Here is a 71,266-nt window from a genome sequence, read left to right on the forward strand (position 1 = left end):
CTTCCTAAAGAAAGAAAAAATGAGTGTGTAACAGTCATAGGTTGGATGCTGTATTTTTAAAACAGTATTGTCAAAGTAGGACAAAGGGTTATTTACCATTTTAACCCTAATTAACACTAAAACAAGATTTTCTTGTATTTTCCTCTGCTGCTAGAAAATATTTTCCCACTCAAACACATAGTATTTCCTCTCACAATAACCCCATGAATTTTACAGATGTACTTAAGGTGGAAAATCTTTGGTACTAAGCCAGTACCCAAACCAAAAGCCTTAACCCTCCTGTCTGAAGGAGTTCAGAATATAGCATCCATCAAAGAGACTCACACATTTCTTTATCTAATGCCTTTTGGATATAGCAGATTTGTGTAACCATAAACCTGTGTGCAGAGTGAAACTGGCTGTGGGAAGCTAACAGATCAGAAGAGAGCTGCCTCAGGCTCAGAGGACACAGGGACAGGAGAGACCCAGAGGCAGAGGCTTCTCCCAGCAGGGGAAGTTTCAACGCAATCACCATCTTTCTCTTCTCTTCCTACTCTCCACTGACCTACATAGAGTTTTTCTTTATGCGATAATAAAAACAAATCTGTTCATTTAGAAGTACTTTTCATCTACCTATGTGTATGTACATAAATATGTAACTGTTTTCTTCTCCAAAATCAGTTTTCATCTCCTTTGCCTCCTTTCTTCAATCCATCTAGAAGGAACAAGAACATGTTTAGCTCAATAATTGCTCTTGAAGGATATGTACAGTATCAAGTTGAAGAGTTTGATTTGTTGACTGAAAGTGGAACTCATTACTTACACTGGGTGGGCTTGGGAGAGACCATGTCTGTCTGGAACATGAATGAGATCATTCTTTAAGTCTGCCAGCCAAGCGGAGCTTAATTGAAGACGCTGGAGAATCTAAAATGAGGAGAAAATGAAAACAAAATAAAATATATATTGAAACTACTGGGACAAGATTAAACAGCATAGAGAATATTCCACATGGATGTAAGAGAAAGAAGGAAGCATGGCCAAAGCCTATTTAGACAGACTTGAACAATGTCCCCTCACAAAACTACTGGAACTGAAGAACCTGACTCTCCAGAAAGAACGGGTTTTTGAAGTCCAAGGCACTAACCCTTAGAAGAAGTTTTCATGTAGTGCAGCTTTGGATACAGGTGTCTAAACTGTCTCTCTGCATTTCATCAGGTGTAAAAGGACATCACAGACAAAATGAACAAAATCCCGCTTCTTAGCACAGAATGAGTAGGAAGCATGGTTATCATTGCTGTGGCTGAGTTAGTCAGGCATATAACCTTGCTACCAGATTCATCTACATTCTTACAAGAATGAATATAGGTTTGGGGTGGCATGCTTTCTCTGTTTCTTACTTGTATTACCTCTTCCTGCTTGTTAACACAGCTCCGTCAGTAAATCGAACCTTCCCTAGTGCACTCCCTGGGACAGTGGTCAACCTCCACCACACAGCGCAGATGAGAGAAATTAAACTCAAATCCTACTACTCTCCACAACAGAGTGGCCTTATCCAAGCTGCCCACTGGGAATCAGCAGTGTCCCTCATAAACTCCTAGATCATCCCCAGGAGCAGTTTGGGAAAGCATTACTCAGCATGGGCCAAAACCATGGGCAGAAAGATTTCCAGTGCTATTTACTGGTATAGATGGAGCATGAACACATTTTGCTTGCATTTGAAATAAATTTATGGAAAGTGTTCAGGTTAGTGAGACCACCACAAATGCATAAAAATAGTTACCATCCTGCAAAGCTACCGTAAGAAGTTCAAAAAAGTAGTCTATAACTGAGTTACAGATCTCTGTGAAACATTTACACTTTATTTACTGGTTCAATCACTTAAAAATAAATAATTTTTGATATGAAATGTCATTGTGACATAACAAAAAACAATATTTTTCACAAAATGTAACAGGAGTATATGCTAACTTGAAAATATGTGGTTGACTGAAACAATTTTATGAAACCCAGAAAGAACATATAATTTGGACTTACCTGAATTTGCATTTTCCTTCAACTTGATCTACTCAGAGATATTAGGCATGGCAGTAAGTATTTTAGCTGATAAGAAATACGAGTAGAACAGGAGGCCAAAGTCATTAGAAACAAAAAAGCACTGTCTAGCAGAAAATGTATTTTAACAACTACAGTCCTCCCATAATCTCCATTACACAATTACATGATTCCATGTTTTTTGTCTTGATGGTAGGAATACAAGTGGGCTTTTTGCAAATCAATCTTCTCTTACTTTCTGCACCCAGTGGGATGAGAGAGACTGGTCTAACCCATTTACCTGAGGCACCTATTTTTGCACGGGATGCAATCTGGAAATTCTTGTCTCTCTGCAGAGCATCTAGTCAGCTAGATGATTAGACAGCCAAAGTTAGGTAAAACGAATGGCCTGTTTCTGTTACTTCAAGTTGGTTCGGAAAATCCCTCTAGGCATGAGATGTGCCAAGTGCCTTTAAAAACCCAGCTCCAGATCTCTGCAAAATCCCAACCACCTGTGTTATATGCTCTGTTTGCAAGTACTTTTCCGTGCTTTCCAAACTCCCTTGGCTCATGTCAGCAGAAAATATTTGCAACCAGCCCAAACGGTTCCAACTGCAGATGCTGCTGAGAAGCTGGCTCATCCCTGCAGAAGGAGCCTGGGAGTCAGCACAATACCTCAGGACACTGACAAAAGCAAAAGCAAAGCAAAACGTGTAGGCAAGAAGCCAAAAGTTATCCAGCAGCCCTGCGATGAAGGGAACCTACCGCTCAAGCCTCCCACGCACGTGGGATTGGGCACACCGCAGCAGCTACCACAGACCTGATGCTGAAGAAATTTATGGTGGGTGTCCACCTAAGGAAAGGAGATCAGAGCACTTGCCCAAAGAGAAAAACAAAATGAAAACAAGCACTTCTGAAAGTGGGAATAAGTATTTCTGCCCTCCAGCAAGTGAGAAAGAATTGGAGATCTGTTAACTTTTCTGACTGCAATGGACCTTCAGCACCTAAGCTCAGTCATGCAATGTAATTGTCCAACAACTCTAGTTGCTACTCTGGTGACAGTGATATTCCCATGTTTCCTTAGAAAGAAAGTAGTAGACAGCTACATATTCATCCTGGAAAGATAAAAGCTTTGTTCCCTATGTTATTTTGGAGAGAGATTGGGACCAATCTCTGAGTGCTTGGCAGATAAAAATACAAAAAAAAAAACCAAAATACAGTGAATGTCCTCAGTCTCTATACTGTCAAATATTCTCCCATCCTCTCAAAAACCTTTGGATGATTCTGAAAACCCTCCAAATCTCTGTTATGATGCTTATCCCAGAGCCTGGGAACTGCTAACCCATCAAGGGAATATTTACTGAACACATCCCATCATTCAGAGACATGACTAGGAAAAGAGGATTTGTGAGTTGCTATGGGGGAACCACTGAAACCCTGACTGCAAAAGGAAAACTAAATATTACCCTATGATACCAGAAAATCTCAAATAAATGAAGAAGAAGTGAGAAGGTCTTATATAAGAAAATTGTGGAGCAACATCTGAAATACTGAATGCAGCACAAACTGGGTGGACTCTGTCATGGTATGTTACACTTCCGACAAGGGTATGAAATAAAAGGAGAGGGAGAGAAGAGCAAAAACTGGTAGACTATAGCTTACTGAAAGTCTGATCCAAAACCCAACAGAATAATTGGATTTTAATGAGTTTTGATTCAGTCCCACAAGTTTATTTCTGTGTGTGAATCAGTTTTGAAAGTAAGCAGTATCATTTTTTATGCCATGAGCAAAAACAACTACAGGTGATCAAATTAGACGTTTCTAAGAGCATTATGAAGCATGATAAGCAACAGGATGGGCTTTCGAAATTAATAAATGGGCTTAAAAATGAGGTTATTATTTTAAAGTTAGAAAGTTACTGATAGGACCTTAAAAGAAACCCCCTCCGCAAAGAGGAAAATAAGTATAAACTGCTAGGAAAAAATGACATTACAGAGATACTCAAAAGGTGCAGAGTTTTTTGTCTGGAAAAAAGAGGAGAACTTGAGTATTGAAGGAAAGTAGGATTATGATGTTAAAAACTAGATGAAAAAAAGTTGTGACAGATCTCAGAGTCTTTTCTGTTTCTGAATTGTCTGGTATCGGCTAATTTCATTCTTTACTTCTCCAGGTTTTCTAGGGCTGTCACCATGCTGGGCTCAACTCACCTCCTGTTCAAGAGAGAGATCATGATGCTGTGACTGAGCTGGTTACAAAAGGAAAACTGGCTGTGATAATTCAGATTAATGTACAGGCATCAGTTTTCCTTGGCAAGCTGTCAACACAGATGCAAGTCTTTACAGAGGCTCAGCTCTCCTTTCTGGAACCCAGACTCTCTTCTCTCATGACTCCCCGGCTCCCAGTGGAAGTAAAAGGGACAGTGCCAGGGCGGGTCATTTTGCTTCTTAGCTGCTTTCCTTGACATCCACTTACAAACCTAAAAGCATTTTTATTCACTATTTGTTTTGCTGTCATAACTAAAGCCTTCCATCAGATACAAGAACCTCACTCTGAAATACATCAGAAGATTACCTCTGTCTCAGAAAGCTCTTGGGGGCAAGTCAATTTACTTCTGTAGAGTCGAAGGGAGAGCAGAAGCTAGTGATGGAAATGTCATTCACTGGAGGGCCAAAACTAATAACATTGCACAGAAATAAAAATATAAGCCTGTCCAAACAGGAAACATAAGAATACAACTCATACAACCGTAATTCAAAGATAAGAAAAATCTGAGAACTGGGGCGGGGGGGGTGGGGGAGGCAATTTACTTCCTTGTCTGAGAGATACAACTCAAATAGTAGCTGCTCCTAGGCAAGTCATTTTAAAAAATTTTCAAGTGCACACAAGGCCAATCCAAACAGCTGAGTTTACAGAAGCCATGAATTCAAACCAGAGGCGTTATCTTGGTGTGTGGAACAGTGCTCCTATGGCGGAGTAAAGGTCAAGGAACCACAGCTACAGAGTCACATCCAGAAAGAGACTTGAGCAACCACGGGACAACCAAGACAGAATTCAAAATCTGTGATATGAGACTCGTTAATCTAGAATTCCAAAATTCAAAGCCTAGGTTAATGGCTGAAGCATCAAGTTGTGAAGCTCTGCATATGCGTGAAGTTCTGCTACTCGGAAAACACCAGATCTAAAAAAGAGCCACTGGGATTCATGAACTACACGAGAAAGTGTAAGTGCTATGTGGTTTCATTTTCAATTTCCATGCTTTAGAATCTCTTACAAAGCAGTGTGCAAAGACAGCAAGTAGCATAAGGGAGTTGGTGTCACAGAAAAAAGCATGCTCAGGTTGTTTGCCTTGCACTGCTTAAGCCAGAACTTACAGCAAGAAATCAGTATCAGTAACAACATTGCCCATTATTAAGGTCCAGGGACATGTTCTGGCCATATCTCAAGCACACACTGGGAGCACTCGGCCACTGTATGCAGCAGCCTCATACCTTTTTATGCTGCTATTATTACTTTGAGTTCAATATAAGGAAACCCAGACTGCTGCCTGGGCAGGATGCCGTTGGATCCAAACTACTCCCTAGTCTGCATGATCAGAGGATGAACATTCCTATATACAGTGAGGTGAAAAAATGATGTTGGTGAGGGAGTTCCAAGTCCCGCATCTGACAGCTACTGTCATCTAAGAGGCCAAGGCTCATGTGATATCATTCCTACTCAACCACACCTTTTGTTCAGAAAGAAAGTTTCTGGACCAGAAGTGTCAAGTGAGGGATCCTTGCCATTGTAGCTCTTCCTTCTCTCCTTACCATTCTCTCATTCTTCTTGAACAGCAGTCATCCTCTCTGTTGGCCTGAGAAGAATCATCAGCATTTTTAGGTTTTCCCTGGCAAAAATATTTGGGAATGGGTAAGTAACAATGCTGCTGTCAATGCTAAGTGGGAATGTATGCCCTCCAATAGCCAAGGAAAATTCCTGTTGTTATTTTTGATATGGTATATCACATTTTTTATTGACCAAAAGGGACCATGGGGTATCTGTTTTCCTTAAAAATTTGTTTCAGGGTTAAAAAGCAAACAAACTACTTTTCTAATGGATTTGGGTTCCATGCATTTGTTTACCTATTCTTCAGTGTCAGGAATAACTGATAAATGCAATAAATCTGAAGAGATAAATTAATAAAAATCATAAGTGTTTCCATGAGACTGATGGCAGCAGCAGTGATACACGGTGGTTATATATCGGTGATTACACATTACCTCTGTGTAAAGCATTTTGAGATCTCAGGATACAACAAGAGCAATGACAAAAGCCCCACAATGTTACTACATTATTTATTCAATATCATCTATACCACATGCTGCATTTGCAGATAAAGAATACCTTATACTGAGTTGTGCTGGCTGGGGTAGAGTTAATCTTCTTAATAGCAGCTAGCATGGGGCTATGTTCTGGATTTGTGCTGAAAAAAGTGTTGATAACACAGGGATGTTTTCACTACTACTGAGCAGCACTTACACAGAGTCAAGGCCTCTTGTGCTTCTCTCACCACCCCACCAGCGAGTAGGCTGAGGGTGCACAAGAAGTCAGGAGGAGACACAGCGGGGACGGCTGACTCCAACTGACCAAAGGGATATTCCATACCATATGATGTCATACTCAGCATATAAGGCTGAGGGAAGAAGCAGAAATGGTGAGACGTTCAGAGTTTGTCTTCTCAAGTACTCATTCTGCGTGATGGAGCCCTGCTTTCCTGGAGATGGCTGAACATCTTCCTGCCTATGGGAAGTAGTGAAGGAATTCTTTGTTTTGCTTTGCTTGTGTGTGCGGCTTTTGCTTTACTTATTAAACTGTCTTTACGTCAATCCATGAGTTTTCTCACTTTTACCCTTCCAATTCTCTCCCCCATCCCACCAGGGGGGAATTGCGCGAGCAGCTGCGTGGGGCTTAGTTGCCAGCTGGGGTTAAATCATGACATGAGTATACAGAGTTATTGAAAGAAGAGGTGTTAGATCATCTCTCTGTCAACACAGTATCATTTCCTACTAAGTATTTTTAGTGCTTTTCCCAGCCTACATTAAAATGGAATTTAGAGGTTAGGCTTCTTTCACAGCCCAATAGATCTCAGTCAGTGTTATCTGATATTAGATCTCTATTTTTTTCATCTCTCCACTCTACCAAATCACTGTCAACTCCCTTTTTCAAAGAAAACTTCAGTCATGAGATATTCTGAGGTTGGGACCCAGCAAGTAATCAGCTTGATTATTCTTTTCAGATTCATGAACAAGAGAGATTTGTATACCCTATACAGTAGGGTATACAATATAGCAATAGTCAGTCATGTTAAATTTGCCTTAATAAAACATTTGTTCTCACCAAAAGTGGAGTTCTAGCCCCAATTCCAAATGCACATGACACAAGTGTCCAAAATTATTCTTAAAGTGACAACTTTTTTGTACATAAAAATGTTAAGATTTTAAGCACTATTTCCCAACCTGCTGGTGCTGCAAGTAGGCACTTTGTGCCTTTAAGAGAAGGAGACCCTTGGCTTTCCATGGGAACATTTCACATGTTTCTCACCCTGCAGTTCCATGAGGTAACAGACTTTAAAATCATGCAATGATATACACCCATGGAAGAAGAGCTATCTAAGGTGGCTTCACAAGGGGAGTAGTTTCAGACACGCTGCAAATAACACTGCTTACAACTCTCTAAAACAGCAAGTTCCCTTAAAATATCTTGACTGTATCTCTTTCCAAATGCGTGACTGCTTGGCATGGTCCAAACCTGTCACTGGCATTTGTTTGCAGATGACCTGCACAGCTTATTCTGCACCTACACTAAACACACACTGATAAAACTCGCCTCCGTATCACCTTGCAGTTTGTACAGATAAGGGCTGACAGAAGAACTTCCTTCAGGCTAGATGTAGTTGTTGGTTTCCTCACCTGTGGCACATCTGCTCACCATCAATTTTCACTCTCTGAGGACACATTATTTCAGTTGTTTGCTCCAGTTAAAGAAAATGGCACACTAGCAATAAGGGATGCTTAAAGCCTTAAGCACCAACCTCTAAAACAGATATATTGAGGCACTAAAGGGTTCTCAACGTGATAGCCAGACAACATGAATGGCATCAGTTCCTACTCACATACTGACCAAATCATTTATTTAGAAAAGATTATTGGTTTTCTTTTTACTGAATATCACCTTATTACCAAACACCTCTGAGCGCAGCATGCTGCTGCCCCTGAGAAAGAAAACCTAGTCTCAGTGACACCCCATGGATTTCAGGTTTTTGTCCATAGTTTCTAAGGTCTCAATAGAAAGGTTCGAAATAATATGCATGAGCCATGCACCAGACATCTGGGCCCTAACTGAGCAAAACACTCATTTTTCTGGCTTAAGATCATCCTGAAAACAAATTAATAGGCTTTCCTTGACTGAATTGCTATAGAAATATTATATATAGAAATAGAAATAGAAATGGTAGAATCACGCCTCTATTCTTCAGACTAGGCATCTCCTGGTCCCATATTACCCATTCTAAGTGTAACCTATTTATAAGGGGACATTTTGGCATTTGATTTGTTTGCAAATTATTTCCCTGTTATGACAATTAAAATATCCTGTTGTTAAAAAGGTGGGCATATAAGTTGAAAAATATGACTATACGAAATGCAAGCAGTGGAAAACTTGAAAACAGAAGTTTTTGTGCCTTCAGTGGAAAGGTCAGTCAATCAAACTTGGGATTGCTATCTCAGATCACCAGCCCTTCTGGATTTAATACACAAAAGACTCATGTCTCCTGTGGATACACAGTCAACCACAAGCATTCATTTCCAAGTAGTTAGGTATATCAAGCTGTGTGCACACAAACTTAAAAGCACGGTCACATTAAAATATTTAAATTAGAAGTAACACACCAATTACAATGTAACAGTATTGTGCATACAACAGCATGTCATAGCATCTCTATCCACTGGCAGATAGGTAAGGAGATACGGAAAGGCATTTTAACAGATAGCTACGGTCTCACAACACGACTATTAACACGGTATCCTTGGCAGCAGAAGTGGTCATTTGATGAAGTCAATTGTAGGCTGTGCATGTAATTTACGTTTTAACTTTTGTAAACAGCACCTAGTTGCTATGGCTGGAGGCTCTGCATAAATCATTAAACAAATATATTCAACAATTTATATGAAGTCAAGAAGCAGGAAATCTCCATTTCCATAATTAAATCTGTCTGCGTGTACATCATTACTGTATTTTATTAACTTGCCAATCTACGCACTCCCATCTGCACACTGTACTGAATACGGTTGTCTTTTTTGTATCCTATACTTATAGAATTTTCTATGGAGCTGTAGAAAAATAAGTTGTAGCGATGGTTTGCAACCCTTAAGTAATCAAGTCAAGGTGGGTCCACAACCAAATTAATAAAATTGCGACTTATAAAGAAATGACCTATGGCTCCAAATTGCAATCAGATCAGGACATACAGAGCAAGCATATATGATCTCTTACAAGCTTCCAAGCTTCCAGGTCTCTTCCAGAAATTGAAAAGGCTCAAGCAGAGACTTTCAACTTAATGTAAGAAATCAGTTGAACTTCTCCGGTGCTTAAACACATGTGTAAGTCTTCGTAGGATTGGTATCTAAATTCATCTGATTAGACTTTTATGGAATACAGAAACTGCAGAGTGCACAATTCTAAGAAAAAATATACTTGTATGGTGGATTTTACTCACCCAAACAGTTCAGAGTTCTAATAAAAGGCACACAGAATAATAGTACAAAATTATTCTTATCCCTTATTCTCAGTAGCATCAGTCAAAGGAAAGAAAAGACTATAGTCTATCCATATTTAATTATAAAGAAGGTTTCTCTCTGATTAATTGAATCATTAAACATGCACAGATACATTTCATGGTATTAAATATTAGTTACCTTCCAGTATATTAAGAAGTAAAAATCAGAGTGGATTAAATGGGAAGAATTATTCTTAGAGTACGTCTTGCAGTGCATACAACCCCTCACTTGTTTCCCAGGAAACGAAAAGGAAGCGCAGGCATTCAACACAGAACAAGAAAATGTGCGTCGTCTGCAGAACAACTGGCAAAAAATCTTGGCCTCTCTTTAATTTATTTATGGTTTTAGCTATTTTGCTGTTTATTCTAGCCTTTACAAAAGAACAATTCCAGCATATTCTGCTACTGGCAGCTGGTGTTTCTATTAAAAATACAATAAAAATACTACTTTAGGCATTAGGAGATATGGAAAAACATACCCAACCAAAATATCTGTAGCATATGTTCATAATAGGAAAGGATTTATCAAAACATTTTTAAGTGAAAACCCCTGTGTTTTAAGTGGCAAGTGACTGCATTAGCAAATCCTGAGCCTCAGTTCACAGGTTTATACATATATACCCATACATATACACAATTTACAGCCAGAGAATTAATTTCTGTCCAATAACTTCATTAAAAGAGAGTTTAAAGAGGAATATCTAAAAAGAAAAAAAAAAAAGGCAATCAGGTGTCACTCAAAGAAATGACAAGGCTGAGAGAATAGTTTGGAGCGGAGGTTTTCAGCTGCCACGCTGTGCCTTGCACAGCTGCCTACACTTCATGTCATTAATAACCAGTAAATAAGATCTGCAGGTGGGCATACAGGGCACCCTGAGCCAAGAAGCTGTAGCTAGGGCTTCTGTCTCTAAGATGGGTGGCCAGGCTCATTTGCACAAGGCTGCTTATGTTTCCATACAGAAGTGTAACCCTACTTAGCATAGCTTCAGGGAAGCTGCTACAATACGGAGAATGCTAATTACTGTAACCAACTGGCAATGATGCATCCAAAATTAAATGGCCTGTGACTGAGCAGATGAACAATTTTTATAGCCCTAAGTTCAGGGAACATGGATATTCTGTCAAATTAACAGACAGTCTATTTGGTCTTAATAGGTAAATTGAAGTCTTTTAAAAGACATTTAGATGTGCTATTAAGCTATCAGTGTGAGTGCAGTTCTCCTTCCAGTTTAAAGGTGTCCAATTTGAAACTGAAATACTTGTAGCCTATTACAGATAAAAACTAAAGGAAAAAAAGAAAAACCCACAAAATCACACAACATTTTATGGCCCTTATAAGCTTCATTTTCAGGTGAAGCTCCAACATGGCCTCTGCTCCTACCCAAGGTGGTTGTTCATCTCTTTGTATTCAGGCAAAATTTCCACTGAAGTTGGTAGCAACTCTGAGGCAGAGGCCTTTGGGCACAGACACTGCAGGCTGCCTCCTCAGTCTTCAATTCCAGTGAAATTTGGGTTTTTTTCAGGAGAATGTTCTAAGATCAAAGTTTTTACTTGACTTTCTACAATGAGCTTTAACAAGTAAATCAAAGCCGAGGCCAGACACAAATAGTCCTTGATTTTTCCTGATTGCACTTAGCAAATGAACTACCCATATATTTCTGCACAGATGATATAGCAGTCCAGCTTCCCACAAGCACTCTCAACAAATACATGTATTCATCAACTGACTTTATTATCCTCTTTAAAGTTACAAAAACTCTTTTTCTGAGTAACAGAAAATACTCGAGAAAAAATTGTAAATAAAAAGCATAGAAAGAAGTTCCAAAAGACAAATTCTATTGTCAGAGTGCAATCCTTTTCGAAGGATGTTTTGTAGCAAGCAAGACTTACAAGGAAAGTTATTGGTACAGTATATCTGGCAGAATGGTTCATTTATAGATTTATCCGTAAGAAAGACTCTGGCTGCTTTCAAGGAAAAACAGACTTGTAAGCAAGTCCGGCTTAGTCTCCCCCCAGACAATAAATAGCTGGATTTAAAACCCGCTGCACTTAGGATATGATTACAGAAATCTCACTGGAATCAACATCTTTAGTTACTTGTCAGAGTTCTGACCATATTGAACTGAAACACAAATGTCTCCTCATCCCAGCTTCCTAACACAAAGTATGGGATTCACCTCATCAGTCTTAAGACACATCTACAATGTCTGGTTTAGTCACCCTACAGTCCCTTTAGAGCCATTGAAGAAAAATTAGGCACTTGTAGAATACAAGTAATCAAATCTATTTAGTATGTTTATCCAAAGATATGATGCATCACATCCTTGGTGAGATTTTCTCGTCTGTAGATACCTACATCTTTTTGTTGGGTGAAGAGGAATCTACAAAAAATATTCTCACTCATTTTTCAAACACCCAGGATGAAAGCTGTGTACCCTGCATGCCCTTCACAGGGCTCTTCATGGGTTTCTTCAAGAGTGCACACACACTGGGAGAGCACTCCTTTGCTGCTGCCAGGAATCATACAGGGTCTCCTTCTCCTTCACCCCCATGAGCATAGAGGGGTGGAGGGAGGCAAGCTACAGAGACGAGCTCACCGAGGAGCAAAGCTGGCAGAACAGCTGCCGCTGCCGTTTAAGCAGGAATTGATGGACATTGATAACATCGTCAGAATCTCTCTGCAGCTTTCACATTGGTCCCTCTCTCCCCTTCGCTTACTGGCCATTCGCTCCAATTGCTTCTGTCTTTGCTTTTCCATTTCTCCATTTACCTCCTAACATAACCCCTCTGGACAGATTTAAAAAACAATAACACAAAGCTTATAAAACTCCAGCAGTTCCTGGATATATGTTATATCCTTCCCTCCCTTCCCCTCCTGTCGATTTAAGCTCTGTACAGCAGTCTATTTTTTAAATGTGTTTTTCCTGAAACTAGCCTCAGAGGCTAAGTCTACATTTACCTGAGCTGAAGTGTCCCAGGAGCACTCACAAGTCTCTGAAGTCGTGTCTGACAAGCTATCAACTGTTAAAAATGGGGTGAGGTGTTTCTGTTTTAATCCAGTAACATTACCGTAACAGAAAACAAGAAAAATTACTTGAATACTAAACATTTTTGCTAAACATTACTCTAATGAAGAGATAGAGAAACCGGGAGTACAGATCTCAGAGGCAATTCAAGCAGGAAAGACCTGGGACCGATTTGGATCCATAGCATCTTACATATCTTGCTGATGAATGCCTGGTCCTGCAAGGAGCTGTATACAATGCCCTGGTTGCTGCCGCACTCCAGAGGTCTCTGATTCTGAGCCAAGGGTAAATATACATATCATCAAAATGCAAAACAATGTGGGTTTTTTTTTTAACATTTTCAACAAGAAATCTATTCAAGAGCCTTTCAAAGATCAGCTGAACTTACTAAATCAACTCAATCCAATTGATACAAAATTTAGAGAGACAGAAGTATCTACTCAATATACTAGCCAGAAAGACATTATTTTTGTCTTATTATTATGAAGTTAAAAACATTTCATTAAAATACACAGCTTTGCACATTCTATACTAAAAGAACTCCATGTATTAAGGGAGAGATCAATTTTTTAAAAAAAAAAAAGATACGTTTCCATAAACTAGTAGCTCGTAGTCAGTGACAGGATTCATTCTCAGAAGTGCTGACGTTGTTGAGCACTGAGTTAGTGACACAATACTTCAATGGGAAAACTCCAACTGGGCCATTTTGCAGGTGTCTGCAGCAAAAAGCCAGGAAGAGCTGGGGTATTGTTACAGTCGTCTCTCTATATTGCTTTGCAGCTTTTCCTTTTCTTCTTTTTCTGCCAGGAAAGACTGTCCGGGATCACCTAGCTCGGTACAAAACTTAACACACTGCTCACATTCACACTAGCATCTGTCAGATCACTGCATAAGCAGAGAGCTGGTTCCCACTGCCACACTATTGCAAAGAAACGCTCAGAGGGTGGTATATTTACTAGATCTCCCTAGCATTCCTCCTGTTTGAAGGCATCAGCTGCAACTGGACTCAGAACCCGCTTTGATTACACAGCATACAGAGAATAGACGGGCATCTTTTTAAGGATATGACTGGAGTGACTTAACGCATCCCCCATTACGTACACTTGCTAGCACTTCTCTGCTGGAAATGACTGTCCCCATAGCAAACACCACTCTTCTTGATCTGCCACAATGCAAAACAAACAAACTATACCCAGCATCTTGACAGCCCGTGGACAATGAAAGCGAAAAATGAGTTTGACTTTGCAGCAAACAGATGAAGAGAAGACAGGTAGCAAACAGCTCAGAGGTGGTAAGATCTTAAACCATCATAGCTATTTGTAAAACAAATGGGTAATGGGTTATTTGGATGCCCTCTGCACATGTTGTCTCTGACGTGATCCTTACAGGATGACTTTTCTGAAAGGGCAGAAAAGCACTGTGTGTGACTTGAGATTTAAAGGAAACGGTCTGAGAACTCGCTGTAGTGTGATTTCTTTTTTTACAGGAAAAAATAGTGCTGTGGATACACCAAACATATACAAGGATGTTACATTTCAGCAGAATATATGGTAAACAAGCAGTATACATTGATTGGGGAATAGGACTCTGAAAATGAAATCTTTTTTTTTCAATCTTAGTTACATGGATAGTCACAGAAATGATCCATTCTCCATATTACACACATCCAATGTTGGCAGAAATAAGAAATGCTGACAGGGGTTCACATCACTCCATACTGATGCTGAGGAGCACACCAGGACGCTCTGCTGCCCATGATTTGAAGCAGTATTTCAGAGTATCTAAGAAAAGCTGTGCCAGAATAAACACGGTTTTCAAGTGACATCAATGGGCAACTAGTTTTGATTTCAGACATTAAAGATGAGGCACAGGATTTTTCAGAGATGTAAAAGATAACAGTTGCAACATGACCCCATTACTCCAAAGTCCTCAGTCAAGTGAGATTTTAGGGAACAGTGACTTATTTTAACATGCTTTTTTACCAGAGAATAGGACAGAGAACCCAAATGTACTGCAGAAGCTGTAGTAAGTCTGCCATTCAGATCTTCCTGGCCTGGAGAAATTTGTCATTCTCAGCGTGAGGCACAGCATTCAAAGTAAAACACAGAGCATAGGGTGGAAAAGGATTCATGCTGCTCAGTGAATGCTTCTGGTCACTCTTCAGCTGTGCACTCTTGCCCGTGATATGTCCATATCTGTGTTTCTTAAACTACAACAGCAAACATAAACAAAAAAAAAAAAAAGATATTTAATCATCAAGATGGAGATTATTAGCTGCAACTGGACCAGGAACATTAATAAACATTGCTTGCACTGCTTCAGAACTGCTTCAGGTGTGGTGAACATGCTATGAGAAGGACTGTGTCCGCTCCAGATGCTTGCGACCAAAGAGCCCAAGCCTTTCATTACATCATCTCTCTTTAAAAATCCTTAGAGTTTCTGTTTACAAATGCAACTCCTGCAAAAGTAACTACTGGGCTTACTCCCTCATTGTCCTGGGATGGGTCATCACCTCACGTATGACCTCTGTGACAGGGACTATGGCAGGGCTGGGGACTGGATTCAACGTCTGTACCCAAAAACACACCCTCTCACACAGCTTGTCTGACACTTGGGAGAGACCAAAGAGCCGCCAGAGCGCTGTACGGCCATCAGGACGGCACCACCACCTATGATGGACTACCAGGAATCTGGACACGGTCACTGAAGGTGGGACGGGAAACACCAGAGCCCTCTTTTCTCCCCTCAAAAATCCACACTCCCTCTCAAATTTCTCCTTCTGCCTGGGATGACGGTGGCCTGTGACTTCCAGCTGAAGAGGCTTTTACAAGTGACAGCTGGCAGCCAGCAAGCCCTACGGTACGAGCTGCGGGTACTCAGGACCTTTCAGGAGGCGATAAACCTGCCGAAAGGCGGCACAACATGCAGTGGCTGCACTGTTGGCTGGCCGCTCAAATTAAATTTTAATAGAACTTTTAAAAATAATTTCAGCGTAAACCACAATGCATGTGAGTGAGCCTAAATTAATAAAAAACTATCTTTCAAGAATGAAGAATAAATGTAATCTGAGATCAATATTTATGAAGCTGTGATTAATTGACTGATGACCAAATGATTACAAACTTCTGTCTGAGGCAGCTACTCAAACGTATTAGCTTTGACAAAAAAAAAAAATTAAAAAAATACAAACTGGGTCAATGAAAAAATGCATTCCTAATCAATTTTTAATAGCACTTAAGATTTTATGATTTTTTAAACTTTCCTTTTAATAATTAATCAGAAAAATGAATCTAATTTAAACAAGGTGGTGTAAGGTGTTCTGTATCTGTTTGATGGTGTTCTTAATGAAGAAATTCAATTAGGGCTGACTTTTCATTATAAATCTCTGGTTTTAAGGAACAGTCCGATTGGCTGGTAAACATTTGAGACTGGGAGAATAACGGAGGTGAACCGCACTGCTCAGCACAATCTACTCATTAAGACTTTACACTGTTAATTCCAGCCTCTTCTCACTTGCGGGGAAAAAAAAAAAAAAAAAAAAGAAAAAGAAAAAGGAAAAGAAAGTCTGTGATCTCTGTAACTTTTTCAAACTTTTCCGGTGCGTTGCAGTGCTTTGCCTTGTTCCTTGCTATACCCCGGGGGGACAGATCCTCAGCTGGTTGCAGGCACCATAAGGAGTACTGAAAGGCCGTCATAGTTACAGTTTAAATCAAGGCCTGTTGCACCCGTGTGTATACTTTGTCTGTACCACACTCCATGGTCCAAACTCTGGTGTAAGGAGAAACATTAGATGTTCAGCAGCAGCCAAAATTTGCAGAATAACGGCCCAAACTTGAAGATGTTCTCTGCATGGAGAGAGAAACACTCTTCTCCTGAAGTCAGCTAAATCTCTGCAGACGGAAGGCTCGGAGAGAGTCTTCTATGCATAAAAAGTAGCTAAAATTCACCCCTCTTCTCTGATACACTGCCTATTTCGCAAAGGCTCTGTATATACTAGCAAATAAAATAAGCACAGGACACAAAGCACGGCCTGTTCATCCATACCTCTCGATGGTCGGGACAGCTGTGGCTCATTGCAACCAGCCTTCCCCTAGACAGTCTCCTGAAAAGTCCACAGATATATCCTTAGACTGAGACCATTACAGGTGGGTTAGAGAGCACCTGCACAGCAGAATACTTCTGGAGCTTCTTCTTGCTCTTGGATGTTATTCTAGCATAATTCACTTTGTACGGATAAAATATTAATCTGAAAAAGGGTCTGATGGGAAATCAACCTCTTGCATGACCCTCAACAAGAAAAAGAGGGATAGCCTAACGTCCTAGGCATGCAAGTTGCACTGACTTCAGATATAACCCAGTGCTTCTATTAACCTGTTTGGTTTCTTGCTGCCACATGGCAAGAAAAATGGAAAGTATCAGAAGAGCAAGATCAAAAAACTCTAAGAAAGGTCATAAAGAATGGGGTTTTTCTCAATGAAGTCTGGACACCTAAAAATAAGATGTCTACGTCTGAGCTTGTCACTTTGAATTCCTTTGTGGACCACAGAGCCTGAAAGCAAGGAGGCTTGCTTTTCACATTTTTCCACTTCAGGAGGAGACAAAGTTAACGGTGGTTAAACTCAAAACGAAAACTACAGCTGTAAAAGTGATTTGTCATCTTTTACTGTATCGTATGAAGAAGACTAACTGCATCAAGCTTACACAAGACTGTCAGTCTCAAACATTATTATATCACCAAAGCTATGCTCTTACTCTGCCTTCAGCTCACTTACCCAAGGGCCAGAGATTCACCTTCTGGCCTCTAGCATTCATGTTATCTCCCTTCTAGGAGTGCAATTTTTTTTTCCACAGCCAAAACCCAAAACATTGTTTTAAAGAGAGAGATGAAATTCGCCATTGTTTTTAAAATGAAAGCCACACGAGAACTCCCAAAGAGCAAGGAGCAAGCTGCAAGAGCAGCCTACAGCACTCAGGCCGTACAGACAGAGGGTATCTGAGAGTTATATATTTCCGCTGAATGGCTCCTGAATGGCATCAAGAAGGCGGCATTAGGCACCCAGGGAATCCCGGAGCCGCTGCCTCACAAGCGAGGCCATCACTCTGCAGGGCTCATCAACAGTAAAATCCGAAGCAGAAGGGACTTGTTCACCCTTTCTGAAAGTAGTATGTTTTAAGGACTACGGGTTTGAATGTAGCCACCCAGAATCCCTTGCTTAAATTACTTCTTCACTTTCGGTTTTAGGCAAATTTCACTCTATATTCCCCTAAATCAGGTAAAACCACCCGGGAAACCCTTCTTAAAAGCTAAAGATCCAGCCTCGTTTCTTAAAGAGGAAACTCTTCAAGGCCAACTCGAACAGACCTCACTGTTGCAGAAGCTGATAATGAAAGTGGATAGCCTGGCTTGGCAGCTTCCTGTCATTTCTACCTCAGCAGAATGAGAAAAGAAAAAAGAAATCAGTGTTTTATATCTATTTGTGCAGGTTTAACAATGATCTTCAAGTCAGGTTTCCATGGCACAGAGCCACACACCCAGATGCACCCAAATTATTAGAAGCAATACAACTGCATTAGCTACTTCTCACTGATCAGCTGGACTAATCAGCCAAGAAGACACAAATTTCACTGTTCACCCCCTCACTTGTGCTCCTCACTCTCTCTGTACAACATGCTGCCGGGAAACACGCACAGATCTAAAATATAGGTGGCTTACACACTTCAAGTTAAAAATACAGTGACTTTATTTGGCTTTATGACCCAAACAATTGAGTCTCCAGTTGAAAAGACTTAATTGGCTCAGTTTAGTACTCTGACCAGTTCATCTCATCCTAAATCAGTTCCTTTCAAGCTCTCATCAAAGAACTTTTCGGCTTTGTGATAATGTTCCATATTTTCACTATTAATCATCTCAAGGTTTCTGAGATTTAAAGAGGAGGTAGTGGAGTGGCTGAAGCATTTCACAAATAAAGCCCTAATCCTGGGAGATCATTCATGGCTAGGTTCTCGACTTTTAACCCATTCTTTTAACTATCTTTTCTCTAGGTTTACTAACAACAGTGGCCGGAGACCCATCTCATGCCTGCCTGTTTGATCCTTACGCCCCAGTGACTCCGCAGAGGCATGCCAGGCATTCCAGGAAGTTTTTTATCGTTTCATCCTGGCTCTAGCTCTACTGCAAAAGCACCTTCCATGCTACTGAGAGTACTGTGTTAGGTAGCCTGGACCTTGTAAACATTTGCTACCTCCTGCAGTCACATTGTATTTCTCAGCTCCCCTCAGCTGCAGCAGATTGTTACCCCTCCAGCTCCCTTTTCCTTGCTCTCTGCGGTCTCTCTCTCTCTCTCTCTCAGCACTACAGAATTAAGTATTTTCCATGCCCCTGAAGAGTTGGTAATATCATCCCATAAATTTCAACTAAACCTCGGGCGCTCCTAGATCACAAATAATTTTTGAAGTATTCGTTCACTGACTAGGCATCCAACTTCAGCAGAAATCTGCTAAACAAATAAGTTTAACCTCCTTACACAGAAAATATATTCCTTTTAGCAGCTTATTCAGAAAAATAAGCTTCTTTACAAGCTATTTTTGGTTGAGAGAAAATATATTCATCCCGGCAGAGCTTGTTCTCTAACAGGTCATTTTCCAGTTACATACACTTTTTTGAAGCAGTGGAAGTCATGCCTTTGAAAGGGCTCCTGCTTTATCCCAGATTCATTTAAAAGGGTTTCACGTGTCAACTGTAAGATGCATTTCCTTGGTTTTGATTTCTCTTTCATGCATTTACCCTTTCTGCTCTTTGTATTGTCTATTCACATTTTTTTCAATAAAAATCAATATAAAAATAAAGCTAAGAAAGATAAATAACAGGGACTCACTTCATTCCTGTGCAGTTTGCTGGCTGCACGATAGACACACTCAACAAATTTCAGACACCAGGGGTTCTCTTTAAAGCTGAAAACCCAGTAATTTTACGTTTCTCTTGCGAAAATTCTCTTGAGCACTCTCCTACCTAAATGGCAGGTCAATCGTGCCAGAACTGAAAGCATCTGCTCACAGTGGATGTCCACTCACTCCATCTTATGATAATTAACAATATGGCCATTATGGTGCTAACTCTTTTTTCCTTGACATTAAGTAATTTTTTCTGAAGTTTGCTAAAAAGTGTTGTGTTTTAACACGTGAATACTCAATCTTGAACAAGTGCATCTTATTCAAACCTGTCCTTTCCCACCTAAGGATACGTTATCAAAGCCACCAGGTCTCTTCCATGCTGGAATGTCACCATGGATTAGTTTGCTCGCTTTATTTGCAGCGACTTACCTATATCAAATTGAAATGCATCCGTTGAACTCTGCTGTGTCAGCCTAAGATACTTTCCTTGTTAATCATTGCATCCACAACTTTACACTTGTTTGAATTAGCTGCTCAGCATTCCAAGCATTTATCATGCAGTGCAATGTTAAATCACTCAGGTCTATAATTTTCACCATGCTGTGGCAGGTTTACAAGAAACTACAGGAATCCTGGGACTGAGGTCAAGCAAGCAAGCTCCTAGGAGCCTCCCGTCCCACCAGCACTGCTTCCCAGCTGCTCTCCAGCAGGCCAGAAAGTACACCACCAAGGCTCAGCTATTCGGAGAGTTGTCAACACAAGCCGGGAGCCAGATGCAAACTTTTGTTCGTGAATTTGGCACCTCAGTTTCCATGGATCAGGACAGGATCTCCCATCAGGTATCATTAGGCAAGCACCACCATGCACAGCATTCACAGGGCTTGGGGGCCCATCGCAGCCCTCATTTCCCTGTCACCCTCGAAGCCACAGCCGTGTGGGCTGTGAAAATCCCACCTGAGTCAAGAGGCAAGGCTTTGGGCCAAGGAGCGAGCGGTTTCGGCTGAGCCGCCTGCGCAGTGGGACGGCAGCGCGGGAGCCGCAAGGCGATGCCGGGCATGAGACTGCTGCCGGGTGCGGGCTGCTCCAGCCGGACACGAGGTGGTGGGGAAGGGGAGGGCTCGTGCTCTGGGGCTTTTCCCTGGAACATGTTCCCATCAGCCATATCTTATTCTGGAGTAGGAGGAAAAAAAAAAAGGGACATAAGGGAAAAACGCAGAGACAGGCTGAGGGGAATTAACAGGACTAGAACGGCGGCTTTATTTAATTTCGCACGATGAAACCTGAGCAGAATGAAGGTTTACGGGGGGGAAAGGAGAGCCCTTGTAACCGCGCCGGCCTCCTCCTGCCAAGGGCCTCCACCAAGCGCTCCTCACGATGCCCGGCTTCCCTCCAGAAGGCCGCGCGTAGGCCAAAATCTCCGAGGGCCCCTCCTGGGGCCCGCAGGCCGGAGGGGCCCGGCGCGGCCTTGAGCGCCCGGCACAGCCCGGCAGAGCCCGGCGAGCCGCCGCCTGCCCCGGGGCCGGGCCTTTCGCGGCGGCGGAAAACGCGAGCGGGGCGGCAGCCGCCGAGCGGCGGCCCGCGCCGTGAGGGGGCCGCGGCTCCCGCCCGCCCTCCAGGGGAGCGCTGCGAAAGCGCGCGCCGCCTCCCCTGCGCCGGGCGGCGGCTTGGCCCCGCCGGCTCGCCGTAGCGGGGCTGGGGGTGGGGGTGACGGGACCGCCGCCGCCGCCGCCACCACCACTACCCGCCCGCGGGACTTCCGTGCTGGCGGGGTCGGGCCAGGCCGCCGCGATGGCGCAGCACGGCCCGAGCGTCACGCTGTCCCTCACGCTGCCCATCACCTGCCACATCTGCCTGGGGAAGGTAACGGCGCCGCCGCTGCCCGCCCCCCTCAGCCCCCGCGCGGGGGTGGCCGGGTGGTGGGTACGGGGAACGGGGGAGGCCTGGCATGGCACGGCACGGCACGGCACGGCCCGGCCCGCTCCGGCCGGCGGCTGCAGGGGGGGCCCCGCCGTGGCCCGCAGCCCTGAGTGACTGCGGCTCCGCGCTGGGAAGAAAGTTGGGGTGTGGGGTCCCTTCTCCAAGGGGGATGGAGGGGGGGTGGCTCTTCTTCTCGGGGTGGTGAGGGAAGGAGAGGGTCCCGTCTCCCGAGAGGGCCGGTCCTGGCTGCGGGCGAGGTTCGTTGCCACCGGTGGGACGGTGCGAGCCGTGCTCCCCTCCAGGGCGGTGTCAGAGGGGGCTGGGGCCCGCAGTCGCCGAGGTCGCCCCCGCGCCGAAACGTGGGTGTTACGGCTCCCAGGGTGAAGGTTTTGAGATTTGTTGTCTTTCTTTTGATATCAGCAGGGTAATCTGTCCTAAAATACTGAGGGAGTTTGCGTTTGAGCGTGGTGCTGTGTCGTAGAGGACAAGTGAAACAAAGAAAGGATGTGTCACCAAGTGGATTTTAAAAGTGTTGAGCAAAAACTGCAGCAGTCTGGAGAAAAAAAAAATCCGTTTCCTCTTTCTGACCCTTTCTCAGTCCTTTTCCCTTGTCCCTTGGGAAGCGGAGGGCTCTTGCTAGTCTGTTCTTCTCTAAAAGCCCTAGAGCTAATTTCAGAGCTGTCACTAATTGCTTCTCAAATTCTTTGGTCATTCCCCACTGCTCTTTTTGTTTGTTTGTTTCCTTGCTCTCCAAAACAAAACAAACCTCTTAAAGCACAACAGTAATTACAAGGGAAGAAGTAGCCTTTTATGTTTTCACTCTGGCATTTACTGTCCCGTTTCTTTCTACCTCACGTGGCCTTTACTCCGAGACCTTTTCTGCTGGAGTGATAACAAAAGAGTAGGCGTGTTTGATGTATAAAGTAGGCATAGTGAAAGTAGTCAGACATCTCCCTTTTCTCAGCTCTCTTAACTCTGAGAGACAGTGATGCTTTCAGCAACCACTTCTACTCATTTCTTGGCTTTTCTTTGGAAGAACTTCGTGGCTGTGATCCTGTTACCTCTGCTTTTCTATTTATCTGTTTAATGAAAATGGAGGAGAGCACAAATTTACTGTGTCTGCAATGCACAGTGGGTGCCCTTGAAAAAGAGGAAAGCGAAATCAAATTGACAGTGTATTTGCTATTTGAATCAGATCCTAGTGACTTTCTAATCTAAACACTTAATAGATTTGTTAGATATTAAATCATATTTTGCTATAAAGCCTCTGGGTTATTTCAAGCCACTGTGTCACACTTCCGCTTCTCTTCTGGAGTTGGTCAGGAATTGATGTTCCTGAGTTGTACTAGAAGAAATTTCCACACTCGTCTTACTTGCTATTTTGCACTGAGGTAATATATTAACCACATATAAGTGAATCTACTGGTGATAGCTGTAATAAAGGTATTTGAATTTGAATGCTTTTCTTTCTAGATGTGTGAAACTGTTTAAATTTTGTCAAAGTTGACAGCTCTGGCTGTCCTTTTTTTGATACGTATCTTTGTCTCTAGCTTGGGACTTCATTGAAAAACTTCATCAGAAAAAGCTCTTTTCAAGAGTAAAGTTAGAGGAAGAAAAAGTTATTTAGTTTAAATTAAGGGAAAAATCTTGCTGGTTTTATCGTGTGTCTTAGGGGGGAGCAAAAAGTGTCATGAAGGGTTGACATGTGCTAATATTAATGTGGTTTGTAGCAGAGGTTTCAAATTGAGTAGAAGGCCCACCCTACAATCAGAATGTACCTCTAGCTATCTCTGCAAAGTTTGCAAAGGACTGGCTGCAACATAGAAATTATTCACTGTGCATAATGGTAAGGGGATATAAAGAGATACTCAAGAGAAACTCATTCAAAAATGTTGACCACTTATTGGTTTTAATGAAGCAGAAGTCTTGAGGGGGAGGAGGAACGTGAACACTTTTGTTAGTGTGAACTATGTTGGAAAGTATATTGGCAAGATGTGCAAATAACCATTTATAATGAGAGTTTATTGCTTGGGTAAGTTTTGTGTTTGTTACCTGAATATTCTCTTAACAGCGTCTGGGCTATCTTCTGACATACCTGTATTCATAAATAGTGAGTAGATCAGAAGCCATCTGCATCAGGCCATTAGGTTTACTTGTCCTAGAGTGGCTGAAGGTCTCTCCTCTTGATTTTGGTATTGACAGTTTGCTTGGGCTCGGGCACACAATTCTGTGTGTGTCAAGATCCCCTGGGATGTCTGGGGATTCGTTCGCTAGTATTGGTGTGCCTGCTTTTCCATGTGCCTGCTTCTCCGTGCACCTGCTCCTCCGTTAATGCTGCTTGAAGGTCCAGAAGTGCCTTCAGAGTGACATGAATGTGTACAGGATTTGATTTTGATCTGCGTAGGAATCATGCTGGGGGGGGCTAGGATTAGGAAATTGCTCAAAATCACCTAAAATCAAGCCTTCTAAAATAAGCTGTAGTCTTTCTAGACATTATGGTCGATTAAGGAACTGAAACCGTGCTGTAATTCAAGGGAAACGTTTTTTTAATGAGGAGTGTTGTCACAGCCGGTGGCTCAGAGACCCGGTGCGGGGCAGCGGCACCCCCAGCCCCTGCGAGACGTGTCGCAGGGGCTGGGGTGGGCGACACATCTCACAGGGGCTGGGGGTGCCGCTGCCCCGCACCGGGTCTTGTGTGGATTGCTTTGTGTGGATCCTGAGCCAACAAAAGTATAAACCTCAGCCCTGAAATGAAACTTGTAAAGGTGTGTAAATCAGAAGCACTGTACCCTGGGGAGTAATAAACGTGAATTACTATTTTGCTAGAGATATGGAGTAATCATTCACTTGCAAGAAGTGCGCTTCCATGTCAGGTTTGGGGTAACTGAGGGTCTCTTGCTCCCCAGGGGGAAGACCTGCACTCCTGAAATGTCTTTTCCCGTTTGGATTATTTTATGTTATTCTGCTGTGTATCCTATCATCACCATCCATATAACTATTCTCAGGCTGCTTCCCAGTAAGAAAGAAGTACGGCTGGAGAAAAAGTTGGGTTTATTTCTTCTAGCTGCTGGTGGGAAAGCTGGAGAAATCTCTTTTTCTCGTAAAGAAAAGCAGTAAATAACAAGATTATTTTTTTAAATAACTAAAGATGTAATATTTAAATGTTTCGAAAGCATCTGTGTGCTAATGCTTGCATTAATTGCAAAAAAAGCCTCCTTAAGTAGAGGTGAAAGCGTGTAGACACTTGGAGAAATTGCTTAGTCTCTCTCTGTTCACACCTCCAGTAACTTGAGTTTCTGTTTGTGTGTAGATAAATCCTTTGGCTCCCAGGACTGTCATATCAGAGGTTTTAAAAATGTTGTGAATCGTGTGATGTGGCAGAGGCACAGATAGTAAAACTGGAGAAGAAGCTGACAGATCTGGGCCTTAATTCAGATCCATGTGTATTGCAGTGGTAAAGTGCTTGGGTTTTCGCTTGTGTAATGCTGATTGTGTGGTTATTATTGCTACAGGACACATCTAATCGGTTTTCCCAAGTGCTTATTGGCTGTCCTTTCCAGTTGCTTGCTTCTCCCTAGCAACGTTTCGTTTTTCCTTTTTAGTTTGACTACTTTACTCATAGAATGAAAGAGGAAGATCTCGGGGATGATGAGGACTTCTTTTAAAAGATTGAAAAGATTCTCTTGAACTTAGGCTTTAGGTGTGACGCAGTAGAACCTAGAGTAATAGGTGCTGATACTTCTGTCTCCAAACATGTTTCTGGGGCAAAGACAGGAGTGGAGGAAAAACAAATAGTTATTTCTAAGACCCCTGACACAGATGCTAATGTTAAGCCCTAAGAGATTTGAGGGTGTATTACAGTAAGCTGTAACAGAAGCTGCAATAAGGCATAGCTATAGGGGAAAGTGTTTTTCTTCCGTATCGTATTTGGTCCCTCTGTGCACACTTACTTTCAAACGGGGTTTGTAGTTAAATGACAAGAGAGAATAATGCATTGTCATTAATATTTTCTAAAAGTTTGTTTACCCTGCTGTTTTGGAAGGGGAGGGAGAGCTGCTTGAAAGGATCTGTGTCTGATTGGAATATTTAATCCTTCGGTTAGCTACTCCGTTCTTGGGTAATGACTTATTTAGTAGCAATGCATATCTAGCAGGAGGCTTGAATTAGTGATTGCTGGTTCATGTTTCTGCTCTGTGGTTTTGGCCCGTGTCCTTTTTGAAGCTGATTTCCATGAAGCTGATTATGCACGGACTGGAGTTAATCTGTAATGCTATCCGTTCCAGTGACACCTCTTCCAAGGCACGGTGTTAGTTGTTGCCAGGAATGATCCCTCATTCCCTCACTTTTGGAAGTCAGTTAATGCATGACTTCTGGTGTCCTCTTACCTAGGGAGGTGAGTGCGTTTCACTGGAGTGGTTGGCTGCACTTTCTGGAGGTTGTGGGGTAAAGGAAGGGTGCCTGCCACACTGGGTATTAATGAGCTCTTGGAATCAAGGACCTTAGTTTTGCAAATATGATTATAGCTTTGGTGCCTTCAATAATAGGGAAGTTTGACGTTGTGAGGCAGGAGGTCACTCCTAGGTAGCCCTGTGAAACAACAGTGTCTCTTTCTTGCAAGACCAGACATGCACTGAGAGATGGAGTAGTGTATTTTTATATTCTGTTACCTGAAAGAGTTTTAAAGTATTCATAGTGTCTTTCTGTTTGTTTTCTTTTCTCCCCACCCCCCTTAATACTAAAAGGTCCGTCACCCAGTCATCTGTGTCAACAACCATGTCTTCTGTTCCATTTGTATTGAAGTGTGGCTGAAGAACAATAATCAGTGCCCAGCTTGCAGGATTCCCATCACACCTGAAAATCCTTGCAAAGAAATTATAGGTAAGGACAACGTTAGGTTTTGAAATAACTTTCTGGTATTTACTGCTGGAGGAGGTTCTTTTGAGTCCAAAGACATCTGGATATTTTTTCCTCTGTGGTTTTTTTTTACTAGCGTCTAAGGAAGACCTGACTTTAAAGCTTTCCAGAAGCATATATAATAGCTACAAAGTAAAAATTCCGAAGATGATGTGTCTAGATTATTCAAAAGCAGCAAGTACCCTGGGGCTCTAATGATTGTTTTTTAAATCTTGGTTGGATGGTGCCTTTAACTGAAAAAAAAAAAGCATCTTGCTTGAAGTTCTGTACCTATGTATTACAACTTATTGACCTAAGAGAATAGCACGTAGCTGAGAAATAGTATACAGAAATCCAGAATCTTGAATGAGTACATGGTCTTTTTTCTTTTTTTTTGTTTGTTTGTTTTGTTTTGTTCACCATTTTCTCCCTTTTGCTTTATTTTTAAGAAAATATGTCTTAGCACAGAAATAAGACAACACCTGAAAGAGGATCTGAACTCCCTAGAGCTAGGAGATACCGCAATCTTTATTTGACATGAAATGTGAGCTCTGCTATATGATTTTGAGAGAAAAATATATTTGAACTATCTCACTTTAGAAATTTACACTATCTTGTACTAGTTAAATGTATACTTGATTCCCCTCTGCCCTTAGCTCTGTTTTAATAGTATGGTCTTAAATAAGATAGAATTCTGTCAAGGAGAATACAAAGTTGAAAAATTCAAAAGTTGTTTTCATGCTGTGAGGCAAGATTTTGACTTCTGAACATCACTAATACTCCTGTTTAACCTGTTCTGAAAATGAAAGGACTTTAAATCTCGCGTGGTAGCAGATTGGTCCAATATTAGCTGTATTTGTAGTTGATAACCTGAAAAGCGCTATAAGGTGGATTACTAATATTGAATTGACTGAAAAAGAAACAATATTAGTGTTTCTTTCATCCTGTGCTGCTTTAGGAGGAACAAGTGAAAGCGATCCTATATTTAGTCCAACAGTCAGAAAACACCTACGTAAAACAAGGCTTGAATTGCTCCACAAAGAGTACGAGGTAAGGACATGGAGAGTGTTGTGACTTTCCAGATGAACTGCAAGCGTTAAATCGCTACTTGGAACTGATCCTTTTGCTTTGAGTCCTGTTGTTTATAATTTGAGTAAAGGTTTATACCTGCATGAAACTCAGCTGCGTTAAAATCCCATCTTCTGGCTAAGGTTACAAGAGAGCATTTGCTGGTGCTTGAAGTCATCCCGCTGAAGTCATGGTGATATTGTTTCTATGCTACAGGTATCCGAGTACAGACAATTCTATACTTTTGTGGGAATTCCACTCCCAGGTGGTATGGGAGAGTTTTCTTTATGCACATTGGGTGTTGGGGCCTTTTTGTTTTGTCTTCAATACAAATGCAAACATTTTCTGAAGTAATTCCCTGTTGCTCAGGGAGACTAAATTCCTTCTTAAAGAATATTGCCCACTGTAACCTTCTGGCATAGGTTAATTTTTATCATTGTTTGCTTTATTGTTTTCTGAAAGTGAGTGAATGCTTCGAAGTTTATCTCCATTCTCCTGCTGGAAAAATATTCTCTTAGGAACAAGGTGAAAAGGTGTTAATAAGGAATATGCTTTGTTTTCTCAGCTGTTGTTTCTGTAGTAGCAACAGTGTGAAGACATCGCGTATTTTGAAGGAAACCTGTCTCAAGGAAGAGAATGAAGGAAAGGAAACAGGCACTGTATATATCCTTAACTTTGGGGCATTAAGGGCTGTCTTTTATGACAAGCTTGCCTGTAGCTCAGCTTCTTTTATTCCCTATTGTCCTGGTTTCCGCTGGGACAGAGTTAGCTCTTCTTTTTAGCAGCCAGAATAGCTCCCTGTTTTGGTTTTAGTCTGAGACTTGCTGTGAGAAGAACGCTGACAGCGCACTGATGTTTGTAGTTGGCACTGAGGGCTCAAGGGCTTTTCAGCTGCCGTGTTCTTGCCAGTGTGCAGGAGCACAAAAGGATAGGGGGCAGCATGGCCAGGATGGGGAGTCCACGACTGTCCTTACGATTTGTACTTGGACTTAGGATTGAGGCCAAACTGGCCAATTAGTATTCCATATCATGCAGCGTCATGCCCAGTATAAAAGTGAAGGTCAGCCGGAAAGAAGGGCTTTTGCCCTTCCAGGACTCTCAGAATGCTTTCTCTCTCTCTTGCTCTCTGTTTCGGGCCTCCCGTTCATCCGGGATTGCGGTATCGGGATTTATCTGTTTCGGGATTGCAGCTTTGGGAAGAGACGGGCCTCGGTCAAGGGGTGGTGAGCAATTACACCGTACATCACTCGTTTGTATGTATTTATCCTTGTACATATCCGTACATATATATATATATTGGTAGCGGTAGTAGTAAATTGTTCTTATCTCAACCCACGGGTCTCTTTTCTTTTTCTTCTTCCATTCTCTCCCTCATCCCCGGGGGTGGGGGAGTGAGCGACTGTGTAGGGTTTGGTTGCCAGAGCGGCCTAACCCACGACACCTATGAGAGAAGGAGTCAGGAAAAGGAAGTTTCCTGGCTTTCTATTGAATCAGCTCTGAAATCACACAGGATAACATGAATCTCTTCAAAAAACATGATTTTAAAATGGTTGTTCTCATGCTGGGAGGGCAGGATTCAAAAACAAAAGCTTGATTATTCATGCAAATGTGACTTGCATTTATGGAAATACCATATATGGCCCCCTTTAGAAATCTGACCTTGAGCAACTCAAGTATTTAAATTGGTGAACAGTGTAGAAGCATGTTTTCACCATAAATTACTTCTTTTATCCCTTTAAAAGAAGGCTTTCGAAGGTTTTTGCTTCTCTGCGGCTTCAGACCGATACAGCTAAGAGCTTTGTTCTTTGCATTTTGAGAGTCGCTCCTAAGATGGTGCTGCTTTCGTGTAGCTGGAGCAGCCTCTTCCAGGCAGCGTTCTGTCCATTTTGGATCTTGAGACTTTCAGCATCCGAACATGTGATGTTTCGGAATGATATGAGAGAAACATTATTAAATAACAGCAAATGAGTCAGCAGAGGACGACCTTAAGAACACCCTTGGTACAGGAAATCCTCCCACAGAGTGCCCTAATAATAGATTCATGTTGCTGAATGCTTTGAAGCTTTTGGTCTGCCCGCCAGTTTGTTCAGGGCCCTTTATGTAGTCAAGGGATTCCCTTCACTGAAACCTTCACTATGCTTGAGTGTGCAGGTTGATTAAAATCCTGCCTAGAGCACAATACATAAGCATACTGAGATATATGTGTAAGTGAAGGCGTGCATCTGGGCTCGCCAGAACCCATGTTTCTAAAGTGCTGTGGGAACTTGCCAGTATTATTTAATTAATCTCATGCATTATTTTAATCCCTGTGAATTTCTGACACCTTTAGGATGAAATAGAATCCCTGCAAAAAGAAGTGGAAGATCTGAGAGGTAAAAATCTCAGTTTACAGACACAGCTGAAATCTCTTCTGAATCCTACGGCATCAGCTTTGTCTTGCCAAAATGAGGAAACTGGCCAGTCAGCAAATGAAGCAAGTACCAGTGGCCCAGAAACCCCAGAGGAATGGAGCAAAAAGCTGAAAGCTGCTAATGATATATGCGAAAAAGTGATGGATAATGTGGAAAAGCTAAAGGAGGTAATAAATACATTTCTTCAGCTATCTTGTAGTGTAAGTGTTTCATGTTAGTTAAACAGGAGTGAGAGCTAGCATGACCTCTGGGTACTTCATAGATCCAGAAGAAAGAGGAAAAAATTGAATTCCAGTGACTGGTGGTGGATCATAGTATTTCCATATAGCCTTTGCAAGTGTCAGATGTTATTGCTTGTTCTAGTGAGTCTTGTATGTGACTCCTCTTCAACTTCTCTGTCACTCTATGACTGGGTAATTGGATTATAGTAGCACTTGTCACCAGTATTGATGACCGGATTTTTCAGGCTTGCGATAATCTATATAATATATCTATTTTACAACATTCAGTGGCCAAACACAGTACGGTTGGCTGAGGCAGATTTTGCACTATTGCCCTCCCTGCTAGCCGATATTTTTGGTGCAATTTGCTGAGACAGAGTAACTTGACCCTTTGACCGAAAATAGACAAGCTTCAGCATTTTATGACCAGAAGATCCTTTACTGGAAACCTGCGGCTTTTTTGTACATTTTGAATGTAATATAAAAGAAAACCTGATACTGCAGAAGGAGGGATGCAGGAGATGGTCATGTGAAAATACATCTAAATAAAAATATCTTGTAAAATGTACTTACGGGCACAAGAAAGATCACCTCAAACATTGAAGAAGAATGGAATTTCAAGATTAATTTGAAAGGCAAGGTGAAAAGAACTGGACTTGCATTTATTCAAAATGCTGCCATTATTTCTTCTGTTAACAAGCCTCGGTTGCCTCCTGCAAAACCGAAATGTTATGTTTTTAGGAATTTTTTTTTCCTTTGTAAGCATTAGTAGTGTTTACACTTTTCCTGTGCTACGGGCTCTGAGGACCACATTATGCTCTTCTGCCATTCTAGATTTGTCTCTGTGTAGTCTAAAGCAGATTCTGGCCCTGATTGAACTGTGTGATAAATGCTATAACACATAAACTGAGTTTCCAAAATTAGGTTTTTCGAAGATTAGTTAGACTCAAGACTTCAGCTTTACAGGCTGGGACACATCTTACGCCCTCCTAAGAGAAGCCCAGGAGCTTCAGAGTCACTTGTAGTTGGCAAAAGGGGATTTGCAACAAGGAGTTCTTGTCTACCTAATTTGAGGTTTTTTTTCCGTAGGTTAAACTGCACTGCCTCTTTTTTTTTCCTTTTTGTGGTGACTAAGGTTTTTAAGTTTATCCCTAGGTGAATAAAAAGAAGAATACAGCAGGAACTGAGGGAGGGGTTTGTTTGGGGTTTTTTTCAGTATAACTTCAGCCTGAGCAAGAAAAGGATTTTAAGTTTATGGCGTCCCTGAATTTGGTTAAGACTTAGATACGAAGAGAGGTTTAGATGGGTTTTAGGGACCAAGTCTTAAACTGTGGTCATAGAACCATTTAGGTTGGAAGAGACCTTTAGGATAATGGAGGCCAACACTCTCTTCCCGTCTGTTCCTGTCCAGCAGCTGCTCAATTCCAGAAGTCACTTGGCTCTTCTTTCAGACCTTGTTTCACTTCTGAGCGTGCCCTGACCAATCCCAGTCTGAACAGCAAGAGCTCTTTCCCATGTACACTCAATCTGGGACCAGAAACCTTCATATCCCCTAAAGTACCTGATCCAGGAGCTTCAACCACTCCTCATTTCCCAGTGAGACAGAATTCCTCAGAAAATGTGGTTGCCATCACTTCCTTTTTAAAACCAAGCCGAGTCAGGAAAAAGCAGCCACCTTTAGCATTTAATGTCCTAGAGCAAAGTAGGTATTACTACTTTGAGTGTGGTCATAACGAGTATGGAAGAGGTGATACAAGCCCAGTAGTAGAAATACCAGACAAAGTACACTCATTAATAATGCAGGTACATGAATTCATTAAAATCTAGATGTCGTGCTGCAAGTGGGGATCTCCTGCGGAACACTGACTTGTTGGATAGAGCACTCTCTGGAAGAAGGACACTAAAGAGGTTCAGTCCTGCCTTGCCATGTGCCAGGCAGATACCCTACCTACCAACTCTATGCAAGTCATGTGATTTCCTATTTGATTGTGTGGCTGGGAGAACTGTGTCTCTGGAAAGAAAGAAAGGTCTTGACCGTGTTGTCAAATGGTTCGATGCTCCTTTGGAAGTGAGGTGTCCTGGATTCTTACTCATTGCTTTCAGGATGGTTTTTATGCTTTTATTTTTTAAATACCAAATAGTTGACACTCAGGCACCCAAGCCCTGGGCTCACCCTTACCATTCCTTCGTTACCAGAAGTCTTTATTTGCTCTTTCTACCCCCAGGAGTATTGTGATGTTTTGGGGGTGGTAGTGCTTCTTTTCTTATTTTCTGCTCCATTCCCCCTACCCCTCCTCTCTTAGCCTCACCTGGAGAGGTTGCTGGGGATACTTGTATAAACATTTAGAGTTTTCTTCCTCTCTTCTGGCACTGTTTGATGCTTGTAAAAAAGTACATTTTGCTCCTGAGCCCAGTTGCATAGCTCCTTCTTCAGATCTAACTCTAGATCATGCTTTTATTATGCAGTGGAAGCATCATCTAATTGAGGCTATGAGTTATGAGTCCTGGACTGGTGGTGCTGCTTTCAGCATACAGAGGTCGGGCAGACAATGAAGTGCAAAGAGTATTTTATACTTGTTAGGATGGTGGCATTCATTGTTCTGAAACACGGCAGCAGGAAAACTTCTCTTTATAGGAAGTATCTTGTTAACAAGGGTGTCTGCTGAACTGAGAAGAAGGAATTGACCTCAATTCAAGGAGTAAGAAGGGTTGTGAATCAGGAGTCTTACCCACAACGTCCTGGAAGAAAGTGAAGAAAGACTGCAAATAGCTTGACCTAATGGATTTGCATCCATAGGACAACTGTGCTTTAAAAACAAAAAAAAACAAAAAAAACCCAAAGTAATCTTACTCTAATTTGGAATGGAGAAAGCTGTTCAACGTTAGTTTTGCTGATACCTGCACATTGTAATGTTAATGTACTTAACGTATTTAGTCATGTGGAAAAAAAAAAACATGGAAGTGCCATTAGTACATCTCCTTAATGACTTTCTGTACTAACTAACATAGCAGTGTTTATTTCCCTAGATAGGACACTTGCGATGTATTTTGGGAATATAAATAAAAAATGTCTGTTCGCTATTCAGTTTTGCAAGCCATTTCCCATGGTGATTTTTAAGTGGTGTCCCTGTCTGAAGGCTGTTTCCTGCATTCACATTTCTAGTTCTGTCTCTTTAAAAAGGAGAAACAGCTTGTCCTATAAATATTAGAAATCATTTCTGTTTTACTGTATACTTATTTTTTTCCTTTTCTTTTCCTTAGGCAAATAAGAAACTGAGCATGGAAAACAATAGCCTCTTAAGAGAGAATTTGCGACTAAAAGCTGAAGTTGATAGCAGATCACCCCAAAAGTATGTGAATATTTTAAAAGCTGCCGTATTTTATTTATAGACTGTTTGACTGTTGTAGGACTTTAACCTAAAACTGTGGTGGTGTACATGGTGTTGCATATGTGTCTCCAGGTAGACTTTGGAGTTTTTATCCTCATAGACTTGGGTGACAAATGCAACTTACAAAACAGCAACAAGTCTACAGTGAAGGAATATGACATGAGTACAAGTGCTGTTCCCTGCGTTATCTGGTCAATACTGAAGGACTGCATTTATTAGTTGAATTCTACAGTTTATTTTTGTTAATGGGAAATTTCTAAATCTGCTATGTGGTCAAAGTAGAAGGTCTGTTACTGAAGGCAAAGGTTCTGGTTGGTTGTATTTGATTTGGTTTTGTTCTTCCTTTTGCTGTCTTCAGGGTTGGTTCTGTGGACTTAAGCTTCCTATTCAAGCAAAGTCCCTGATAGCTTTGTATCTGGGCAAGATATGCAGAATGGAGCTTCTGCAGCATGAGACCATTATTCCCAGAACTGGCACTTGTGTTTAATACTCTGTCTTAAACAGTTAAAACGTCAATGACAATGACCTCAAAAAGCAGAAACTTTGCTATACTGATTACAGCCGTGTGCTAAGGTAGTTCTCCTTGAAAGTCTGTTGGAAGTATTTTGTGAAGCAACATGTTCATGTTTTTAAAGTTGTGTTCCTCTCTCTCTCATTAGTTTTTTGCCTTTTTTCTCTCAGTAGTTTAGAACTTAGAAAGCTAAGAGCAACATTGGCTGCAGGCTTACACAGTGCTTTTGAGGAAGGGGGTTGGGCGGTACCTGTGTAATGTGAGAAAAGAGCTCTCTGGATTTTGTTCTAGTTCACTGCTCACTTACTGGAAAATGAAATTCATCCTTTTAGAGAGCTTGCTTGCCAGACTGCTTGTCTTTGAAGACCACAGGAAAGAAGATGCATGATCCTTGTGCTATGCTGTTAAATGCATAAAAGTACATTCTGCCCTGAAGTCCCCTGATAAGGGAGATAGAACTCTCTTTAAGGTCTTGGCAATGGAGAGGGCTTTAATGGCATGGAATATCTTTTCTCATAAGATTCAAGAATGAGTTGGCAAAGATGACAAACTTGAAAAGTAAATAGATGTAACTAAATAAATGCTAGAAAAGAAGAGCTAGAAGAAAACAGATCATCTAACTTGATTTTACTTTACTGATGTCAGGTAAACTCCCCAGTGAAGAGAATTTCCATTTCTTCTAGCTTGTGCATGCTTTACCGTCCTGTTGGTCAGAAAAATTAGATATCAGGGGGTGGGGTGGAGCGAATGTGAAGAACTAGTCTTTGTTGCAAGCTGATTATTTCTCCATCTTTTCTCAGTGTAGCCTAAAACAATAGCCAGTCACTTTCTTCTTCAGAAGCACAGATGTAGCCAAATGTTGTTAGAAATTTGACAGTTTTGAGGTCTGTTTTGCAACCCAGATGCCAGCTAGATTGACCTGTCCGTGTCTCTACTATTAAACTTTCCAACTTTTTTTAGTCTCCAAAACAAATAGTCGTGTCCTACCTGCCTGTTGGGAATGATCTTTGGGCCATGCTAACTCTAGAATTGTGCATGGGAATTGAGGACATGAGTTGAATCAGGCTTAAACTAGGCCTGGAATAGTTCAAACACTTTAGGAGTTTGCATGTCTGTACCCTGCTTCTGCTGTCTTCAGCTTTGGTTTTACTTTGAGCCCAGTGGTATAGTACAAGAATTTAAGTATGTGCAAGGAAAGCCTTAGCCTGGAAGAAACCCCTCAGCACATTAAATTTAGTAATTTTGATTGACTCTGCCTGTACCCATGCAGTCCCAGTCATGTCTTGTAGACTGAATTTGTCCAGTTCTTCTAGATAAGTATGACTTGAGAGAAGTAAACTTCTGATTTATTTGGTTTTGCTCTACTCTCAGGGCTTTCCAGTGCCAATGGTTTTCTGAAGCAATAGTGCTTTGAACTGGGTACTAGATTCCTAACAAAGCCTCAGTAGCACTATCTAGAGCAGAAAAACTGTCTTGTGTCTTGCTACAACATGTTATATTGATAGTGTGCAATACCCTTCTTCTTGCTTCCTTTTGCCTGGCACTTGTAGCACGAATGACCAGTACTAGTTCTGCTAAACAGCTACTTAGAACGTTACCTTCCTGCCTCGTTTGGCACTTGTGCTGCTAACGGCCCCTTCCAAAATGGAGGACTTTACCCATTTATTGGCTTTCTTCAGGTTGATGTTTTGGATGCACGTATTAAACTTAAAACAATTCTTTTGAATTCCAGTCACGTTCTTCAGGTGGTAGGAAGTCTCTTCAGTCTTAATGTTGTTAGCAGATTTTATAAATTAACTTTCATCCTAGTAGTCATTAGCCTGGTCAATATCTAGACCAGACCTAACATCAAGACATTTTTAAAATGTTCTGCCAGTTCTGATGCCAAACTTTGATAATATCTAAAAGTCTTTCAGCTAGGCTTCACACACTGAACAGGGGTTGCAATAAATATTTTCTTATCTTGCTTATGAAATCAGAATTGAAGGCATAGGCATCAGGGCCCGGCAATGTTACTGTAATTAAACTTTCCTGTGCAGGTACATTGATTTGCCAGTACGGTTGTTTCAGTGTACTTTGTTCAGAATTGTTCAGAGGTAATTTCTGGAAAAAGTTTCTGAATAGCTCTCTAGTGCAATTTAAAATAGCTACTGAATTGGATCTTTGTAATTTAACATCACTACCGTTGGTTCATTTGTCTTGTATTTCTTAGCTTCAGATTGTCAGGTATGGATTCGTGCTTAAACAACTGGCTTAGTAACTAACTAAAACTTGTGTCAAATTATTTTTGAAAGGTTTAGTCAGTATCCAGTCCCCTTATCCCAAATGTAGTTCATTTTATGCATAATGACACTGGAGCTAAATATCACAACCTAAACTTTAGTAGGCTTTGCTTTACAGCAAATGAAACGCTAATAGCAGATGAATGATCTCTGTGGCACAGACTCTACCCCTGATATCACAGGAAAAATATAATTAGCCTACTTCAGTGGTCAGTAAAAAACTTTCCCTTTATCATAGTCTTGAGCTGGTTTTTCTTTGTTCATGTCCATTAAAACCTGCTGAAAAACGTCATGTACATCAATAAAATTGACATTGCGGCCATGTCGTGGATTTTTACACAAGTTTTTAATTGACGATGCTGATTGATTAGATTTATTTTTTTTTCCTGAAACATTTTTGAGAGTAAACCTTCACCAGAATACCATACCATCATATAGTTGGGACACAGATCTGAAAAGCATTTAGAGGTAAGTTTCCTGCTCTGATTTTTGCCAAAGACCTGCATTAGCCTCTCATTTCTCAGGCAAATCAGACTAATTGTTTGGTGGTTGTTGTTTGCTCTTTGTTTACCCTTTCTCCTGAGGAATTTCCAGGGACTTCCGTTTTCCTGCTACAGAACAGGAAAACTTTTAAACTTCAGTTTTGCAGGATGATAAAGCCCTATTACTTCCAGCTCTACTTAAAATAGAAAACTGTTAAGTCTATTGGCAAGGCACAATGGATCTAAAAGCATTTTTGGCAAAGGGATGTTTGCTTTTTACCTGAAGGAAAATAACTAGCAAGTCCATCTACTCCAGGGTATAGTGTATTTTATGAATGGTTAGATTCAAATTAGCTTGAACCAGACTTCTAGGCTTCCTAGGAGTCTTTTCCCTAAATAGTTAATTTCTTCTGCCATTTAAAATCCCAGTCTGAAAAACTGTCTGTAACATGCAGAAAATTGTTGCATTATCTCTTTTCTCCGGTTTTGTGAGTTGTTTTATTGTTGTTGTTTGGGGTTTTTTTCCCCTTCTCCAGTTTTACTGTTTATCTGGTCTAGATTTGTGACTTGAGGTATCTGCACACTGAAGTCTAAGGCTGTTGACTTTTGAGGTCGTGCTGTACAACATTCAATTTTTATCTAACTCAGATATTTTCACTCACACCAAACCAGATAATTAATGTGTGAACCTCATGAAGTTCAACAAGGCCAAGTGCAAGGTCCTGCACATGGGTTGGGGCAATTCCAAGCACAAGTACAGGGTGGGCAGAGAATGGATTGAGAGCAGCACTAAGGAGAAGGACTTGGGAGTGCTGGTTGATGAGAAGCTCAACGTGAGCCGGCAATGTGCACGGCAATGTGCACTTGCAGCCCAGAAAGCCAACCGTATCCTGGGCTGCATCCAAAGAACCGTGGCCAGCAGGTCGAGGGAGGTGATTCTGTCCCTCTACTCTGCTCTCGTGAGATCCTATCTGGAGTACTGCATTCAGCTCTGGAGTCCGCAACACAAGAAGGACATGGAGTGAGTCCAGAGGAGGGCCACGAAGATGATCCAAGGGCTGGAACACCTCTGTGCTATGAAGACAGGCTGAGAAGGTTGGGGTTGTTCAGCCTGGAGAACAGAAGGCTTTGGGGACACCTTCTAGCAGCCTTCCAGTACTTAAAGGGGGCCTACAAGAAAGCTGGAGAGGGACTTTTTACAAGGGCATGTAGTGATAAGACAAGGGATAATGGCTTTAAACTGAAAGAGGGGAGATTTTGATTAGATAGAAGGAAGAAATTCTTCCCTCTGAGGGTGGTGAGGCACTGGAACAGGTTGCCCAGAGAAGTAGTGGATGCCCCATTGCTGAAAGTGTTCAAGGCCAGTTTGGATGAGGCTTTGAGCAGCCTGATCCCTAGACCTATATCACTAGACCTCCATCAAGTCTGATGGAGGAAATATAAATCCTCAATGATCTCTGAAGTATTCGCAGGAGCTCCTGGAAGCCAGTCACTCCTCCTGCCATCTGCAACTCCATTTCATCCAGGTGACGAGCATCATCTAGGGCACAGTGAGGAGAGCAGGGGACAAGAGCAAAGAGGGAGGGAAAAGCTGAACCAATCCTTGCCTGGAGATGGACACAAGCATGTTGAATCCCAGCCTGAAGAAAGGGAACGGAATGATTTGGGTTGTCAGGGGGGTTGGAACTAGATGATCTTTAAGGTCCCTTCCAACTCAAACCATACTATGATTCTATGATCTTCAGGAGTACTCAAACATAACTGAGGAAGCAGTTGTGGAATAATGTGAAAGAGGGTTACTCAAGCATTAGAGCTATAATGTTAGTTCTTGCTCACTGTAGGTGAGAGCTGACTGCAACTTTCTGATTGATGTCAAGTTAGAATCATGCTGGGACAAGAAGGACTCTGACTGAGGAAAGATCCTGAAATATGAGGTTCAGGTGCTCATCTAGACATCCAGTGTCACCTCAGACACTATAACATGTCCAGTACACCTGCCTGGGGCTGGCAGCTGTGGTACAGGACCTGTAGGACATCTGTATCTTTCCAGAGTGATAGCTGGAGGCCAGCAGTCATGTGGAAGACCTTAGGCCATCCAAAATGTCACTAGTTGTCTATGTTGAAGGATCCAAATCCCACTTGAAATGTCTTTCTGTTCACTTTATGAGTGACCACTAGTTTCTCTGGGCTTTTCAGTTTTCTATAGAAAAGATGTACTTGAAACAAATGGGGTGAGATAGAAACTCATTGTTTAAGTGATACAACTAAAGAACAAGACCTTAACACTGAAAGACTTGTCCATGCGTGAGGATATGAGAAGTGCACTTTACCACATGTATACTGAATACCTTCACTTCTACTGAAGAATTTATCAACTTGTTACCAAGTGTGAAATGGTTCAAATACTTCAGGAAAAATAATTTATCTAGAGTGTCAGGTCAAACTTCAATATTTTTTCAAGTAACTGTACTACATTCTGGTCATCAGACCTTAACTGCTTGGCTATGGCACAGCTCACTGTACGTCTGAAGGGAAAAAAAGAGGAAATTTCTTAGGACGGTGGTTTGATTTGGCGAGATGGGGGGGATTCTGGCTTCTTTAACCAAAATATGCATGTCTTCTAAACTCTTTGCTGACCTGCCAGGTCAGTCACTAAAACACCTATGTCATGCTCTGGTCTGGAGTAATTGGTTTAAATAAGCGCATTGTAATATGGCTGTCTTAAGAAAAATCCATGTCCTCGAAAATTTGGGAAAGAAATACATGCAAGTCTCAAAGCAAGAATAGAAAACAACGACTGTTCTCGTGCTTAACTGCAGAGGTAACTGCTTGTAGGCAGCATGTCATACGCTGCATTTCTGAAAACCAAAATTCCCAAGCACATCCCTCTGCAACAATTAACGTATTAGTGATGCTATTTGGCTTTGAACAACATACTGTGTTTTTTTTTACCTGAGGACACTTGTTATAAAAGTTGCACTTGAAAATACAGTGCTTATTCCTCATAAGCAAATCTCAGGCTGTCACTAATGCTATTTGCATTAAATAAACATATTACACCATTCTTCCATTAAAAAGGAATTGCCAGGTATGCATATAAATGTAAACATGTTTAATTTTTATGTCAAAGTGTCTGTTACACTCTGGAAAATCTTGCTTATTTTGCATAAGTATTTGTCCCCATCTCTCACTTGGCTATTAAGCTTTGTATCCTCGCCTAATCTTTGTATCCTTTATTAAGCAGTGTAGGGTTTGCTCCTGTAAGGCTGTGTGAACAGGTCTGTTAAAGAGAGGCAAAATAAATACTTTTGGATCACCCTAGGAAGCTGGAAGGGTCTTGCTTGGGCCCCGCTGTGCTGCAGAGGCTCCTTCAGTATCTTAAACCAAAATCTGAGTTCCTTTTACTGAATGAAGGAATAAGCCAAAATGTATTGCGTGTGAGGATGCTTATTTCATTGTAACCCTCTTCACCTGAAAATATAATTGAAACATTCCTGAGCTGTCTGCAATTCTGCTTTTATCTGGTTTCATAGGGCAGAGCGATGAAGTGGTGTGCACCTTTTCTCCCGTTTCCCTCTTGCACACTGGAGAAACTGCTATAAGCAATTGAGAAAACTTGTTACTCATAGAGTAAGCAAATGAAAATGGTCTCTCTTCATTTTTATGAAGACAAAGGTAATTGGATAGAGATAGCGTGGAGGTGAGGGGGTCCTTGCCTAATAGAGTTCCTATCCAGCTAGCTTCTTTTATCTGAGAAAAAAATGTACTGAGTGAACACACTTATTTTAAATATGAAACTGCTACCTTGCCACTTTGTGTCTACAAAGCAGCGAGTGGCACATACCAAAACTGCGTGCAGCTTAGGCTGATCTGCTTTTAAAAGTAGTCTAATAGCAGTGCTGTGAAATAACTGACTTAGACTGTTGTGTAAATCTTACCCACCACTGAACCATCTACACCAAAATCTTCCAAGTCCTTTAAACATGCAGAAGCAGTTGAATGGTGAAATATTTCAGTAGATCTGGTCGCTCTTGCCCAATTTGTTTGGGACTTGTGATGCCCTTTATTCCTTTCCCCAATTGCCCGCTTAACTGTATTGCAGTTGTCAGCATAGAGCAGTTTCCTACTGCTTTGAGCTCAGGAACTGAAGAAACAAAATACAGTTTGATTCTCTGCTGGGAACACATGCATAGGTTCATGGATGTTTTGCCAGTGTAGTCACAGGCCACAGATATACCACGTTCAGACCTCACTGGTCTAAGAGTTGCAGTGGGAACATTTTGCGAAGAGGTGAGGGGATGGAATGGGAATTCCCTGTGACTCTGAAGGAGAGACAGACGGACAGACAAAGAAACAGGATAGAAATTCCAGGCAGTGTTTGTGCTGGAAGAGTGAATATAAACTTCTGCTGTAACATGGAGCTGCAAGATGGAAAGTGGAGGTCAGTGTAAGCCCACATACAGAATTGTCATTTCTTTGTGATACAGAACCTCATGTGTCAGAGTTGTAGGGTGGCTGCAGGTCCTTCCCTCCTTCCTAATAATACCAGAGCTTTAATTGTTTTTTCTTTCTGTAAATTGAAAGCCGCGGATGGAGCAGGGAATTCCCTCGTGCCCACCTGTCAGTGACAGGTTAGAATTAGTCAGGACATATAGCTGAAACCTTCACCTGCCCTCTGGGGAAGGTCAGTCTTGAAAGCTGGTGGAGGATGGGAGGAAGGCAAGTCCATATCTTGGCAGTTGAAAATGTACTCAAGCTGGAAGCCCCAGAAACACACAACTTTCACAAACCACAAGTGGCAGGTTTTTTGTACTGGAGTCAAGGAAGAAATTAGATTGTTCTGGTTGTAAAGCTCAAAAAAACAAGTAGCTCTGAAGTAAGTGTAAGTACCATCTACATGATGGCAGAGAAAAAGCTGTATATCTAATGGGAACATAATTGAAATGGTCTATATAAGTATTTAAACCACCTCAAAAGACTATTGCAATTTCTGATTTTCACGTTGGCATTTTATATTTGACAAGGTGACATTGTGTAAGAAATGTATTGTAAAACACTGCTGTACTGTAGGAAAATGATTGAATGTAAATATTTCAAGATGTGGACCACTGTTCAAATGTTATCATAAATCTTTGCCATTGTTTTAGGGGATAATTCTTCATGCATACTTGAGTTGAATTGATAGAACCAGCCCCTGGAAGGGTAATCTCCTTGTTATTGCCTTACTACTGCTAATAGTTTAATTCTGGCTTTTCAGGTATTCACCTCCACCTGTACATTATATATGGTGATTTTTTTTTTTTTCATAACTAGCAGAGAAAAGTTTTGACTTTTGTTTTCAAATTAACGCAGTGTTTAATAGCTTTGTTCCTTCTTGACATGAGCTCACAAAGCACCGTGAGAATGTCCTTTTCCAGCTTAATATTTTCTTTCTTTTTTACTTCTTGCAGGTTTGGTAGGTTTACAGTAGCTGCACTTCAGTCCAAAGTAGAACAAAGTGAACGTGAAATGAACCGTCTAAAAAAGGCACTGGAAAGAAGTGATAAATACATAGAAGAAATGGAGTGTCAGCTTTTGCAGCTGAAAAATGCAGGCGAAGGAACCCAGACAGTGAGTGCTGTTAGTGAGAGAGTGCTTTCCAATGATGCTAAAGGAGCTGAGAGCAGCGAAGATACAACATGTTTGAAAACCCAAGTTGAGCAGAAAAAAACTTTGACTGCTAGTCAAAGTCCTGACAGTCTCGAACAGCTGACAGGTGGTGGAACTTGTTTAAGCTCTTCTAGTCAAGATGGTTCAAATGGCTCAAATACCCAGTGTGCCCCAAAGAAAGAACTATTTCCAGGATGTCAAGGGGTTCTTCTCGATGAAAATACTACAAATATGGATGCCTGCTTAGAAGAACGGTGGAATAAAATTGAGGAATGTACCCCGTACAAGGATGAAGAACTCTATGATCTTCCACCACCCTGCACTCCTTTTCTGTCTCTCAGTCGCCTTCGGTTGAACACTCCTGACGGAAAAGAAAATGCAAGGAAACCATCAACATTCCTGCGAAAACTGAAATTTGAAGAGTTTTGTGACACTTCAGATCATTGCAGCAAAGATTCTCCAGAGCACAGCACAAGTAGCTGTAGTAGCGAAAAGAAGCTAAACTGTTTTACTACTGGAAAATCAGGGTTTTGGGGGACCTGCCCAACAAATTTTGATGAGAACTTAGATTTTGATGAATCAGAGCAAAGTTCAGTAGCTGGTCAGTCAGATGAGACATCAGCAAAGTCCAGTGATAAAACAAGTTCTTGCTTACCTAAAAGGCTACATGCTCTCTGCTCTTCCGAAATGAATCGCACAAGAACGTCCAGTGAGGCATCTATGGATGCTGCCTACCTCGATAAAATTTCCGAGTTGGACTCAATGATGTCTGAATCAGACAACAGCAAGAGTCCATGCTATAATTTCAAGTCCTCCGATCTTGATAGTTCTTCAAAGTCAACAGAGTGCTCTAAGCTTCTGAATGAAACTGAGAAGAAACTGGAAGAGATGAATGAGGAACAGAGTATGAAGTGCCCAGAGACAAGCAATCTACCAGATGACAGAACTGGCTGGAAACCTGCTATGTTTTCCATCCTGTCTCCGTCAGAGCTAGATATGAATGACCACTTTCCGCTGTTTACAGGCCAAAACGTAGTGGCAAGTGATACCAAACCTCCAAACTGTTCATTTCAAAGAGACTTTTCCCAGAGTTTACTATTCAGTAACTCACAAAGGTTGTTTGAGGAACAAAAGTTCGGTTCCGGCTTTTTAAAGATGTCATCTGACCTGCACAATCAGCTTAATCCTCCTTGGGTGTCTTCCTTTGTAGCTGAAAGGAAAAATAAAAACGTCAGTCAGTCGACCAAGAGGAAAATTCAAAGCAGCCTTTCCAGTGCTAGTCCGTCGAAAACCACCAAAAACTGACTCTGCTTGGAAATCGAACGTGACTCAAAGTCGTCAACCTGCGAATGTTTAATATTTACAGGTGAACTTAATTTTTAATGACTTCCATGCAATCCGATCCTGTCTTTTTTGACTATGTGAAAACCGAGCATTCCCTTGCCCATTACAAGCTCTTTCCTAGGGAAGAACTGTTCCAGATTCTTTTCTTTGGCTGGGCATTTTGTTTACCTGCGGGGTTTGGATTTTCGGATGTTAACTTCTCAGATTACGTGATCTTCCAATCGTGAGCACAGCGAACGGCTCCCTCGAACAGGGCAGTTTTAAGTGGTCTTGTCAAATCACTCATTTCTGTAAGAATTTGTTTTAAAGGTTATGTTTCCCATTCCTGAAGATTGCGTTTAATGCGTGTAAGGCAGCTACTGGCTATATATCCTATGGATTCATGAAACTGCTATAAAACAATGTCAGTTTTGCCATAAAACTTGCCTCCCAGAGGAAATGTTGGTGCTCGGACTGCTTCATAGCTCTGTACTGTACGGAAACTCTTGGTTTAAGTGGGTATAAGGTAGCAGCCTCTTTCTTTTCAGGGTTACAGCACTTGAGTTAGAAAACCTCTCTTCTTTTAACACTGCAAACGGGGCTTGTATTTTTTGAAGTTAAGCACAATTTTTAATTTAGTTCCCAAAAAGCATTGTTATTCTAAATGTGTTCGGTATGCCTGTATAGACCATAAAAATGGATTTGTATGCTAATGACTTGTTTACCTAATGTGCACTGAACATTTTACATTAATACTGTACCATTTTACATTAATACTGCATGCTTTTCTATGTGAATTGAATAAAACATGTTATAAGCACTGTAATCCTTGATGTTGCCTCAGATATTGAATTAGCAAAAAAAGAATGGGAAAACTTTAATTTTTTTCATAGTTTGGAAAATAGATATCTGAGTTTTGTGAAACATAAATGTGAGCTTATTCACACACACAAAAAAAATCAAATCTCTCTTCCTCCTCCTTGTTAGACATATTACCATTCTAGTGTCAGCATCGATACAGTTGATGGAAATGGCTTTCGGCCTCTCTGGAGGTGACTCTTCCATAAAGTATTGCATAGGTCAACATAATGTGATGGCCTACTACAGGCAGGAGACCTAATTAAGCAGCAGAGCAAAATTGGTTTCTTTGCATTATTGTGTTTAAGTTTTTTTAAGGGCATATTTAATTGCAAGATGCGGGTTTTTCTTTCTATATGGGCCTCTGATGGCATTTCTTACAAACAGACGTCCTCGCTTCATCAATACCTATGATATGAAAAATCCATACGCTGCCTTTCGTCCTTTTGAAAAGAATGGTAGTCGCTGGGAAAATGTCAGTAGACTGGCTCATCTTTTGGGAAGTTAGGTCCTGTAAGCGCTATGAACAAGAACTGCATTTCACGTGGTAACGTGCACACGCATTCGTGCAGTTGGTGTGTTTGTGCTAAACTGGGACTTTTCTTTTTTGAGAGGCAGCTTTTCCAGAAAATCATCATTCAAGCCATACGTGCAAGGACCCTTTCTTGGTGCCAGGCAGGATGGCATTGTGCTTTCATGTACTGCTTTTAGTATCCCACCTGAATTGTCATCTTCACAGAAAAATCGAGTCGTTCAGTTTTAACATATTTTTCAGAAATTAGGGAGCTGGCAAAACCATCTGGGCATGAGCTGCTAGTTGATTTGACTAGTTTTGCTCATAGGTCAAAAAATGTCTTTATTTAACTCTTTGGGAGAAGAGGCAAAGAGCTTCTCAATATACATCTCTACTACTCTCTTAAAACATACTTGTATTGCAAAGCAGTCACAAATATGCAGTAAATAAGCGATAAGGTCATTGTTTTGTTTCATTGTGGGTTTAGGGGGGTGCATTTATAGGATTCATTTTAGATTCCGGTATACTTACGATGCACAAATAATTTTCGGTGATGGAAACGTGAATACAACTGTTATCATACCTGAAATCAAACTAGAATAAAATGAAGTGTTGGGGTTGTTTTCGTGCTACTTTCTAGTCCTTTGGACAGGAACACCACTTATGGGCTTGCTCTTCAATGTGGATATTTTGACTTTTCGTGTCGTGCAACTTGAATGCACAGAAGAACTGAGCCTAAGGTTTGAAGAAATGCTGAAGGTCGAGGTCATAAACTTCATATCTTATTCTCAAGCAGGGACAGAGTGAGGCATTTCAGGCCAAGCACTGGCTTTTCACTTGGAATGGTTGGGGGAGCACATACACCGTCACCTTCAGCCTCCCAGCTCCAGGCTGGTAACTTTCTACGTTGTGACAAGAAAGTTGATCGTAATTATCCAGAATTACTTGATTCCCAAGCTCTCTCGTACTCTCAGATCTCAGCTGCAGGTAGAGTGAGCAGATTGTGATTGCACCCAGTGCTGTAAGTAGGAGCATTTTGTGTTTCACAAGTTGTAAAGCTGAAGCAGACCTGAATTATTCTGGTTTAGTCTTATCTTGTTTGGCTAGGGTTTGTTTGGGTTGGGGTTTGTTTGTCTTGGGTTTTTGTTTTCATTTGGGTTTTGCTTGCTTGTTTGTTTTTTTAAATTGAGTTCTTTTAAAACAACTTCCGTGCTCTAAATTCCACATTTTATGTGGTTAATGTAGATTGTATTCCTTTTAGCTTAAAGCTTGACAGAGTGATCGGTGCAATATCAACTCAAAAATTTAAGCTATACCTAATGATTAGGGTTTCTTCAGTTATAAATTCGTTGGCCATACGTGGGGTTTCAGTTCTCCAGGCTGCCTTCTGTCAGTGCTGTGCCTGCCTAATCTCTTGCTGCATTTACCATGCTCTCCGAGTAAAAGGACCTGAGCAAGAGTTCATTGCTGTTAATTTCTTACGATAGTAACCTAGCTATGGAGTAATGTGGAACTGGGATAGGCAAGATCTAAAACTTAACTATTGCAATTTTGGTTAAGACAATAGATGTTTCGAAGTGATTTAGAGATGAGATCTATGATGTCTAATGATATTTAATAGCTCATAAAATTTTTACTTCTTCTCATAATACTTGCTGTGCTTTAGCACAAGGCAACTTGAAGGTTTTAACACAGGAGAATGCTTTCCAGGAGTAACATGGGAGAGTGAGGTTGCTACCGGCCTCAGTTCTGCCAGTGAAATCTGCTGGGTTATACCTAAGAGCAAGAATGCCAAAGTCAGGTTTCCCCTTTGTTATCTCAGCAGTTCCACCTACGCACAGTCTGGCAAGTGACCTGCTTCTCCATGATTCCCTGAAGGCCTTGTGAGAGCCCAGTTCCACTTGGTGTTGCTTCCTCGGATGAAAGGCTGCTGAAACAGCTCTGCCTACCAGCACCAGATACTGACTTGGGCTGTGTTTGGTTTTGAACGTGCTTTACTGTCTCTTTTTGAAGTATCTTTTAAAAGGGGGCAAGGGGAACAATGCACAGCTCGTATACGCTGCACAAGGTGTGCTAACTTGCATCTCCCTTCCACCTCTTCATTTCACAACTGTTTCCCTCACCAAATAATGCCTTTTAAAGGCAGTTTAAAACAACTAATGCCAATCCTGATTCTTGCACAGCGTCGAAGTCCTGCCTCTGACTCCCAGCAGCCTTAGGCTTGAAAAACCATCTTTACACGCCTCTTCTGAGCTGTGGTTATGGTAAATGTTTTGCAAACTGTGAGGTTAGTGCTCCTTCCTTGCTTCTTTTGGCATAGGACCGTCTCATGTAAATAGGCTAGGGCTTCTCCCCATCCAGGTTCGGACAAGAGGAGAAGGAGCTCCGAGGTAAGTTGATGTGGGGGTTCACAGTTATTCCAAGGATTTCCCACAGTCAGAGGGGATAAGCTCTGGCTACTAATCCAGGTCTGGCCCTTCCTGCGCCTTGGTCCCTTGCAGCAGTCTTGTACCGCTGTGACGAGCCACCAGCTTGTCAGGCCTGGCCTAAAGGGATGGCCTGTCTGTACTGCCTTTGTGGCCCAACGTTGAACTATTGCCTCAGTGTCCCTTGGCTCTAACTGGAAAAGCCACCTCCACTAGCTGAAGGAAGGAGGGAAAAGCACAGCTGATGTCTTCCAGTATCTAAAGGGAACCTACAAGAAAGCTGGAGAGGGACTTTTTACAAGGGCGTATAGTGATAGGACATCACTACTGATGGACTCACTGTCATCCAATGATAGGACAAGGGGAAATGGATATAAGCTGGAACACGGGAGGTTCTGCTTAAACATGAGGAAGAACTTCTTCCCAGTAAGGGTAACAGAGCACTGGAACAGGCTGCCCAGAGAGGTTGTAGAGTCTCCTTCTATGGAGATGTTCAAAACCCGCCTGGACGCGTTCTTGTGTGATCTAATCTAGGTGGTCCTGCTCTGGCAGGAGGATTGGACTAGATGATCCTTTGAGGTCCCTTCCAATCCCTAACATTCTGTGATTTTGATTCTGTGATTGTGACAAGGGACAATGGCTTTAAACTGAAAGAGATTTAGATTAGATCTAAGGAAGAAATTTTTTACAATGAGGGCAGTGAAACACTGGGACAGGTTGCCCAGAGGAGTTGTAGATGCCCCATCCCTGGAGGTGTTCAAGGCCAAGTTGGATGAGGCTTTAAGCAACCTGATCTAGTGGAAGGTGTCCCTGCCCATGGCAAGGGGGTTGGGACTAGATGATCTTTAAGGTCCCTTTCAACCCAAACCATTCTATGATTGGGAAAGCCTCCGTGTGCTTTGGCAGTCGTGAGCATAGTGGGAGATAGCAGAGGAGGGTGAAACTGGGCTGAAAAACAAATGAAGCTTAGAATTCCTGATTTTTTTCAGCTTTTCTCAGTATCAAGCATTGTCTCCTCTCTAATGCTCTTACAGGTTGCATGGGTGCTGTCTGCTGTTTTTCAGGGAAGCCAAACGGACAGCGCCAAAATCCGTCGGGTGGCTACTACTCGCACCTGATGCTCATCAACCAGGTTCGGCAAAAAGTGCCAGGGACCGGGCACGGATGACAGATGTCCCTGTCCCTTTCCCGGGTCACTCTCCCCTTGAAGCACGTCTGAGGGCCGGGGTCGCAGAGGGGAACGGTCGCAGGGGTGGGCAGCTGCGGTTCCACAGCGGCTTCACGGCGATCCGGATCTCAGTGAAAAGGTTGTCAGTGATGTTTTTTCCCCGGCCGGCTTAGAACTGTCTCCAAATTTTGCTGGCAGGACGGCGGCGGAGAGTCCTTGTCCCCTGCCCAGAGGGTGGCGAGGCGATGCCGATGCCACCATCACCTTCCGCCCGGGGCTCGTCGGCGCCCGCCTCCACCTTCTCGGCTACGATTAACTTAATTAACCGGCCCGGGCACCACCACCGACTCTCCCGACCCCAGCCACGGAAAGAAGGCCGGGGGGGGGGTGGAGGTTTCCCTCCCGCCGGCCCTGCCCTTTCCCGGGCTCCCCCCGCCCCGCGCAAAGCCACGTCGCGGTTTTGTTTTTTTGTTTTTTGTTTCTTTTTTTTTTTCCCCTTCACTGTTAGCAAAACCTGGTGATTAAGACGCGAAACTAACAAAGAGTTTTTCTTCCACCTTAACCTTGCACACAATCCTTTAACAAATTAATTAATCCTAATGAATTAACACTTCATTTATTTAAACGCGCTACAGTTCATGAATTAAATTTTCATGCAGTGATTAAAGGCTGTTAAAATATGCATGATTTCGTTAAAATTTTATAATAAATCAGGGCAATGTGTTACATGACAAGGCAACTACTTCCCAGCCCCTCAGAAGGTGCTTTGATTCGCGCGGGGCGGGAGGGGGGGGGAGGCAGAGGGGGGCGGGGAGCCGAGCGCTCCGCTCCCGGTTTTGGCAGCCGAGCGCGTCTCCGAGCGCGGTGAGACTCGGCTGATGACCGATGCCCACCCCACCCCCCCCACCCCGCCCCTCTCCGGGTCTTTCGGAGAGGAGGAAGGCAGCGTTTTTTCGGCTGTCCTGTCGAAACGTGGCGTCCTGGGAGCGGGAGCGATCGTGGGCGCGGGTGAAAGACGGCAACCGGTTTGCCCACGGACCTGGCATGGAAAGTCGGGGTGGTCTGGGAGGTGTTTCCCTGGAGCGACTTCTGGGTGTGCCTTTTAATTCCTCCGCATCGCTTGAAAGAAAGAGGGAGAAACTTTATTGGCAACAGGACCTGCAGTATTTTCCGCCGGACCTGTGCCTGGCTCCTCCGGTCTCTTCACTTTCCCGAAAGGGAACGTCGTGAACTACCTTGGGACTTAAATCACCATCAAGCGTTTCAATTTTTAATATGACAACATTCTACACTTTGGCTGCAAAAGCAATTATTGCGGCTTGTACATCAGTAATTAGCAGGTCTTTGCTGATGTAAAGAAAGTCCTCATTAGGACATGGAAATACTTTTGTGCATTCAGCCAAAGGGTTGGTTGGGTTTGGATTTTTTTTTCTTCTGAGGGTTGATTTTTATCATCTAAAGGGAAAATAGCTTTTACACTAAATGGGATATTGACTTTCCATGAACTTCACCAAATAACACATGTACTGTAGGTTTTCTCTCAGTGGTCTCACTGACACTCAGGGTAGGACAAATACACTGACACTCAGGGTAGGACTGAAAAATGTAAAGCTAACGTTTGGTGAAATAAAAATATCCAGAAGGTCTAGAGTGAGCTTTTCTGTAAGCTCAACAATAACTTTCTTTTTTTTTTTTTTTTTCACGTCGGGATATATGGCAAACTATGATCAGGCGTTAATATTTAATATCCCACGTTTTAGTATATTCATCTTTGGGGAATCCTAAAAAGAGAAATCAAATACAATGGGTTACAGTAATTAATTTATAAATCGTTTCACTGTGGGAATAAAGGGTTACTTTATTACTTTCTCGAGATAGGCAGTTCAGTCAATTAAGGAAATCTGCCTATTTCTTGCGTTTGAAGCTGGAGAAAACTACGGGAGACAAGTAAATGCATTTTATATATATATGTATGTATGCATCTCCCTTGCTTTATTGAGCATCTTGGGCCATAAAAGTAGGGCTACAGCATGGTCGCATCTCCAATGAACTCGCCCCTCAAAGCCTGCGAGTTTATTGCCATCAGTATTCATGAGGCCGGACGTACCCACGAGGAATAGAAATAACAGCGAACATTAAAATAAAATCTATTACCAGGCCCGTGCGATGCTAAGCCTGGCTCAAGCCGTCTTCCCGGGGAGCCGGCTGTGTGGGGCGGGGAGGGAGGAGGGGGCTGCCGGCGGCCGGCGACGTGGGAGGCTGGTCCACAGGGAGCCCTGGGACCCCCTCCCCACCCCGGGCAGTAGCCCCGCACCCGGTGGGGCGGAGGGAACGTAGGGGGCTGCGGCGCAGCCCGGCTGCAGCACCGCAGCGGGCGGTACGGTCGGAGCGGCATCAGGAGGGGCGGTGATTTAAAGCGTTGCTTTAAAGTTAGAGCTTGTCCTCTTAAAAAAAAAAAAATAAAATAAAATAAAATAAAAGTGTCCCAAGGACTGCAAAACAAAGTTTTCCTCTCGGGCTTAATAAACGACGAGACCAACGGTGCCTGAAAAAAAAATCCTCTCCTCCCCGTGGCCTCTACCCTCTCTTCTTCGCACCTCTGAAAGATCAGACACAGGGAAAATTTGGCTGCGACTCCCACCGGACCTTCTGCCTCTGGGGGCAGCGGGAGGGGCCAGGCGGGAGCCGGCAGCCGCCGCCCCGGGAGCTGCCAGCAGCCCGACGCCTCCCCGGGGTCCCGAGGCTGTTGCCCCTCCCCCCGACTCCCGCAGTCACCCCCCGGCCCTCGGGCTGCCGCGGGGATCGCGCCCGGGCGATGTTAATGAAGGAGCGAGGAGGAACTGGCAGGGGGTGTCTCTGCAGCCGGGCGGGACGACTTCACCCCCAGCCGAGGAGAATCCAGCGGGATGCACATCGCAACTACAGAGACGACGTGCCTATCCCCATCCCTGCCTCCAGAAGACGCCGAGGAGGTGGGGCAGAAGATCCTTAGAACATCTGGAGATCTTCACCTCCTCAACCTACGGCTGACGCTCGGGGCGCAGGTGGGAGAGTGGCTGAATTTTTTGCCTTTCCGGCAGACAAAACGAAGCCAGTGAACAGAAAGGGGTCGTTTTAAAAGTACTGGAGGAGTTTGACGTTCCTCCGGCCAAGGAGAAGACCTCACCCATCAGCACCTACACCCGCCTCCTGTCCCCACTACCGCTGCCGCGGGCAGGGCCGGGGCCCGGGCTGCCCCCACTCGTGTCAGGGTACCCCAGCCCCGCCCGATGGGTTAGAGACCCCAGCCGCAGAGGCAAAGCAAACCCAGTGGCATGTGGGGAGGAAGGCAGGTCATCGCTTAGCCTAGAAATCCACCCAGGCATCCCAGGCGGAGCAGCCGGAGCTGCCGTCCCACGCCTTCCTCCATCGGGCGAGGAAGTGAGGCCGGGCTTTCCACATCCCTCCCCCGCCGGGATGAAGCCAAGGAGCCCCGCCGTGCCTGCCGCTGACTGGCTTTTCGCCGCTGGCGGGGAAAGGCGGGCTGCTCGGGCCTTTCTCCTGGAGCTGGTGGCTTCCCAGCAAGTTGGCGAAAAGTGGTGGTGTCTCTCACTCCTCTTTCTCTCTCCATCCCTTCCCCAGGAGGCTTTCTGGTTACAAGGCATGGCAGCTTAGAAATAGCTAGAATAAGTCATGGCTTAAAAAAAAAAAAAAAAAAAAAAAATCCACATCAAGTATGATTTGGCTATTCTGATGCAATGATTTCAATAAATAAGGAGAGCCCAACCCCGCTTCAGACCAGTGTCTTTCAGATTCAAGTTCCCCCCACCCCCTCTCAGAGATGAAGTTGCATTCAGGCACCCCAGGGGACGCGGTAATGGATGGAGACCTGGCTCCCTTTCGCACAAATAATTGGCAGCCGTTGCCTCCTTCCTCCCGGACTGGACGTGGAGCTGGGGAAGGGCTTATGAAGACAAATGTGGACTTTACCCGAGGTTGTGGTGTGTGCTCTGTGTGTGCGTGTGTGTGCCTGCGTGCCCTTTCGGCTGTTTATGCGCATAAATAAGAGGTGTTCAGGAGAAACAGAGCAATTCCGATGCACTCTGAGGCTGTCACATCCCTGATCCGAACAGCCCGCTGCCTCTCCCCGCTGCCTGCCTGCAGCCCTGCGGAAACACACCCAGTAGCATCTGGTCGGTGACCGAGGGAGGGCTCCAGCACACCCCAGGGGACAGGATTCACCGGTGGCCGTTCCCTAGGGACTCACACTAAGCCCACAGACACATTGGCAGATGCGCTCCTTTGACAGTTTCGCTTCCAACTTCATAAGCAGCTGAAAGAAAGAGAAAAAATCTGCTTTAAAACGAGGCAGTAACCCCAAATCGCACATAAAAACAACCATGTGTTGTTAACCCTAGTGTCACTCCCTAACCGTTTCATTCGAATGCAAGAGTATTCAGAGAGTAAACCACAGAAAAGAGAAAGAAGAAAGAAGAGAGAAGAGTAAGACAGGCAGAAAGACAGAAAGAAAGACAGAAAGAAAGAAAGAAAGAAAGAAAGAAAGAAAGAAAGAAAGACAGAAAGAAAGAAAGAAAGAAAGAAAGAAAGAAAGAAAGAAAGAAAGAAAGAAAGAAAGAAAGAAAGAAAGAAAGAAAGAAAGAAAGAAGAAAGAAAGAAAGAAAGAAGAAGAAAGAAAGAAAGAAAGAAAGAAAGAAAGAAAGAAAGATGAAAAAGAACCATTTCTGCAAACTACTTTTCCTTTTTTTCTTTTTTTTTTTTTAGGCTGTGTAAGATGGAATTGACTCGTGTTCTTGCATAAACAGTACCTGGGAAGCAAAAGAAAGAGAGAAAGGGGGGTAAAGGAGAAAAAGGACAGAGACAGAAGACAGACAGAAAGACAGGCGGGGGAGGAGATGGGAGAAGAGAGACCAGAGAGCAGGGGAAGAAAGAGAGAAAGAGAGAGTGAAAGGGAGAGAGCAGAAAAGTGAGAGAGAAGAGAAAAGAGAGAAAGGAGAAGAGGAGATAAAAGAGAGAGGAAGAGCGCACAAAGGAGAGGACAGAAAGAAGAGGGGAGAGAAAGAGAGAGAGAAAGGAAGTTAGTGAGAGAGACATAGAGAAAGAGAGGAAGAAGGAAAGGAAGGAAGGAAGGAAGGAAGGAAGGAAGGAAGGAAGGAAGGAAGGAAGGAAGGAAGGAAGGAAGGAATGAAGGAAGGAAGGAATGAAGGAAGTAAGGAAGGAAGGAAGGAAGGAAGGAAGGAAAAAGAAAGAAAGAAAGAAAGAAAGAAAGAAGGAAAGAAAGAAAGAAAGAAAGAAAGAAGAAAGAAAGAAAGAAAGAAAGAAAGAAAGAAAGAAAGAAAGAAAGAAAGAAAGAAAGAAAGAAAGAAAGAAAGAAAGAAAGAAAGAAAGAAAGAAAGAAAGAAAGAAGAAAGAAAGAAAGAAAGAAAGAAAGAAAGAAAGAAAGAAAGAAAGAAAGAAAAAGAAAATATATTCTTTGTGTGATTCTTTTCTGCTTCAGACCACATCAGTGAAACTTGACTTTTCCCACGGAGAAGGAGGGAGGGCTGATTGGGAAGCCGGGAGGAAACGCACAATTCCGCCTCCGCGGCGCTTCCCCTGCAGGACCCACACGCTCCTCGAGGGCGAAGCGGCCGCCGCCGGCGGTGCCCGGCACAGTAACGCAGGATTTGCGGCAAAACTGCGCGGGGTGGCGGGGAACGAAACTCTATGGAAATCAATAGCCCCTGAGCGCTTCTAACAAACGTCTGCCGCCGCGGTTCTTCTCACGGAGCCGAGGCACGTATAATTCTCGGAAGTGGCGGGAGGCGCCTGGACGTCGCCCCTTTCCGCGGTGAGGGTCCTCAGCGCGGACTCGCCTCTCCCCCGGGCTGCGGCAGAGCCGACGCACCTTCGTGCTTCGGTGCCGAGGGCTGGGCCGGTTCCTACGGCCGCTCCGAGGGCCGGGAAAGGGCGCCCGCCCGCACCCCGGCCGGCCGGCCCCGCCCCGGGGGCGCCCGCCGCCTTCCGCGCCCTGCCGCCCATCCCCGCCCCGTCGGGGCGCCCCGGGCCGCGCTGGCGGCCGCGCAGCGCGCACGTGTGGCAGCCACAGGTGCCGCAGCGGCCCGGTGCTCGGCGTCGCTCGCTATAAGAGCGGCCCCGTCGCCGCCGCCCCGGCGAGACGGGCGAGGGCTGCGGGAGATGCAACAAGGCGCGGGGAGGCAGGGACCGGGGGCGGCGGGAGGAAAAGGAGGAGGAGGAAAAGGAGGAGACGGAGAAGAAGGGAAAGGAGGAGGAGGAGGAGGAGGAGAAGGAGGAGGAGTAGGAGGAAGGGGGGGAGACAGCTGATGCCTGTCAAAGCCGGAGCCGCCGCGCTCTCGCGAGAGCCCGCCCGGCGGTAGCCACGGGATGCGGGGCTCAGGTGCGGGCAGAGCGCAGCGCAGCGCGCCCGGCGCCGGGCAGCGGCAAGCAGAGGAGTGAGACGGCGGGGGCCGGAGGGAGCCTCGCCGCCCGCTCACCCACCCAGCCCAGCCCCGGCCACCGCGGCAGCGGCGGCGGCGGCGGCGGCGGGGGCAGGGTCCGCTGCCGCACCGCCGCCACCGGCTCCGCCACCGCTACCCGCCGCCGTCGGCGGCTTCCCCCGGCGGGAGGAGAGCGCCCGGAGAGCACTTTTCCCCCGACTTTAGGAGTGTTTGTGGATTTACATGCCAAGCCTTCAAGATGATGTCCATGAACAGCAAGCAGCCGCATTTTGCCATGCATCCCACCCTACCTGAGCACAAATACCCCTCTCTACACTCCAGCTCGGAAGCAATAAGAAGAGCATGTCTACCAACTCCACCGGTAAGGGACAGACAGCTGCAGGTCTTTCTTTCTTTCTCTCTCTCTCTCTCTTACACACACGCACACTTTCTTTCTTTCTTTCTCTCTCTCTGTTTTCTGTATACTGCATGTATGTGTATGTGCATTAATAAAAAAACCGCTGCGAGGCACATTTTGACAAGCGGCGCTTAATGTTTTTTTCATGTCTTCCTCTGCAATCATCTGAGCGCCTGTGATCTTTTTTGAAAGCGGTGTTCACACGAGTCTGCGACTTCATCCACTTTCTGTATTAATTTTTATGACTCGGCCTCTGAAAAGGAATGCGCTTTATGTGCTCTTGTGTTTGACACAATTCCCAAGCTGAGAGTTACAGATCTATTTCTTCTTCTCCTTCCTCTTCTTCTTTTCTTCCTTTTTTTTTTAAAAATTTATTTATTTTTATTTATTTGTTCCCTTCACGCCCTCGTCCTCTCTTTTTCGGAATACCCTCCGGCTTCCTGCCCTTGATACTCTTCGCTTCTTCGTTTCCTCTTTTGCTCCCATCCTCGCTTTCCTCCCTGTTATTCTATCCCATCCCCTATTTCCCCTCACTTCCCCGTGCCGTCTCCTGCTATACCCCGCTTCCCCCATTCGCTTGGCTCTCCCTCCACCCCATACCCCTTTACACGTGCATGCTGCTGCCGGCTCCCCCCTCTACACGGTCGCCCCAACTCTGCCCACCTCCCTCTCTCCTCCCGGTCTGCCCTCCCTTGACTTTTCCCCCCTCCTTCCCCACTGCACACCCCGTTCTCCCTCAACCCCACGCTTCTCCTCTCTGCGCTTTGCCCTCTCTCTGTCCCCCCGCCCCCGCCTCTTCCCCGCCGCCCCCCCTGCCCTCCTCTCCCCGCACCCCGCTCTGTTTTGTGTCCCTTGCAGCTGCAGAGCAATATCTTCGCCAGCCTCGATGAGACCCTGCTGGCGCGGGCCGAGGCTCTGGCCGCCGTCGACATCGCCGTCTCGCAGGGCAAGAGCCACCCGTTTAAACCGGACGCCACCTACCACACCATGAACAGCGTGCCCTGCACCTCCACCTCCACCGTGCCCCTGGCTCACCACCACCACCACCACCACCACCACCACCAAGCGCTGGAGCCCGGCGACCTCCTCGACCACATCACCTCCCCCTCCCTGGCCCTCATGCCCGGCGGAGGCGGCGGCGGAGGCGGCGGCGGCGGCCACGACGGGGCGGGCGGCGGCGGCGGCGGGGCCGGAGGCGGCGGGGGCGGCGGCGGCGGCGGCGGGGGCGGCGGCGGCCTCATCTCCACCTCGGCCCACCCGCACTCGCACATGCACGGCCTGGGCCACCTCTCGCACCCGGCCGCCATGAACATGCCGTCGGGGCTGCCGCACCCGGGGCTGGTGGCCGCGCACCACGGGGCCGCGGGGCAGGTGGCCTCGGCGGCGGCGGTGGTGGGAGCGGCAGGCTTGGCCTCCATCTGCGACTCGGACACGGACCCGCGGGAGCTGGAGGCCTTCGCCGAGCGCTTCAAGCAGCGCCGCATCAAGCTGGGGGTGACCCAGGCCGACGTGGGCTCGGCCTTGGCCAACCTGAAGATCCCGGGGGTGGGTTCCCTCAGCCAGAGTACCATCTGCCGCTTCGAGTCCCTCACCCTCTCCCACAACAACATGATCGCCCTCAAACCCATCCTGCAGGCCTGGCTGGAGGAGGCCGAGGGAGCCCAGCGGGAAAAAATGAACAAGCCCGAGCTCTTCAACGGGGGCGAGAAGAAGCGCAAGCGGACTTCCATCGCCGCCCCGGAGAAGCGCTCCTTGGAGGCTTACTTCGCCGTCCAGCCCCGGCCCTCCTCCGAGAAGATCGCCGCCATCGCCGAGAAATTGGACCTCAAAAAGAACGTGGTGCGGGTTTGGTTTTGCAACCAGAGACAGAAGCAGAAAAGGATGAAATTTTCCGCCACCTACTAAGGGCGGGCGGGAGGGGCGGCCCCGGCACCGGGAGCACCGGGGGAAGGGGGGGGCCGGGCCGGGACCGTGGGGGGCCCCCCACCCACCGCCGCCGTCGCCCGAGACGCCGTGGGAAGTTCCTGGGGACCGAGGGACGATGTAGAAATGAAACGCGAACTACTCCACGAGCGGGGAGGGGGAGCGCGAGGGGGGTGTGTGTGGCGGGGGTGCTCTATCAATTATTAAAACAAAAAGACACCGGGACACCAACGAGAAGAAGGAGGAGAGAGGAGGTAAAAACGCTCTAGAACCCCGTGGGGGTCACTTCTGCGGCCCCATCCCCCCTCTGCCCGCCCCCCACCCCCCATCCCACCCCCCGACAGAAAGCGGGAGAAAGAGCAACTTAAAGCGTAAACACACACAGACACACACCAATAAATACCGTGACAGCAACAACCACAAACCGAGAAACCTGAGTCACAACTTCCCGAAGGAAAACAAACCCGACCAACACACCCGGAAGGCGAAACTGTCGGTGATGATGCTACGTTTGGTTTGGGTCTCTTTTCATTACTTTTTGGTTTTCTTTTTTTTTTTTTTTTTTTTTTTCCGTCCTGGCTTCGTAATGAATGAGGACGGCGGTGATTTGGTGTGGGGGGTCTTTTTCTTTAGTTCGCTTGTCTTTGGGTTTGTTTGTTTGTTTTATATTAGGTTTTGGTGTTTTGGATTTTTTTAAATTTATTTTTAATTTTCCCTCGAATGTGGTTTTTCGCGAGGCTTTGGCGATGGGTCTTGTCTGTGCCGGGGCGAGCGGGGTGAGCGGAGCCGGGGCAGTCGGACCTCCCGAGGCTCGGGAGCGATCCTTTCCTCTCCTCTGTTGCCTCCTCAATAATCCTAGCTAGCTCAAGGGGAAAAAAAAAACCAAAAACAACACCCTAACAAATCAAAAAAAAGTTAACTCCACAGCCGCTTTGTTTCTTGGCGTTTCCATCCATGCCTAAAGTCGGGTCCCTGCCTCCGCAGAGATGCGTCTGGAGACAGATGCCAAACCTGCCTGGGTAGGGATGCTCTCTGAAAGAATACGTTCAAATTCATTAATGCTCGTGGTTAACTATGTCCTCTTCCCTCCCTCCCCCCCGCCCCTGCTCCCCACCCCGTGCCCCCCGGCATCCCTACCGAATCTACTGGGTTTAGGTGGGAAAAAAGGTCCTGCCTCCGTTTCCTCCGAGGGTTGGGGGGGGGGGGGGGGGGCGGGTATTGCACCCGGTAGGCAAAAAAAAATCACGAGGGTTTGAAACAGCATTTCTTTCCGAGGGGGTGTGCGTGTTGGGAACAACCACGCAAGAATCTCGTTTGGGCTTAAAAATCGTTTATTGTAAATAATAAACGTTAGGTAGAGGGTGGCTTGAGGAGGGGGTGATGAGGGGGTGGGTGTTCAATTTGCACTATCACAGTCTCCTGGATTGGAAGTGATGATGTTGTTCTATAATAACAATGCTGGTATTACTACTGATAATATTCAAGGTGCATTATATGTCTCGCGGATTTGAAAAAAAAAAAAAAAAAGAAAAAACAAACAAACAAATCAAAACAACCAAAACGATCAGAGCTCATTAGGTAAAAACACCAGCTACGCGCAGAAGCCGTTGCTGGCTCTGTCAGTTACCGAACGACTGTTAAGGCTTTCAAGTCACAAGGAATTTCGGAAAAGAAAATGCCCTCCTGTTTAAATCAAAACAAACAATAGACTGAAATGATGCATGACCTAAAAAACAAAACAAAACAAAACAAATCAAAAAAAAAGAAAAAAAGGCATAGAAAGATCCATGATAAAGTCTCGATATTATTTATTTATTTAACTATTTATTTTATTTTTATTATTATTATTATTATTATTATTATTATTATTATTATTATTATTATTATTATTATTATTATTATTATTATTATTATTATTATTATTATTATTATTATTTTGTGTATCATTGTTTGCAGCGCAAACATTCTATGCATTTTGAAACTGAGCACTAAATAGGTTAGCTTCTGGTAGAATCTTTTGTGGATGGTGTAATTTCACAGTTTAACTGCCTGTTTTCACCGAAAACACAAACATTCTTGTCACGTTCTTGTATTTAGATTTAAAAGAGGAAAAAAAAAAAGTGGGAAAAAAAAAAGATATGAAGGACGATTGTAAATATTTTCTTTAATGCACAAAAAAAAAGTTACGAACTGCAACCACGTGTGGATCCTGAAATGTCTCACTGAATAATCTACCTGTCCATGTATGTTTGCTGAGCTTTCTCCTTGGTTGTGTCTTTATTACTTTTATTTCTATCAGAAATATTTCTGTACGCCAAAATACAACAGGGAGATGCGTCCCAGCATACTTACAAATAAAACAAACGTGAAAACAGAATAGTAGTTATTATTGGGTGCATTTTAAAAAGAAGAAAAAAATATTTCCGAGACACGGCTGGTAAATTCAAGGCATGGCCGTTAGACGATAAGACAAATTCTACCAAAAAGAAAATAGTGAGAGATGTATTTTTCTGCTAAATCCAGAAATCGTTACTTTGAGATAGCTCTTATGTGAAAATCGGTGCTCTGAATAAAATTAACTATATATTAGCTGCGTGTGTTTCTTGAAGTTTATTCTATAACTGCAGAATATAAATCAAAGTAAAAATTTTAAGAAGGACTTCTGAAGTATTTCTTTTCAGTTTGCTGGAAAGGATTATGCACCTACAAAATATGTATAAAGAAGAAAAGCTTGGGTGGTTTCAGGTTTATATGTTGTTCTGACTGGCCTAATTGCACTTAATTATGTAACAAGATACTTTATTTTTATTTTGGGTTAATAAATATGAAAATCCTAAACTGATCTCTCCTTATGTTGTAAATGCAATTGTTCATTAGGAACGTATAGGATGCCACCTACTGCTTCAAGTGATCAAAGAACCTCTTTCTATTTTCTGATGACCTGTGACTAGATCCGATGCCAAATGTAAAAAGTTACTTAATAGCTGGGATTATTTCTTCTGTAGACATATTTTAGCCAAATCTTTTTAATTTCGCCGGTAAATCTGTGAATGAAGACACGTGATGTTCAGAAAAGAATAATACGTTCAAAAAGCTGTGATTTTAAACAACTGTTGATGTTAAAAAAGAAGCACTAAAGGTATTTTTTAAAAAAACATAGCTCTCGTCCACCGGAAATTGACTTGTTTCTGTTGTTATTAACTTGAAATGTCATCAGAATTTTTAATAAATGCATTTGTAAAAATATTATTTTATAGAAAAGTATTACCGGATATCATTTTTGGAGAGTCAGGAATGAACAAATAAAAACGATTACAAATGTTGTTTTTTTTTTTTTATCTGCCCCAAACGATTGAAATGTTACAAGCGATATCACATTTGTATTATACATTATGACCGATGTATGTATTGAAAAGTTAAGGAGTTTGTTTTGTAATAAGTACAATCCTTATCGAGTACAAAGAAAAACATAATATGTTAATAAAACAGATCGTGAAAAATAAAAGCTTTGCAGAGTTTCCTATTTTTCATGGTAGGAAACTGTGCAAAACCGGAACGTCCTGCTTTCCGTCGGATGAATCTGAATAGTTCATAAAACCACGAAATACTCATGAGGCCTTTTTAATAAATGCCTCGCTAAAAATGGAAACAGAGAGAAAGAGAGAAAGAGAGAAAGATAAAATGACAGAGAAGAAGAGAGAAAGCTAAAAGAAAAGAAAAAAGAACGAAGAAGCAGAAGAGATATAAATAAAATAGAGAGAGAAGAAGAGAGAAGGAGGAGAAGGAGAGAAGGATGAGAAAGAGGCGTTGCCGAGAGGAGAAAGAGAGAAAAGACCGAGAAAGAGATGAAAGAGGGAGTGCGGGTGACGAGGGGAGAGGAGATAGGGAGACGAGCAGGGAAAGATCGGAGTGGTTTGAGGAAAGAGAGAAAGAAAAAGAGGTGTCTATTATGTCTAACCTAAGGACTGTTAAACTTTTGCATCTGAGAAAAAAAGTAAGCGAGAAAAGACGAAGAGGCGGAAAACACATTGGCGTTTATTCCCCGACAGTATTCGGTCGCCGGCATACAGAAGTGCCATTTGCGATCCAAAAAGAGATAGATTCCTCCCCCTCGCACCCCGCCTTGTGATTCGGGCCGAGGCCGCTACCGGGCGGCGGCCGCCACCTCCGACGGCTCCCGCACTTCGGCCGGTTCCGCGCCCGTGACCTTTGCCGAGGACGCTCCTGCACTGCCGGCCCTTGAACGGTCTTTTTTTCTCCACACCTGAGGTATCTCGCAGCCTTCCTGATGAGATTTTTCCGATCCTGAGCCCGCAAGACCCGGGCTGGCTCCCGGAATTTCTCCTTAACACTTGCTCGCCGATTGCTTTCAACTTAGATTAGGCCGTCGTAAGTGAGTAACAGACACCCACTGCCACGGTCGTATTGATTTTTACTCTCCTGTGATATTAAGACTAATTCGGTCCTGGTTCAACAAGTAAAAAGGCTCCCCAGAAGGGGAATGAAGTGTCCTACAGCACGGTATTTTATGGTTTATGTGCCTCCCTCCCCGCCTCCCCGTGTCCCCTCTGTCCTCCGAAGAGAAATAGATTTGTCGAGAAGATAATTATTTTAACTCTGACGGACTCGAGCGCATAAAGCTTGATACCGCCGCTGTTGCCCTGTGTTATTCTGGCATTTCCCAAACGTTTTTAAATCCCTCCAGTTATTTATGCCTCGCTTTTCAGCCGGAGTTTTGGTGTTGTTTGTTTTTTGTTTTTTGTTTTTTTTTTTTTTTTTAAAGCTTTATTATATTTACCTGCTGATTCCAAAGCGGGGGAAAGCCTAATTGATTTTTAAAAGATCAGCAGCAGAACTCCAATCCGCTTGGGAACCTGTTTCCACCTGCCAGCCGAGCGCCTGATTATCGGTAATTACGTTATTTAAGAGCTGATAAAATACCGGAGCCCGCCGCCGGCCGGGCCCCTTCCCAGCCCGGGCGCGGAGGGGACCCACGCGGGAAGAGCCGCCGCCGCCGTCACGTGCGCCGCTGCAAACACAATTACGGAGCCGCCGTTAATAATTCATGGGCTGAGATTTGGAAAATTAATAAAATGAATTATAACAAGAGGCTAATTAAAAACTTTAGTAATTGTTGTCAAGACAGCTTGATGGGAGGCGTGCTGCACGACACTCCCCCACCCCCCTCGCTTCCCCTCCTTCCCCGTTCCCCTTCCGCTTTTGGAAAGCGTTTTGCTTTTTCCTCCTTTGCAACCCCTTCGCACCTGAAGGAGGCTCGGTTTGGCAGAAAAGCATTGGATGAATATATAGGCCAGCTGAATATATAGGTCTCAGAGATGGGACCGAGGTGGTAAAACCGCAAACAAGTCTCTTTGCATCGTGGCAAGACAGATAGGTGGGCGAGTGGATGGCTGCATGGGTGAATGAATGAAATCCAGGGCTCAAAAGTTAATTTAAAATAGGATGTCATACATAAATTTTGGAAGAAGCAAAGACAGAGCGACAGCGGGAAGTGGCTCCTGCACCGGCCGGCCCCAACCCCGCCGTCGGGCAGGCAGGCAGGGGCTGGGGGCAGGCAGGGGCAGGCAGCACTCCGCGGGCAGAGGTGCGCACTTTCCGCCTTTCCTTGCGCACCGCCGACAGCGGCGGCACAGCCGGTGCGCGGCCCCCACCGCCCTTCCTGCGCGGGGGCTGCCTCCGCGGGGCGCGGAGGGGCCGCGGAGGGGCCGCGGGATGCTTCCTTCCCCCCCCCCCCCCCCCCTCACCCCTCCACCCCCGCCGAGGTGAGATCTCTTTCCTCTTGCTGGTTTAAGCTGCAACTTTAAGTCGGGCTCAGCGCGGTGTTTCCGCAGGCAGACGGGACCGCGGAGCCCAATCTGTTGTACTGGTGCGGATTTATGGCCATGTCACCAGCCAAACCCTGCCCGGGAGCGAGCCGTGGCTGATCGTCACGGGGCAGCTGCGCATGTAAAATCTGCTTCCCAAATCGGTCTCTGGACTTAAGCGGAGCCACAGCCCCCAGGGGAAAGCAGGAGTCCTCCTTTGAACTGCGTTTTAACTCCTTCAGCCTGCTCACCGAAGTATGCCAAAGCATCTCTAACTCGGAGGGAAAAGTTGTTCAACATCTTTTTTAACAACAAAAAAAAAAAAAAAGCGAGAAGGAGAATTACTTTTTAAAAAAATTCCAATGTCATAAGACTTTAATCACTCTAAGGTCTGAAATATTTAAAAGGTTTTGTATCAAAAATAAATAAATTAAAAAATAGAGGCTGCGCTGCCGCGTTGAAGACGAGCAGTAACTTCGCACTGATTTTCGTGAGCGAGTCGCGAAAGTCTCAAGAGTCTTCTCCAGTGAAGAAGCAGAGCGACCCTCCGGCTCACACAGGGTGTAGCTCTGAGCGGCTCCCGGAGGGGGGGACAAACCTCCCCCCCAAACCCGGGCTGGGCAGCGGGAGCGCCTGGCAAACGCCGCGCTCCAGGCACCCGGCTCACCCCGCAGCCACCGGGGTGCGGGGAAGGAGAGAGGCGTAATGTGCATCCCTCGCCCGGGTAAAAGCAAGCAAGTTAAAAGTGTAAGCCAAAACTAAAATATGTAAAAGCTGTGGCTTTGGGTTTTGGATTGGTTTTGAGTTTGTGTTTTTGGTTGTGGGTTTTTTTTTTTTTTTTTTAATTTATTTTAAGAAAGCTGTTCCTTGACGAGAGGATAGCATGTCACCATCAATACGTCTTTTTACAGTCTGCGTGGAAAGAAGACGAGGCGCCGATATACGTAACTTAGTCCTTGATTATGGTCATGATGTACACCGAATTACTAGCAAAAGTTTGTTTGGTAACTAATTATAGCTCGCTAAATCTCTGTCTCTCCTCACTTCAGCATAATGTATACAAACTTTTGTACACGCGGATCAGAATAAAACAAAGTGTTGACAGCATCCAGCAGTGGAAATTCACTTACACAAGACTTTTTTTTCACTGAAGTGTTGACAATAAACATTTAATGAAGGCAGAGACTTGGATGTCTCCAGACAGTGTCAGAATACTTTAAACAGACCATTAGCATGGCTTCTTCTACTTCAAACAGAGCACACTATACCATAACATTATAAAAATACAAAGTATGAAACAAATAATCTGTTTATACAGATATTTTAAGCTGTTTTCACCGGCTCTGACATCCCCTGTATTTAGTAACAGAAACTTACTCATTTCAGATTACTCGCGCTTAAAAAATGTTAAATACAGTTAATGCAATATTAATCGCCCTTTGGTGATATAAAATGCAATATTTTCAGGCAGCTATCGAGCTTTTCTAGAGGAAGAGCTGATGAAAACAGTCACAGCTGAATAGTGGAGAGAAAAAAGCTCTGTATTTATTGCTTTTGTTTGGCTTTTGGCTACAGAGACAGGAACATTCTAATGGGGTAAGGACATTTATTTTATCTGCAATCTATTGCTGCTGGAGCAGGAGTGGCAGATGGGGTTTGGTGTTATATTCACAGAGTAATTTAGAGCAAATCCTAATAACTAATAATGATTTATGTTAATTTCAATCACTTATGTGACTTTATTAAAGCACTGCTGTAAGAGGAATAGAAAGGGGGGAGTGTGGGGGGGTGGGATTGCGTGTGTGTGTGAAAGGAGAGGCTGGCGAGAGGCAAGCTGTGTCTGTCTGAAACAGAACCGCATGCTGGAAAGGCTGCTGTGGTGGGCTCCAGCGACATTTCTGACCCGAGGAAGCAGGGACTAGCACTAGCTACCGCACACGGCTTGCTTTTGAGACTCTTGCATCGTCAGCGCTAGTATCTTGAAAGAAAAGCCCCGTGTAGAAACACCGTCCACCTACGAGAGGCAAAACCCAAACTAAACAAACAAACAAAAAAATAGAGCGAAAGAAGAATGATCGTGCTAGAGAGACTCGAGTTATGTAAAATGTATTGATTATGTGCGAGGAAATCTGCGATGCTGATGTGCCGGGTTCCCGAAAGAACAGAAGGATGCTACTGGCACAATAGCTAGAAAGACCCCAAATGTACAGTGTGTGAAACTTTGATTCTGGGCTGCTTCAGCGTGGTGGAGGTCTACAGCTCTCTACTTACGTTGCATCGGCTTTACTCCTCACCGCAAATCTCCAGTATTCTTTTCCCCACGGGATTTTATATTCTTATTAGGGGAAAAAAAAAAAAAAAAAAGAAAAAAAAAAAGCAGCTACTGCAATGAGCCTTTCGTATTTCCCCCTAATAATCTTCAGTTTCATTAACAACTGGTAATACCAGAGTGCACACACGTAAACACAGACGCACACATCGGCGTGTGTGCATTGAAACCAGAGACGTTTGCAAAGCCAGGAAATCTCACACCAACTAGTGCTGCTCTGCATAGGATCGGTTTGATGTAGGAGAGAGGAGTACTTACAGGATTTTGAAAGGGAGGGTGCTCTTCGCTTCTGGCAATTTACTTTCCCAGCTACCTTTATGCGTTTTTCTGCCTTAAGGCATACATTCTGAAAGTAAAACAACATCAAAGCTCCTTATTAACACTATTTTCCTGAAATCAGAAGATGAAGCTACCTGAGACGTTTAATCTAGTGTTAGCATTTATTTCCCAACAAAACAGCCAGAACAAAGTTCAAAAGAGCCGGGGCAGTTATCTACAGGAGACTAAAAGGCAAAGTGCAAGGAGTGATTTATGTTTCTGTCAGAACCCTTGAAATGGATTAAATAAACCTCAAGTTTTGCTGCATTCTCAGCCACTGCATTGTGGACTATAATTCCCGCTCCCAAACAACACGGCTGGGGGTAAACCCTCTCCCTCGTCCACTGCCAGGTGTTACAGAGGCGAGTTTCCTAACTTTCGGGTCATTTGCAGAAAGCTGTCTCTTTGACCCTGCAAGCTGGCATTGCGGTTTAAACGCGACCGGTTTCTACTCAAGGCGATTTTTGTGTTCTCTGTAGTAAAGGTTTTATGTATAGGAATATCTTTTTTTCATATATATATATAAAAATATGTATATATTGTATTATTATTATATAATTAACATATTTTAGATATAAATATATAATTATTATCTATATTATTATTTTTATATATTTTATATATTTTATATATATATGATATATATATATATATTAAAAAAAAGCCAGAGAAATCCCTAATTTAGGGGCTAGGAGCGATGCTGATGCCATTGGCCACCTCTTCGCTGGAAAGCGGCGCAGGACTTTCAAATCCGCGTGTGCGCGCCTGCTTTTTTGAACTCGGTGGCGGCGGAGGCGCGGGCGGGCGGGCGGGCGGGCTTGCGCGCAGGCGGAGCGGCGGGCAGGCGGGCGCGGCGCGGCGGCGTTTCAGCACCACGGAGAGCTCCGGCGGGGCGGCGGGAGGCGGCGGCGCGGGGCGGGCGGCGCGGGGTGAAGGCTGTCTGTCTGTCTGTCTGTCTGTCTGTCTGCACAGAAGCCTGTAATATGTTAATGGCCGCAGGGTATGCCTGAGGTACCATCTCAAGCTGCTTCGCACACCATATGTCAGGCCGTTAGCCACATGGATCTATTAATCAAAGGGGGAGAGAGGGATGAGGAGAGAGGCGGGGGTCGGGGGGGGGATGTCGGGGGAGGGGGGGGAGGAAGGGAGCTTTTAATGCCCCACCCTATTTGCTCTATACTTTCTCCTTTCATTTCTCTCAGATATAAAGGCCCCGAGTACTTCGAGCACGCAGCTGTAATTCTCTTTTGATCCGCTCTTTTATACCCTCGTGTAAGCAGCTCAGGTCAGCCGATAGCGAGATTTGAGGGAGGATGGGGGGGGGTGTGTGTTGGGGGGGGATGTGTCACGTTTCCCCTGGCGAAGGATTTGGTTTTAAAGTGCTGCTCAACTTCTGTGACAAAGGGGATCTCCGTCCGCCCCTTCAGCCTTCTCCGTGCGGAGGCTGCTGCTGAGGGAAAGACTTTTTCTAGGGAAACAAGTATCACCTCCCTTTCAAACAGCACCCCCTACGCTCTGACCGTCCTTACTCCTGTCCTATGTGCCCTATTACCTATAGCAGCACGTCACTTCTTCACAGGAGGCTTGTCCCAAGGTAACTAAACCCGTGAGATTCACAGAAGTACCGGATCCACAAAATTACCGGCAGCAGGGGAAAAAGTAGCCCATGCGGGAGAGGGGTGTAAAAGCCCTTGTGCATGTGAATTTTTCGGTCAGCTCTGCAAATGGGACCGGCGGGCCCACCCGAACTTCTGCCGTTCGGGTAAATAAAAATGTCCCGATGAAGTCTAAGCACCCGAGGAGATGCGGGGGCTCTCAGATCTGGTTTCTGCTCTTTGTTTGGAAGATGGGGTGTTTGGGGGCACTTTCTAGTCAGGGTCAGCATGAGCATGCTCACATGGGCTCCTCCTGGACCCTGTTGGCCAGTCCGTAGGTGGCCTGTCGGGACACAGCCTGGACAATCAACAGTCCCAGCCTAATTCTGAGACTGTTGGATTTTTTTTTTTTTTTTTTTCCTTTTCTTTCATGGTGAACAAGGAGGAACGAGACTGACCTTTCGCTCAGGCACATGCTGCATAAAGTTTTGAAATTCTAGATTATTATAAAGTGCTGCAGCGGCTCAGGAAAGTTAGCGGAGGAGGGGGAGGACAGGGCCACTTCGGTGTGCCAGGACCCTGCAGCAGGGTTCCCCCGTGGGGAGCGTGGGAGTGGATCGGGCAGATACCCCACCCCTTGCCTCCAGGCCAAGCGGCACGCACGTATGTGCTGGAAATGGTCGCAAAACACCCGCAGAAAGGGAAGGGACGTGGGCTTGACCAGAGACATGGAACACAAGGATAAACTCGTGTTTTCGTAGGTTTACATCAAAAGCACAAGATCTTCTAGCTGGTTGAAATTCCTTCTGTTGGTACAGTGCGTCACAGGGGGGCAGGTTAGAGGGAAGAGGCGCTTGAGACAATTTCGGCGATTGCAGACGCAGGATAGTAACCCTATTGACTGCATTGTATGGAACATTGCATAGGTTATGTTGAAGCCAGTCTTTAAGGTAGACTTATTTTCTGACCTTTTTTCCCTTTTTGGTGACTGGAAAAATAATGAATGCATCTGTCCTTAGATCTAAAACTAGCACCCGTCTTCAAGAACCTTTGCTTTAATACAGATTGCATTTAACCTGAAAAAAAAAAAAAAAAAAAAAAAAAGCGCGCCTTTCTAAGCAGTATTTACATCAAGACAGAGGTGAATCCACGGGCTGAGTGTCAGTTGATTCTGCATTTCCACCCAGCTAGGGAAAGAGTCTTATTACCTTTACATTTTGGTGCACACACCACCCATCATTTTCTTCCTCTATTTAAAAGGTAACCCATATATCTGTCGTTTTAGGTTTCCAAAGACTCGTAACTTAATTCCTTCAGGCTATTCATCAGCACAGTAATTAAACTAGCAAATGGATGTAAATAAAGTGAAATTGGTTTCATGACAGATGAGCCGAAGAGGCCTCTGACATGAAACAAGCCAGGACAATAATTATTTCTGCACCGGGCTATATGAGGAACTCCATCTGGATTTATTAGGTGCTGCAAGTTATTTGCTGGGAGCAGGCAAGACAGGAGGACTCACTTTAATTTGACAGGATTTTTTTTTTTTCCTTTTTGCATCCTAAATAGGTTACAGAAATATAAATCTAGAATTAACTTTTGCAATACTCTGAGAAACCTCTACCCAATGTAAAAACTCGGCAGTGAAAATAGGTAGTAGAAGAAAGGCTTATTAAACATTTTCTTCCCAAATGCTAAATACGAGAAAATCTACGTTAAAATCCTACTCTCGAGCCATCCCCTATTAAAAAACAGTCCAGATCACCGTGACAGCCAGTGTATGCTTCTCTTTTCTACAAATATGCATGTGATACGGTGAAGATAGTAGAAAGAAGGCAAATCTGGAGAGCCTGGGAATTCTGAAGAGGTTCTCTTTCTCAAAAAAAAAATAAATTGTAAGCTCGGCTAAATGGTGTCTGGTAAGATCCCCCCACTCCCTCTTCTCAGTCAAGGAAAAGTTTACACCTGCAGAGAATCGAAGAGCAGAGGAAGGGGCTGCGAAAGGGAGGGGATGGATTCCGCAAGGCTCAACTGTAATTGGAGCCATCACGTCCAGCTTGGAGTGGAAGTAATATACAGAATAAATAAAAAAAAGGCTCTCACAGCAGGTGCAGATTAGTCCCTTTTCCCCTGAAAAGATTAGAAACTGACTGCTTTATGCTTAAACGTACTCTCAATTATTTAAGCGCCCCTTCGTGATTAGCAAGTAAAAGTAATGCTCCAAAGCGTTGAAGAAATGAAGCAAGAATAACATCGCTTTCCCCACAGCTCACGGAGGCTTCCCAGCACATTCCCAGCTCCCGGCCCGCTAACAACGCTCAGATCGAGGAACTCTTTTGAATACATACACCTGTAGGGTGGATGGGCGGGGGGGGAAGGACAGAGGGAGGGGAGAAGGAGGGGAGGGGGCAGGTTCAGCGGGAAAAAATTCTGCTGTCGAGGCTGGGCAGGCTGCAGCCCAACCTTGTTTCACAGGCGATGGGGACCCCTGGACAGATTTCCCCAGGAATGCTGGACCCTCAGCATCCCTTCCACCGGGAGGGGAAAAAAAAAAAAAAAAAGAAACCTGGCACCAAAATCCCGATTTAAAAAAACCCCAAACCGGCCTCTTTAAACGGGCTGGAGACGAACGGAGGACGCCTGTGTTTGCATACGGCAGTTTGATCAGGGTTCATATCTTTCTGCAAGCAAATCAGAGGCATTTTCCACCCTTCCTCACGGAAGGGACTGCGATAACTGCAAAGCCAGGGAGAGATCCTAAAGGGACTGAAATCCCCTTATGTCTGAAGCTTTCCCTTTTAACACACACCAGACTAATTATTTAAAAGTTCTTGTAAAATTAGAAGACATAGCCCAGTCCTTTAATTAGAATACACTGTGAACAGGGATAGCATATGGAGGGGAATGTCAAGAAGAGGGTGCCAGGGGCAGATCCTCGGAAATCTGTATTCATTTCTGCCTCCTATTTGTTCAGTAATCTCTACCATCATAACTAAATCTTGGAGCACTGATGTAGTTCGAGTTGTTGTTGACTCAACGTCAAAATTCAATCACTGGGGGTTTTGCATCAGCCGGGCTACTTATTTGTCTAATAAATCCGTCATTTTGTAAGAAAAATATTTGAGCAGCCGTACTTGACCTCTTGGTATCCACAAGCCACATTTATTTCTACCAGTTTACAAATGCAAAATGGAGATGATCATCTTAATGCCTCGAGGTACTGTGTTGATTTCTGATTGGATTTTAGATGGAAATGTCTATTTTAAATACCTCGTGATTAAATTGTACATATAATAGAATTCATGCCTCTCAAATCAAATCCCGATTTGCAAACCCCGATTTTATTTTAGAAGAAATATTATTTAAGCATAAATTGTTTTCTTAAATCATTTGTTAACCCCCTCGCGGTAAGATTTTATTACAGCCGAGCATCTTTCTTCCTGGAAAACTTACTTGGACCCTGGACCTCCCGTTTCTGATTGAAGGGTGCCAGACAAGGGTGGGATGGAAGCACACCCTTTTGAGAGCACTAAGTCCGTGACATGCCGCGCTGAGGGATTTGCTGCCTTTATTTT

At 44.0% G+C, this 71,266-nt stretch overlaps 2 protein-coding genes across 5 annotated transcripts; both read left to right on the top strand.

Annotated features, from left to right (window-relative positions):
- Positions 1-21,525: 21,525 nt before the first annotated feature.
- OBI1 (ORC ubiquitin ligase 1) lies at positions 21,526-43,865 on the top strand. Its single transcript, XM_086611481.1, has 6 exons — positions 21,526-21,597; positions 26,397-26,532; positions 27,506-27,597; positions 29,945-30,193; positions 33,509-33,597; positions 42,362-43,865. Exons 1-6 carry the CDS (start codon positions 21,526-21,528, stop codon positions 43,863-43,865), a joined length of 2,142 nt encoding a protein of 713 aa, XP_086467607.1.
- An 11,677-nt stretch (positions 43,866-55,542) lies between these two features.
- POU4F1 (POU class 4 homeobox 1) lies at positions 55,543-57,606 on the top strand. Of its 4 annotated transcripts, none has more exons than XM_086611500.1 (3): positions 55,543-55,665; positions 56,560-56,821; positions 56,912-57,606. In XM_086611500.1, the coding sequence occupies exons 1-3, from the start codon at positions 55,543-55,545 to the stop codon at positions 57,604-57,606; spliced, it is 1,080 nt and encodes a 359-aa protein (XP_086467626.1). The 4 variants fall into 4 exon arrangements, with proteins under 4 accessions (XP_086467626.1, XP_086467641.1, XP_086467632.1 ...); XM_086611515.1 differs by having other exon boundaries at positions 56,984-57,606; XM_086611506.1 differs by having other exon boundaries at positions 56,560-56,819; positions 56,916-57,606.
- Positions 57,607-71,266: the final 13,660 nt, after the last annotated feature.

The sequence above is a fragment of the Tauraco erythrolophus genome, chromosome 1 (assembly GCF_009769465.1).
Source record: "Tauraco erythrolophus isolate bTauEry1 chromosome 1, bTauEry1.pri, whole genome shotgun sequence".
Classification (NCBI taxonomy): domain Eukaryota; kingdom Metazoa; phylum Chordata; class Aves; order Musophagiformes; family Musophagidae; genus Tauraco; species Tauraco erythrolophus.

Excerpts from the sequence above, each read along its gene's own strand:
- OBI1 (XM_086611481.1), top strand. The coding sequence starts at position 21,526 with ATGGCGCAGCACGGCCCGAGCGTCACGCTGTCCCTCACGCTGCCCATC. Across the intron at positions 27,598-29,944 it reads TGCTCCACAAAGAGTACGAG|GATGAAATAGAATCCCTGCA; the intron begins GTAAGGACATGG and ends TGACACCTTTAG. Across the intron at positions 30,194-33,508 it reads ATGTGGAAAAGCTAAAGGAG|GCAAATAAGAAACTGAGCAT; the intron begins GTAATAAATACA and ends TCTTTTCCTTAG.
- POU4F1 (XM_086611491.1), top strand. The coding sequence starts at position 55,543 with ATGATGTCCATGAACAGCAAGCAGCCGCATTTTGCCATGCATCCCACC. Across the intron at positions 55,666-56,559 it reads CATGTCTACCAACTCCACCG|CTGCAGAGCAATATCTTCGC; the intron begins GTAAGGGACAGA and ends TGTCCCTTGCAG.